The sequence below is a fragment of the Candoia aspera genome, chromosome 1 (genome assembly GCF_035149785.1).
Source record: "Candoia aspera isolate rCanAsp1 chromosome 1, rCanAsp1.hap2, whole genome shotgun sequence".
NCBI lineage: Eukaryota > Metazoa > Chordata > Lepidosauria > Squamata > Boidae > Candoia > Candoia aspera.
In genome coordinates, this window is record NC_086153.1 from 336,000,324 (window position 1) to 336,070,153 (window position 69,830).

Sequence of the window (69,830 nt, forward strand, 5' to 3'; positions counted from 1 at the left end):
TGGGGCGGGGGCGAGGAAGACATGGTCCAGAAGCCTCCAAGGATGACAACTTGTTCATCTTGGCTCAAAGCCACAGCTGGCAATCTTACACCAAGGGTATCTCATCTATGGCAGAATTCCGCAGAGGGTGGCCGTCTCTCTTGCTCTGCCCACCTTAAGGCTCCCAGACAATCACAGAAGAGGAAGCCAGACTCTGTTTGATACCCAAAGTCAAAGGAATCTGTGCATGTGCCTTGCAAGCAGGGTCTTCAATAACCTGGCTGATCAACAACGGGGCAGAAGCCATTTCCATCCTTCGATCGCCAACAGCAACCGTCTCTGAAAGGACGATCCCTGACCGGATGACCCCAGATTTGATGCCATCTTCAAAAACACAAGAAGGGGCCTCTTTATTGTGCCTTGGGCCAGGAAGAGGAAAGGAAAGGATGCCTTCTATTCCAGTGGCACCTGCTACGCTGACTGATGTATCACCCAACCTCCTCCGAATACGTAAGGTGCCGTGTGGCCAGGTATGCGAAGGACCACTAAAGCGTGCCCTGCAGTTCGCCCTGAGTCTTAAGCGGATGCCGCAGCCTGCAGGGCAACAATTTCAGGGAGGGGTAGAAACGAGGGCCGCCACCTCAGGGTGAAGAGAAAGGTGGCATCATGGCAGCTGGCAGAGTTAGAGGGGAGAAGACACTACAGTGGTTGGAAATGGAGTCCAGTACTGCAGGGGAGGAAATGAGGCAGTTGAGGAGGAGACAGGCCACCTCGGGCACTCGAAAAGAATCTGAAAGAGAGGTCCACTGGGCAGTGGTCAGAGAAACCACTCTACCTGTAGCTGCCTAAAGAAATGTTCTCAAAATCTGTCCTAGAACTATCCTGCCACTGCGAGGAACCTAGTTTCCAGTTGCGTTCTGGAATGTTTAGCGAGACGTTGCCAAGTTCCAGCACGGGGACGCCCGAGAAAACTAGCTGGAGAGCAAGGGTCCCAATGGCCCAGGGATCTCCCCACTTCCCTCATTGTCATGGAACGAGGAGAACCTAACACACGCTGGACAGCGCTTAGCTATCAAGCCTTCCTAGCCCTGTTTCTTTCTTCTCCCCTTTCAGAGGGAACTTTCACCAGGAAGTAAGCAAATTTCAACAGATCAGAAGAAAGCACTTTTAAGGAAGTGCTTAGCTTGGACCTCCATCTTAGCAGGCGGGAGGCGAGGGGCTCACACGCACACAGCAAGAATTTGAGGTTTCCCACCTCATAGTGTGACTACAAGGAAGCAAGATAAAGCTGCCTTCTGCTCTGTTTTACAGAGGCACCGAGTTAAATTTGATGCCCCCCCCAACAAAGCAGCTTTTGGGCCCCATCAGCTGGAGCAAAGGAGGACGGAGGGACTTGGCTGGTCTTGAATACTGCACTGATGAGAAGCTCTTACATTTCCAAATGCTGCTACGTAGAGATATTCTACTCATCCCCAAACCGGAGCGCATCTGTGCCATCAAAAGAAAGGTGTGTGTACACAATACTGTCCTAGCTGTGGAACTTCACCACCAGCAGCAGCAGCAGCAGCAGCAGCAGCAGCAGCAGCAGCAGCTGTGGGTCCGGGAGACCCCGTTTTTTCAGCCGCTTCCCAAGAGCAAGAGGATTTGCATATGGGATAGATGTCCCCCTTGCTGCCTTTTCTGGCTATAACCAACCTCATCTTTTCCCTCCCCATATTTAAAACAGTGACACGCACAACTCAAGTCTGATCCTGAGGGGCTGTAAGCAAGCTCTCTGGTGCTTCTCCCCTAAGTGAGCTGCTTCAAGGCTCTTAGAACAGAGCCCAGCTTTTTAAAATGCTGCGCTAAGCCACCGGCCTTCTCCATGCTTGTTATCTTCTGCAAGCATCACTGCTCTCCATGGCGCGCCTCTCCGATCCTGAGGACCCCACCGCCTGTTCTGCTTGCCGCTTCTTATGGCTTAAGCCGACTCAGCTTATCCGCTGGGCGCAGCAGGAAGAGAAGCCAAGGCCAAGCAGCGGCCTCTGGTGCGATGTTTCCAGAAATCCGGTGCTCTGCCCAAAGGAGGCTGCCGCAAGATCAACCTGAAGACATTAGTAAGCGCAGCGCTGCGTGGAACTGAGCTGCGTTCAGCCACCTTCTCCAACAAAGACAGCGGGAGCAAGGGACGATGCGCAATTTGGAAGAGAAATCCCACTAAAAAGGATGCCGCGAACGCTTCAGGCAGGTTCCACAAACCATTTCGGCGGGAGGTTTCAAACCCTTGCGAGCTGGCTGGGAGTTACTCCTTTTTTCTCACCAGCAAACTGAAGTAGGGGCCACCGCGTGATCAACCCAAAGTTGCGCTTAAGCTGGTGGACACTCTCCTAGCAGGCCACCAGCTCGTCTCTGCCAGCCTCTCCGCCATGCTGCCCCTCTGCTCAGAGGCTGCGGATGCTTCTGATCTCTCTCAGCAAAGGACCCCAACACCCCCTTAGAGGGCCGCTCAACATCTGTAACAAGGCCTTCTCCCCTGCACCCTAAAAGTGCAATAAAACTATTTTTTGAAGGAAAAAAAAAGCACAAGCGTGCTGTCTGTGCAAAGAGAAACAAAATAAATACATGATTTTAAAAAATGTTCACAGTATCACATACAGATAGGTAGCTACAGTAGTGCACTTTGGGAATCAATAGGGAGAGAGAGAGAGAGAGAGAGGCGGCTACCCAGAATCCACATTCCTTCCCAATGTCTCTGGGGCCAAGATCAGTCTGTGGGCAACTGCTTGGAGAGGTATTAATATACACGTTTTGGAGAAAGGACGGTGGGAGGGAGGAGACGGGACTCAGGGCAGTCTAGCTTCGTCTTTCCGAGTAACGCTGGGATGCTGAAGCACAGCCGACGTTGGTGCCTGACATTCTTCCACTCGTCCCCTCCGAAAAGCTGCAAGGAACATCGAAAGGGAACGCCTCGCCCAGCGCCAGGAGGAAGGCTTCTCTCGAGGAGTTTGCATAGAAGTTACTGCAAGTGGCAGAAGGAAGGCAGAAGGAAGAGGGGAACGCATTGAGAGCCGTTTGTCAAGATGGGCAGTGAAGAAATGTGATGAGTAAATGTATAGGAAGCATACAATCCAAAGGTGCTGCTTTAATCTCCCAGGGTTTATGCTTGGGAGAGGGGAGAACTGGACGATGGAAACTGATACCGAGCAAGCAGAGAAGGGCAACGTGTCAGCCAAAAAGCCAGGCTCTCTGAATTCTCAACCCCTTATTCTGGAATTGGCTTGCGCAGGGGAGGACCCCAGGATGTGACTCAGCCAGCAGACAGTACAGGTAGTCCTCACATAACAACCGTTGGTTTAGGGGCAGTTCAGACTTACAACAGTGTTGAAAAAAACTACTTACGACCAGTTCTCACACTTATGACCACTGCAGTGTTCCCGCAGTCATGCGTGGGTGCTTGGCAACTGGTTCACATTTATGACAGTTGCAGCATCCTGTGGTCATGTGATTGCCATTTTCTACCTTCCTGGCTGGCTTCTGGCAAGCAAAATCAATGGGGAACCACATGATTCACTTAACAACCATGTGGTTCACTTAGCACCCTAGTGATTTGCTTAACCACCACCAGAAAAGGTCACAAAAGGGGTCAGATTCGCTTAACGACCACTTCACTTAGCAACCAAGTTCTGATCCCAATTGTGGTCATTAAGCCAGGACTACCTGTAGTACTTTACTGCAGACACAGAGGAAGCCAATTGCAACAGAAGATCTGCCTACTGTGCTATGCAGGACTTAGGGTTTATATATATTTCTGCCCTGGGGTTTAAATTTAGGCTTTTTTTTCTCCCACATTTCCAAGTTAACAGGCATTTGGCTGTTCTCTTCAAGATGGTATGAAGGCAGCTGGGATTTACTGGCATCCTGGTTCTTGCTAGTCTGGGAACTGCTTCCTTGCGACCCCAGCTTCATGTCTTCCACTCAACTCTCGATATATTAGCCCAGATGGGATCCTACTAGATTGGGGTGGCCCTCAAGATGTCCACAGTATGAACAAGCCCTGACTGAGCTGACTTTCTTAAAATTCTGATAGGACTAAGACGCCTTTGGGCAGTGTTTCTCAACCTTGGCAACTTGAAGACGTGTGGACTTCAACTCCCAGAATTCCCCACGTCTTCAAGTTGCCACGGTTGAGAAACACTGCCCTGGGGCACAGAGGATGCCATCAGAAAACACTCTGCCCTGGCCTATGTGTTATTCAGAGCTACAAGAACAAGCACTCTGGGCAACTCTGACATTCCAGGTTTGTACAGCCACTTTGCCTCAAATCAAGCCCCATTTCCTTTCTGGGAGGAAATGCAGAGTCTTGAAAAACAGTTTCGGGTGGTCTAAACTTGCAGATTCAGGAAGCTTCCCAAGATCACTCAGGATTAGCATGCAGTGCAACTTTCTGGCAAGATGGACCGTGCAACCGTTGTGTTTCCTTCTTTAAAAACGAACAAAAAGAAAAAAGAAAAGAAACAGGCACAAACCCGAACTTACTGTATCGCTCTCCTCATCAGAGACTGACTGGATTTGAGTGTTATAGTGGAGAGGAGAATAGACCCAGCTCCTCTCGTCTGTCGGCTGGTGGACAGCAAAGCAGAGAGCAAAAGTAGCAGCAGAGGGCGGGGAGGAGAACAAAATAAGAGAGGAAAGAAAAAAGGAAGAGAGAGAAAAAGAGAGAGATGAAAGCTACGACACTAATGAGGAAAACTACATGACTGGAGAGAGAGAGAGAGACACGAGGACAGAGCTCAGCCTTCACGCCGAAGTCAACGCTCCCCCACCCCGCCTTACCTGATCTATCAAAAGCACCCCGTCAGCGTCGGCTCAGCTGAGGATCACTCCGTTGAAGGAGTTTAGTCCCCTTAAAACTTAGCTGTTCAACTAGGGATGGGCAACCAGAGGCCGCAGGACGGTGAATCTCTTCTTGGTGGCTTCATAGAACCCCATCGAATCATCCCTGCCCAAAATCCACAATACTTTTCCGGGTGGGAAATACGTAAAAACCAAACAGTCCGTCTTAAAAGATGCTTCCCGTAGTCGAAAAACAAAGGCAGATATTCTGGAGTCCTTGGTGCTCCCTGAGCTTGGTTGTTGGCTTGCAGATGTTTCATTACCCAATTAGGTAATGTCATCCGTGCGAGGGAGCGTGGGGTTGGCACCCTGTTTATATACAGTAGCTCGCCCTGCCCATGTTGGAGGGGAGGGGTTTTCCCCTTGGTAGTTCCCTGATTAGGGTATTTTTTGCTCCAAGCTCTGGATTTTTGGGATGTGGCCCCAGGATTCTGGCATCAGCTCCCTTCTCCGTGATGGGTTTTAAAATGGGTCTAAAGACCTTTTCCTTCTGACTCGGGAGTTACTGTAGGGCCTGGTTTTCCCACCTTACTTGGATTACTCTTGGCAGTTTCTAGTTTGCCACCTACCTTAGTTTCATGATGGCTGAATAAAGGCTTGGCTGCGTCACAGAGCTACTGCGTTTGCTCTCCTTAGTTGTTAATATTGGTTTACTGGTCTGGCTGTTGTGAACTAATCTTATTGGATGGAACTGCGAGTTATGACTGGATTTGGAACTTTTATCGGATCCTTCCCAAGGATCTAAGAAAGTTAAAGATATTGCTGTAATATATGTGCTGTTCCAAATAATGCAACTTTAATTAACTAATAATGCAACTTAAGAGTTGAGATTCTATCGGTTGCCACTGTATCCAAGCGCTTTTCCAGAACTTTTGAAATGGCACCAAGCGCACCAGCCACTACTATTTGTTTTTCCACTTTTGCTCAATCTCTGTTTGAAGGTCTTTATGTTTCCCTATTTTTTTCCTAGTTCTTCCCCACTGACCCCTCGATGTCCAGGCTACTGTGATGTCAATTACCCATATCTATTTCTTTATAACCCAGTCATGTCCGGCTTATTATGAGGTAAACGTTTATCCGTTCGTATTTGGAAACTCTACAGGGTCTTAACCTCTTGTCTCTTAACCACTTTTCAACATTGTGAGTTCTTATGATGACAATGATTATTATGGAATTAATAGTAGTCCTTTACTGTATGACATCATGGGGACACTTGTCTTTATCGGCCTTGCTGCAGCAACAGCACGATCAGAAGCTGGCCTCGGTGGTCGCTGAAACGACCTGAACTTAACGTATGATTTTATTTGGTGATTTATATTGCGTTAACCACGGTCCTTGAGACTTTTTTCTACTTCAAGTTGAATAGTGGTTTTTAGTCACTATTCATAAAACCTATAACATATCTTAACTATTTACAACTAATTAATGGTATATTAGAACACTGTAACCTTCATGACATTTTAAAATCTCTGGTTTATTCATTTGTATTATATTATTTCAAGTCTTCTTTCATCTTCATTCTTGTATTTGCTTTAAAGTGTTCAATTAAAAAAACGGATTTAAAAAATTAAACCCACCTACCCCTGGCATTCCTCTTAACTTAATCCTGGAGAGGATTAAAATACATGTAAACTGGGTTAAGAAAAACAGTAAGTCAGCCAGCAAGCTACATGAGAAAAAAAACTAAAAAAATCAGCTCCTCAGCTACACAGAGGTCCATCTCAGATGATTCCTTTTGTTCTGTGCTCAAAGATGTATTTACGCCCATTCTCTTGCAAATGGCCAGCCATTGTGGGCAAGATTATAGCGGATATTCAACCAGAAGATGCATTGGTTTTTCAGGGAGCTGATGGCCAACTCTACCACCCAAATTAAAACTGAAAGCAAACTTCAATTATGTTTCAGAATCCAACTATGTTCAGAGTTTAGCTTAATACTTCTATCTGCTTAAGTCTCTGAACTGGCTGGCTTGAAGGAAGGAAAAGCCAAGACAGTGCTCATAGGGAGAGGCAAGAAGAGCTGCGGCTCACAAAAATGTATGCCTCTTCATAAAATTCGTTAGTCAGAAAAGGTGCTACCAGACTCCTCTTGATATTTTGTCACCATAGACTAACCCAGCTCTCCTCCTACCCGGAGTGCAGTTAAACTTCTCCATATTGTCTCAAGATCAGTTGAACAATCCAGCGAAGGTCTGCAAGACAGTTACGTAGCTCCTGCAAGTATCTAAAAGATGAGCGGGGCAGTGCATCACACAGGGATGCAGCTGATAGCCTCCTAGCACAAAGGGGCAATTCTGCCCTGTGTCTGGTTGGCAATATATTGAAGGATCCCGTCTTATCCCACACAGAAGAGCTTTGCTGGTTCCTTCTGCACTGATTCCTGGGCCAGAAATTTCCAAGTTTCCAAGGCAGATCATCAACACCACCACCCCCCGGCACTGACAGGTAGTACAAGCCCAAGGGCAGAAAATGCAAAGGCTGCTTTGAGGAACTCCAAAAAGGCCAGGAAGGAAGAACACAGGTAAAGGCACTTCGTCCCCAGCTAGCAGATGGCCACGTCCCTGCCCATCCTGTTTGTGTATGATACGTCCTACCTCTACAAAACAACAGAAAAAGCCTAGCAGGCAAGCCAGGGGGAACCTGCAGCTTCTTCTACCTACAACACCACTATGGAGGAGAGAGAACTTTGAACTGCCAAAGGGGAAGGCATGAAATTAAGTCTTTTTTCATCCCCAGTTTTTTTTAAAAAGCCACCCTCCTCTAATAGTGAAAGCACTTTTTGCATACCGTTCAAAATTCCCCCTCTTGCCAGCAGGGTGCCTGCCCTGCATTGCATTTGTATGACGCTTGCGGGCCAGGAATTATGGGCCCCGAGGAGCAGCACACCTGGAGGGAGAAAACCAGGTTAGGTAAGGCTGCTCGATACCTGCGTAAGGTAACACAAGAGGACCCAACCTTGGCAAGCTAAGACTAAGCTACAAATTAGGAATGGCTATTGCCATCCTTGATGACTGTGAACTTAATATTATTTTATTTAATTAAAAGGTTTCCATGCCACCTGATTGGAGAAAATCTTGATGCCATGAAGAATAACCCTAAAATCATGCCAGAGTCAAAGAAGGCCAAAACATACCTTATGAAAACACAAGATGCCAGGTGGCCTCGGAGCAAACTCCCCTCCTTGAAGCAGAGGAAGATCCCTGACATGCTCATGGTTAGGAACACTAACTCCATTATTCTTATGTGCAGCTAGCCCTGGACTGTGCCAAGTGAGCACAGCAGGAGCCCAGATGCCTTGCCCCAAAGTTGGCATTTCAAAGTTGGGAAGGAACTGCCTTCTCCACTAGCAAAGTCACTTACGTCCCCAGAGGAAACCGAGGCAGCTCGGAGCCTGCGCAGGCGAGGGGAGTAAATCCAGTACCTTCCATCTGTGAACTAGACAGTGTACATCAAAAGGCGGATGAGGAGGAGAAGGGAAGGAGGGGGGTGGAAGAAAGAGGAGGGGGATGAGAAAGGACGAACAAGAGATGGGAAATGAGCATGTTGGCGGAAAAGGCGAGCACGCGCAAGCATGAGAGGAAACCCCAGCGAAGAAAACATGCTTTGAAACAGAAGGACGTCACCAGACCTCAGCAGCCTTGGAAGAAAATAATGGTGCTAGACTCCGCTGCCACAGGCTTTCTTTCCATGGATGCAACTGATGGCCAAGATACTTTGCACACTGCAAGCCTTTTGAACGTCTGCAGTGAAATCATGCTGTTTATAATTTGCAAAGGACTTTCTGATCCTGCTGTTCAGTTCTACCTCTGGAGGGACAGAGAAACAATCCTAGAATCTTCAGTGGACAGAGCAAGCCCTGACTTGCTTGACTGACACAGCAAACCCCCTGACGCTCGGTGCAAACACAGGGAGACGTGCACATGCAGAAAGTGAACGCGGGAATTGTTAGCTGCCCACACCAGGCAATATTTACCACGCTTCTCTTCTGCTCTGGCCTTCAAAACATCAACGTATAATCTAACTTTAACAGGTTGGTGCGTGAAACTGAAGCTTGAACTTGCGTACCCAGTACTCCCAAACCAAATAAGGCATTCAGTGATCACAATCATTTCAAAAAGGGATTGTCTTCTCAGGATTAGCAGAGTAAGTAATGCAAACATGACACATGAAACGTCAAGGTACTTAAATCACCCTTGTCTGCATTTGATTCCAGATTTTGTCTTTTAAAGCCCGTATGTGAAGCTTGCCATAGAAGAAATCAGAATGATTTGTCAGGTCTGGGAATATAAATGCCCAGGCTTTTCACAAGGCTAGGCCTAGGGATACCAAACTCTGGGGTGGGGGGTGAGAGAGAGAAAAGAGAACTAACACACCCAAAACAAATATAAAGGCTGACTGCGCTGCCTCTTCACATGCATTTCCAACTCACATGCACTTGAAACACAAACAAAATCGTCATCCACAAGCCAATTCTTCCTGCAAGCCGGTTGGAGAAGTGGGTGTGGCAAAAGGTAAACTCGGGAGGAAGGGAAGAGGGAGTGTACTCTTAGCCAGCATCAAGTCTAAAGGGTGGGGGTCTGTTTAAGGAATGGGGTGAGTGGGCACAGTCTTGTGGCCCACACGTGATCGCTTTAATCATAATGGAAAGAGCTACTCTATAAAAAAGGGAATGCTTAGGATAGACTGCAAAAATCCAAACCACCACCAGATGACAGCAAAAATGTTTTCTGCCTCTCTTTGTGGCCAGCTAGTGGTCGTCCAGATTTATGCATGAATTGTCTGCACCCCCTCTGGGGAAAAGAGGCAGCTGCACTCTGCAAACCTTTAAAAGGGTGTCACACAGAACAGGGTTTCTCAACCTTGGCAATATTAGGATGTGTGGACTTCAACTCCCAGAAATCCCCAGCCAGCATGGCTGGCTAGGGAATTCTGGGAGTTGAAGTCCACACAACAGTCCAGAAACACTGACCTTCAGAAGGCACAAAGGTTGAGAAACACTGACCTTCAGAAGGCAGCAATGATTTGCTTTTTGCTGGCCCAGAGTGCAGGACTGAACTTTATGGAGGAGAGACTGCAAGGGAATATTAGGAAAATATTCTGGCAAGAAGAGCAATTTGATTATTAGTTGGGGGATGCAGGTTGTCTTCAAGCAGTGGGACACAACTATGTCTTGGGGCTTCTCTGGCTTCAGTCAAAGGGCTGGACGAGCTTGCCTAAAAAATGTTCCCACTGTAATTCACTACATTCCCTTTTAGCCAACAGACTCACGCTTGGAGGCTCTTGACTTCAAAGAACACTTAACAAGGTTGAACCTTGGGTTCTGGGAAAGTTGGAGCATGTTTCGGCCAGATCTTCTTAACACAATTATCAAGTTTAACAGACGGAATCCAGCACAGCAGGATTACACACACCACACACACTCCTTGGCTCACTTACTCCCTGCTCTGCCTCCCTAGACTTCCTCCTCTGAACTTGCTCCTGCCTGCAGGGAAAGGAAAGGAGACCACTCAGAACTGCACCAGGAAGCCGTGGAGAAGCAACATTTGCAGGGCCAGCGGGCCATATTTCTACCTATTTCAAGGGAATCCTAAAATTTTGTGACAAAGGAAGTCTGCAGAGGCTGTCCAGTTGGTTTCTCTAGCAACCTGGCAGAAAAAGAGGGCAAATGCAAGGGGACAAACACGGATCAGGGTTACAAGACAAGACAATACCGTGGTTCAGATCTGCTGGTTTGTTGAAGTCTTCAGAAGGGAAGTTTGGAGTGAGAAAAGTTGAAAAACCAGGGAAGAAAGGAGAGAAAAGCAAAGAGAAAAGGCTGCTTACAAAATAGATATCTGGGATTGGGAGCTCCTCCTCATCCGAAGCTTGGCTGGCAGGCTCGGAGGCCTGGCTGGCTGTCTCGACCTCCGCCGCTGCTGCTGACAGCATGGTGGCGCACGCCAAGGAGGCTGCCTCTCTGCAAAGAAGGTGGAGAGGTGAGGGTGGAGGCCGTGGCTGACTTCGTACTCAGCACCCCGACTGCGTACTTTCAGACAAACACTCACCCCCGCACCCAAATCCTGTTCCCACTGGGAAACCCCGAAGTGGGGAAGAACCCAAGGCTGCGTGCTTGAATTGGCCTGGAGCATTTGCTGAACAGCAACACCACTGGATTACTGCAATGCGCCTTACGTGGGGCTGCCTTTGAAGAGCGTTCAGAAGCTTCGACCGGTGCAGAATGTGGCAGCACAGGTAGTTAATTTATTTATTTATCTGTTCGATCTCTATAGCCACCCATCTCAACAAGCGAGCGGTGCTGGTTATTTGGCACACGTAACACCCCTACTCTCGAGCTGCATTGGTTGCCAGTGTGCTTCTGGGTGCAATTCAAGGTGCCGGCTGTCACCTTTAAACTCCTTCATGGCTTGAGACTAAGCTACTTGAGGGACTGGCTCTCCCCAGTTGCTTCTCCCTGTCCAATCTGGTCAGGCAGGATGGGCACGCTCCAAGTCCCGTCGGCTAAGGAAAGCCAGCTGGCGGGGCCTCGGAGATGAGCCTTTTCTACCATTGTGCCCTCCGCATGGAACATTCTCCCTCTGGAGATCAGGATGGCCCTGACCCTGCTGGCCTTTCGTAAGGCCCTACAGACCTGGCTCTGTGCCCAGGCCTGTGGCTCAGCGTGTGTGCAGGGACCCATTTTTTGGTTGTACTAGTGATGATGGGATATGATATTTTCTCGGTGAAGTATTTTAGTTTTTGTACTATTGCAATTGTCTTTAATTTTGTTAGCCACCCAGAGTCACTCATTGAGATGGGTGGCCCTACAATTTGAAAAATAAATACGTGCAACTTTTCTACTTTGTACTTGAACCTTCAGGGAATGGAGGGCTGTTGACTGATCATCCCCTTGAGAAGGAGGTGGAATTCACGCACTGTACGGGGTCCTGAGTTGATTAACTATGGTTTGCTGAACGGACCATAACTGGCTGGCCTCTTCAAAGCGTTCAGCCTTCCATCGTGATCTACAACTGCAGCGTCTGAGCTCACACAACTCACTAAGCCAAAACCAAACCAACCATATGACAGCTGAGCCAAAGGGTGAAACATGCATGTATGAACTGGGTGTGTGTGTGGTGGGGTCAAATTGAACTATATGTTGTTCTAATCGCACAAGAGTGTTTGTTTATCATCAAATTTTTGGCAAGTCGGGCCACAGCAGATGTTAAGAAAGCAATCCACCATCCCGACTGGGCTTCTGTGTGCAGAAGGTACAGAGTTGAAAGACAAATTGTATCATCCTTGGATTATGTATTGGAGGGAGGCTATTTTTAAATTAAACCCCAAGTGGCTTTTAAACCAACTATTTACATTCTACATTTTCCCTCTGCAACAGGAAAAAAGCTTGCAGTTTTGGGGTTGTTTCTTGAAATATGGAGAAGCATTCAGAATTGGTTTCCCATCTACAGGTAGTCCTCACTTAACAACCACAATTAAGCCCGGAATTTCAGTTGCTAAGCAAAGTGGTCATTAAGCAAATCTGACCTGAATTCATGACTTTTGTGGTAGTCGTTAAGCAAATCCTACTACCTGGACCAGTGGTTAAGCAAACCGTGTGGTTGTTAAGCGAGTCATGCAGTTCCCCATTGATTTTGCTTGCCAGAAGCCAGCTGGGAAGGTAGAAAATGGTGATCACATGACCACGGGATGCTGTCACAGTCATAAATGCAAACCAGTTGCCAAGCGCCCAAATCGTGATCATGTGACTGTGGGGGTGCTGCAACGGTCATAAGTGTGAGGACCGGTCATAAGTTGTTTCTTCTAGCAGCATCATAAGTCTGAACCATCACTAAATGAATGGTTGTTAAGTGAGGACTACCTGTACAATATAAAGACCCCTCCCTGAGTAATGCTTCGAGAGAGAGCATGCATTGAATAAGAGCATGGAGGAATGTGTGCCTGAAAACAGCTGCCCTGTAACAAAAATATGCTCTAACCCTGCAGCAGCCACATCGGGCACCACAATCTCAATATCACACTTCGGCTTGAGCTCCACAGTTATCTGCTGGAGATCATCGTCTGCCCGGATCTGCTCGCGAGTCCTGCAGAACAGAAAAAGCATTGTGCTTCACAAATCTAGTCCTCATTTCCAATTTTCTTCCAATTGCGCTTCACATTAAAAACTGGGATTTGGCCAAGCCAGCCAAATTCATAACGGGTGTTTTAAAAAAAAAAAGCAGCAGCAGCAGCAGCCAGCAACACCACTTATGGCCTGGCATCAGTCTCACCACTGGTCCAGGTAGCAGGAGGGGGAGTTATTCCACCCTTCCCCAGCCGGGTATCCTTCAAAAAGGTGGACCAGTTTCCAGAATTCCTCACCACCGTGCCCATGGCTCTGGCAGTTGAAGTCCACATATCTAGAAGACACCCAAACTAGGGGAGCCTGTTCTATCTGGGGGTGTCAGGAAATGAATTTGCATCCAGCTATCCTCCATCAATGAACATATGAGGCTTTTAAAGAACAACTGGACTGACATGATGAATGGTCCTGCATGCTTTACCTCAACTGGCACTGGCTCTCCAGCAGCGTTTCCCAACCCTAGCAACTTTAAGATGTGTGGACTTCAACTCCCAGAATTCCCCAGCCAGCATGGCTGGCTGGGGAATTCTGGGAGTTGAAGTCCACACATCTTAAAGTTTCCAAGGCTGAGAAATGCTGCTGTAGAGCACTGCTCTGGTTTTTCAGCATCCTCTGCTGAGGACAGCATCCTCAGTCAGCAGCAGCCTCCTCTTAGCTAACAACCCAGCTTAGCTAAGCAGCATCCCAAATGGACTAAGGGGAATTGAGTAGATAAAAAAGACTAATTTCATCCACTCAGAAGAGCCTCCAAGCGTACAGAATTTGGGCTCAGGGGATACGCCTGCCCTTTTATGGAATTATGGAGATCCAATTAAAATAAAAGATACTTAATACTTACAACTTGTAGACATTAACACGTAGGTAAAACAAAGTGAACCAATATCCTCTTGATTGGAAGTTAATGTCATGAAGCTGTGTCTGCTTATACTTACAACTTAGTACAGGTAGTCCTCGCTTAACAACCACAATTGGGACCAGAATTTTGGTTTCTAAGCAAAGTGTTTATTAAGTGAATCTGACCCAATTTTACCACCTTTTTTGCAGCAGTCATAAAGTGAATCACCGCGGGCATTAAGCTAATCACATTAAGCGAATCATGTGGTTCCCTGTTGATTTTGCTAGCCAGAAGCTGGCTGGGAAGATAAAAAATGGCGATCATGTGACCACAGGATGCTGTGACAGTCATAAATGCGAACCGGTTGCCAAGCACCCAAATGGTGATCACGTGACCATGGGGACACTGTGACAGTTGTAAGTGTGAGGACCGGTCGTAAGTTGGTTCTTTCCCAGCACTGTCCTAAGTCTGAACATTCACTAAACAAATGGTTGTCAAGCGAGGACTACCTGTAATAATATTAGGTAAGATCAGGTATAACACCTCCCCCAGGCATGTGTTAGTGTACTGGGTTCATGTATCTTAGAAATCAACAGGCCTGTCAATGTAAGAAACGTTAGCATGTGAGGCCTCGTACACATGAGAGGAATAAGAATAAAACCTAGAGCACCAGGACTTGCCAGTGGCACTGATGGGTTCCTGGAGGGATAGCCAAGATGTACAGAAGTGTCCAACTCACCTTCCTTCATGTCCTGAGGACTGTGTGCGCCGCCTGTGAAGGCACAGCAGTGCAAAAAAGCATACTTCAGTAGAATTACTAAAAAGGTCATAAATAGCACCTTTCGCACGTGCGCGCACTCTCTCTCTCTCTCAGCTCCCCTCCTATGGAATTGCTTGCCCCCTGAAGTAAGGATGCCCCCCCTCCACATATGGCATTCTGGAGAGCCTTTCTGGAATTGAGTGGCATATGCGTGGCAGAGAGAAATAAATAAAAGCAAATTTAAGTGGTAAAATAAGAGCCAGTTTGGTGCAGTGGTTAAGGCTAAAAACCGAGAGACTGTGAGTTCTAGTCCCGCCTTAGGCATGAAGCCAGATGGGTGACCTTGGGCCAGTCACCCGCTCTCAGCCCTGGGAAGGAGGCACTTCTGAAAAAACCTTGCCAAGAAAACTGCAGGGGCTTGTCAAAGCAGCCTCTGAGAAACAGACACGATGGAACGGATTTTTTTTTTTAAGTGGTAAACACCTAGCTCAGACACTGGAATTAGTTTTACTATGTTGTTATACTGATTATATTTTTCTGTTATTTTTGCTGCTATTATTATTATTATTATTATTATTATTATTATTATTATTATTATGGCATTTTTATTACATATACACTTGTAAACCACCTACAGTTCAGCCAGACTGAGGCAGCATATAAATGCCACCCAAAAATAAGTAAGGAACAAATAAATGCATCCTCTCCAAGCTGACACTCCTATTGCAATTCTTCCCACAGAATGGGATCTGGAAGGGGCCCCCTTATTTGCCTTCCAGACCTTTAAAACAATTTGAGATAATCATGCCAGCCAAATTCTTGGGGGCATCAGCTAAACAGGGGGAAAGCAGGGTGAGATGTATCCAAGCAGGGCTCACCTGTATCTGGGCTGCTCGGAGGATTCTGAAGGAGACCTTTCGGGCACCGAAAGAGACGTGGAAGAAAGCGTTGTGGCTATGGAGGCAGTGGTTGCTTCTTCAAAAGAGGGAGGGGTGCAGGGAAGTAGATCAGGTCGGCCTGTCGGGCCCCCGGTGAAGAAAGAAAAAGGAATACTGAGGCTGGGGGGAAAGAAAACCTTAATCTTCTGGACCACAGCAAATGATCCCACACATCTGCACAGTTCTGACCACATTTCAAAACAGGGAACGTAAGCAATTTATAATTTCAATTTTTTTTAAAAAATGAAGCAATTTGTAGCCTTCATTGTTGGAGAGAAAACACAAAAATCTATTTCTGTTCAGGAACAGGAGTAGAGATTCTACATGGCCCCTATTTTCCAATGAATCTTCCACTCTCTTAGAGACTTTCAGGAGGGGAGAATATTTCAAGGGTTTAAATAACACCCTGATTCTAAATGCACAAGGTAAGATAGGGAATCCTTCCAGTTCTGCTACCATCTCTTTTCGTGCTTCGTCATCACCAACATCTAAATCCTCCCCTCAAATCCATTTCTACAAATTATCTATTTTTTATACATGCAAATGCAAATGCAAACCACAACTCCTAAGAGCAAAATGCATCAAATTTAAAAAAAAAGATGGTTAGAAAGGAATTTGCTTAAGATTAGAGCCCTGCAGGTAGAATCTCACTGCAGAAATTCCTTGCGTGCAACTGGGGCTGCTCAGAACTAATCGGCCTTTTTCTCTTCTGTGCCACTGATATAGAGGATGAATTCACTCCCCCCTCCAACAGGTGAGACTTTTAAATTCTGGGTGCTTTAGAAAAATAAAGATTGGTTCTCCTTACTCGTTTTCCCTGTTTTTTATCCCCAAAGCTCTGTCTTGGATAAGGAAGACCATAACGATCCCTTAAAGAAGCCAAAACAATGCCCAAATTGGCCATCTTGATCTAATGCCACCAAAATGCCCTGGACTATTAACTCCTGGAAGTCCAAGCCAGCATCACGTTGGCCTGCTGATCTGGAGGGCCCCAGACTGGGGAACGCAGCCTTAAATCATACGGCCTTCTAAAACTAGCAGATAAAGTGCTGGGATGCTTCTGCTGCCAACAACCCCACAGTGTTGTTTGGGAAACCAAGCAGAATCGCCTTTTGCAAGTCACTTACAGGAAGGATTTCTTTTTTTCTTTTTTTAAGGTACAGGTAGTCCTTGACTTAGGACCACAAGTGGGACTGGAACTTCAGCCACTAAGTGATGCGGTTGTTAAGTGAAGCATGTCTGATTTTATGACCTTTTGCCATGGTCGTTAAGCGAAACATGCGGTTGTTAAGCAAATCCAGCTTCCCCCATTGATTTTGCTTGTCAGGAGCTGGCTGGGAAGGTCACAAATGGCAATCATGTAACCCTGGAACGCTGCAACCATTGTAAATACATGCCAATTGCCAAGCACCTGAATTTTGGTCACGTGATCGCAGGGAGGCTGCAACAGTCAGAAGTCACTTTTTTCCAGTACCATTGTAACTTTGAATGGCCACTAAACAAATGGTCATAAATCGAGGACTACGTATACTAGCACTGGCCCATTTTGCATGTATGCTGATAATGGGGCAAGCACTATTAAGCAGCAGTTAGAACAATCGCTCCCAGTTGGCTTTTCCTGCTGGCAGAAATAGCTATAATCAGGAAGAAATAAGCAATCTAGCACACCCTCCAGATGTTTTGAATTTCACAGCTGTAGCCACTGGCCAAGACCAACAGGAACTGAAGGGTCCAGACTAAAGAAACCAGGAACCATAAGCCAGGTTCAAACTCTGGTTTGAGGAAAGGAACTACCTGGGGATTACAGATCTGATAAAATGCTTAATACATTAATACATGGAAACATCTGTGAAGTTTTTGTTGCTCCTGCAGGTAGGAGATGCCAACTGGGAGGGGTCAAGCTGCACGTACACTTGCTTGATCATGGGCAATCTACAAATCGGCTAGTTTCCACTCTCCGAGCAGAACAACCTGAAGCCCGCCACTTCTAAAGGTCTACTTTCTACCGACTAACAGAGGGACAAAGGAGTGTTCTTACCTTCCCCCCTGTCGTGGTTAACTTTAGCACCTGCAAAAGCATAGTGAGAAGTTGAAGGAACACAATTGGCGGGATGGTGGGACCTTACTGGCACTAAGGGGAAAGGGGACTGGATGAGTTGAGCTGAGCCACTAAGACAGCTTTCCCCAACCTGGCACCCCCCAGGGTGTTGGGAATACAATTCCCAGAATTCCCCAGCCAGTCTACCTTGCTAGGAATTCAGGGAGTTGCAGGCCCAACCCATTTAAAGGAGGCCAGGATAGGGAAGGCTTCACTATGCCTTAGGAAGAGCTCCAGGTGCCAGGGGACTCAGGCAGGACTGTGGCTGACCCATATTACCTTCATCGTCTAAAGTGGGATAACTCCTGGCTCCCCGGAGGTCATACTGCACTTCATCCTTCTCCAAAGGAATCTGGCTGGCAGAAAACGCAGCCATGGGGCCAGACGGCTTAACAGCTAACAAGGCACTCCGTCCTTTCTTTGAGGGAGATGCTTTCAAGGCTGCAGAGGAGAGGGAGGGAGTTAGGGCAGTGTTTCTCAACCTCTTCAAGATGTGTGGACTTCAACTCCCAATTCTGGGAGTTGCTGGCTGGAGAATTCTGGGAGTTGAAGTCCACACATCTTAAAGTTGAAGAGGTTGAGAAACACTGGGTTAGAGCAATTATCAAGCATCACAGAAGGGTTCAAAGAAAAAAGCAAGGCAGTTCCGTTACAAGAATCTACTCCCGGCCAGAGAAAGCCCACCCACCCTTCCCCTGAAGATAGGGGCATCTTTTCCCCGTGAGAACTTAGAGCCTTAGAGCCAAATCAGTAGATCATCTAACCCACCCCTGCCTAGCTACTAACAGAGGGCTCTTCTTGTATGACAGCTGTTTACCTGGAGAAACTTCTGGAAAAGAGATTTATGGATCCTTATCTTCAAAGGTGAAATGCTCTCAGAAAGTTCATTTTTTTCTTCACTGCAGTTTATTATAAGGTATTGTAATTTACATACAAAATACCCCAGGTTCGGTCTCCAGACTTACTCCTAGAAGGGCCTCGGGTAACAAATGATGGGACAGGGTCTTTATGCTCAAGGCCCGGGAAAGCCACTGCCAGCCAGGGGAAACCAGTGTGGATGAAATGAACAAATACTTGGGGCTGATAGGAAGACATTTCTTACGTTCTTAGTAGATTGCAGAGCAGTACCCATAAATTAGGGACAGGCAGCCGGTTGGTGATAGGTAGGCCAGGAGCCAAAATTCAACCTTTTGACAACTCTATTGTGCTGTCTGGGCAAAGGATGGATAAGAGAAATCCAGAAATAATGAGACCCCTGGAATCAAACTTCTGCTCACCCCACAAAGTGGCTTTCTAGCTAATCTGCCACTCAGGGTTGTTGCAAAGAATAAATACAACATGAGCAGGACGGAAGAATAATTATGCTGTGCTTGTGCTGCTTCAAAAAGGGATGATGTCAATATACAGGCAGTCCTCCTTTAGCGACGATTGGGACCTGCAACTTGGTCATTAAGTGAAACAGCGACTGTGCTTATGATCTCACTTCAGCTTTCCTTTGCTTTACAGACCTGTGAAGGTCATAAATGTGAGGATTGGTTGCAAAGTTACTTTTTCATCACCTTCATACTTGTGAATGGTCTCTAAAGGAGGCAGTTGCTAAACAAAGATGACCTGTAATGGATTGAGAAAAGGGATGAGGCAGACGTTCCAGTCCCCCAAAAGGGATTAGAGACAGGCAGGAAATAGCCGTATCTCTTTGTATAGTACTGTCAACCCTATAAGGTAGTCCAGATCAAGAAACCAACTCCACAGGAAGACTATAATTGCAACTATACTCCACTGGGACAGAATCTTGCAAGTCTGCTGGGGAGTTGCGGGGAGCCAGCCTGAGTCTCTTTCTAATACTTTCCCTCCTCCATGGGCTCAAGGCATGCTCCTGCATCTGCTGTTGTCTCAACAACTTCTGGATAGTTTCTCCGAAGTTACCTCCATAGCTCCCTGCAGGTGCTCCCTTAACTAGCAAGCACCTTTTACCCGCAATACCATTTTTAACAGCCTCCAAAGAAAGCAGCAGACAAGTACACACTCACAAGAGCTTTTCCTGAACACTGTATTGGTCATAAACTTGAAGAACCTTTCTGCATAGAAGCTGGGCCTGTGGACTGAGACTGTGTCCTAGAAAAACAAGAAAGGGTAAAAAAATTTTTTTTAATGTTATGTATTACAAAACCATGACTCAAAAATTAGACTAGCAGGATTCATTAAAAAAAACACATTATCATCATGTTAGAATACAAATGTGGGCCGTAGACACTTTGAAAATGATTCCAAGCAAACAGGGCACCTTTTGCCGCTTGTTAAAGCAGCAATATTTAAGCTCCTCCAAAGGCAGCTCCACCTTTTCCCAGGTTCAAACAGAAACTAGAAAAATGGCTTTAATGAATAGCCAAGAGGTGCTGTGTTCACACGCTGGATCATTTTCAGAGCGAGCACAAACCTAATTTCTATAAAGAGACACGAAGGACACTGCAGTTGTATGCAGAGGCATCCTGCAACCAACACAGTAAGCTTAAACTGAACCTATCCAACAGTGGAACGGCCTATATCAGTGTTTCTCAACCTTGGCCACTTGAAGATGTGTGGACTTCAACTCCCAGAATTCCCCAGCCCAGCCATGCTGGCTAGGGAATTCTGGGAGTTGAAGTCCACACATCTTCAAGTGGCCAAGGTTGAGAAACACTGGCCCATATACAAAGGTTGTGTATTCTCAATCTCTGGAGATTTTTAAGAAAAGCCTGGACAGCTACTTCTCAGGGATGGTTTAATTGCCTTTTCTGCATATTGCAGAGGGCTGGACTTGACGATCTTTGTGGTCCCTTCCAGCTCCACCATTCTATTGATTTGAACTGATTTTCTGGCACCCTGCAGCGGGTTGGACTAGATGATCCTTGCGGACCCTTCCCATTCCACAGTTCTATGCTTATGAGTCCATGAAACCTTGAATAGCTGTTTCCTAGCTGCTTGAGACAGCTTTCACCAATAAGCCATGATTATGGACTGACATGTTGTCTAAACGTATTATCTATTATTGCACACTAACAATAACAGAACACAAGTGCCCCGTAACCATTTACACCTTCTTTATTGGGTAGCTTAGTCTCCTCTGCTAGCTCCCTTTGGGTGGCAGCACAGGCCAATGGCTGTGTGGGTGCACTCTTAGGACAGCCGACATTTGATTAGCATTCAGTCGGGTCAAAACTTACCCCGTCGTGGACAAGAGCTTTCCACGTGTGCTCCAGTTTCTTGATTAACCTGGAGGGCACAGACAAGCAAAGGGTTGAGAGGGAGAATGGGAGAACCATATAAAAACAGGGCCAAACTCCAGTCTCATCAGTGGGGGTGTACGCAGGGGGTGGTCAAAAAAGTCAAGATGAGGGCCACACTGGTGCAACTGAACCCCACATTGGTGTGTGTTGCGCACAAAAAAATGGGCAGGGCTTCAACTGCACTTTTGACCATGCCCTGCACACCTCTGCTCTCCACCATCAAGAGAGTCAGTGAGAAAAGGGTGAATAAGGATTAGGGGAAGGTCTGTGGACTACCATGGGAAGAAATATGGAAAGAAATACAGAGCGTGATCAAACTTAAAACAATGTCCACATTTTGAGCAGAAATCAGCTTCTCTTAATGTATTAATAACTGGCTGCTACGTGACTAATGATCATCTTAAAGACTGGCCTGCAGGTTTGCAAACATGACTAATGAAAAGTCATGGCAGAACAAACAGGAGGATATTCCCTTCCAGACCAGCGACTGTGCATCAAAGATGTGCATAGAATCCCTAAGAGGATGTGGGAAAGGAGAATCAGTGATCAAAACCCAAAGCGCTCATTCTGATGGATAACCACATTACGGAATACTGTACAACATTCCAGAGATCAGAAGAAAACAATTTGCCCCAAAGTCTCCCCTCCAAACAGGGAGTAAAATTGTAATAATGTCCAGATCTGGATAAATTGGAAATTGCTGGATAGAGTCCAACACATTTACACTTCTGCGGAGTCGTGTAAAAGGAAAGAAAAAGAGCTGGTTCATTCAATGTGCTCTCCAACGATGTACCTGATGTAAGAGAATGGGCTGAGACTGAGAAAGAAAAGGGAGTATCTCTAAGCCAGGGTTTCTCAACCAGGGTTCCGTGGCACCCTCAGGTTCCACAAGAGGTCACTAGGGGATCCCTGGGAGATCACGATTTATTTAAAAAATTATTTCCAATTTGGGCAACATCACATTAAAGAGTGAAGTTTCATTCTTTATTTTTAGTTTAAGAATACTGTGAATGCATATAGACAGGCCTGCCCATGAAACAAATAGAATAATTTTGTAACCTCTGGCCTGAATTTGAGCCTGAATGTGCAGGGGTTCCCCGAGGCTGCAAAATATTTCAAGTTTCCTCCAAGGTCAAAAGGTTGAGAAAGACTGCTCTAAGCACAAACAACCAGCAGATGGGGATCTTATTAAAGCTTATCTAATAAACAGACTCAGCCTGTCATGCCAGAAAAAAAGAGATTCAAAAAGATCCTACTTTAATGAACTTATTAATAAAGGAAGGCTGGAGGGTTTCTATCTTCAATTCTTCAGATTCTGTACTCTAACCTCTAATTTTTGGCATTAAAACTCATTACAGAAAGCCCGTATGAATCTTTTGTCCTTGATTGTGCTCTGTGATTACGGGGCTGGGCACCTAGCATCTAAATTCTTCCCATCAACTCTTATCTCAACAGGGGGGTGCTTAAGTAGCCATCAACTCTTCTGACAACCGCACTTGAGTTAAATCACTTTATAGACCCTGCTACTTTAATCATTCTTGAGTGGGAACAATTAAGTAGGAAATTCAGGATTCTAAATGTGATTCTTTGTGCTTAATTTGGGTAACTTGTAACTGAATCATTGCTAAGAAAACCAAGGTAGTTATTTTATGGAGCTGTGTCTTGCGGATATGAGTGATACACAAGTAAGAGCTGGAGAACTTGGGAATCACAGTCCTTTTAATGGTGAATAAGCTAGAGGTGTCCATAAGGTCCAGATGTTAGGAGTCAGGACAGATCAAACATACCTAGCTGGGTTGGGATGGACAAAGAAGCCAGAGGATCTATTATAGTTCTGCTCAGTTATCAATGATGGCTTGCCCATCTTGGTTCTGTAAAGTAACAATCCAACAGGAAGAGGAGTTTTGTGGCCATCCCTCCAGTGATAAATTACATTCACCCAGGAGTAACATCCCAGGAGAAACATCTCAGGAGTAGGAGGAGTGTGAATGGATGAAGACGGGTGAATGGAATCAAATAATCCTGTTCCATTGGTCACTCTGAATTGATCTTCCATGCTAACCCCCTCCAGGACCAACCTATTCCAACCTGAGCCCAAGAAGCTAGTAAGATGCATTCCTAGTAGCTCCAGTTAGAACACGAACACCTCCTCATCTATCCTGGTGAGAAAGCAGTGTGATCCCCTGTGATTACCTCTGGGCAGCTTGCGCTGGAACTGAGGGGTGTACGAAAGAGCAGGCGTAATAGTTGCAGAGCCTGTCCTATTGACTCTGAGGTTGCTGTCCCCCCTGGAGACAAAGATCCTAATACAGATCAAGAGGCGACCAGCCCAAAAAGGAACCGCAGCATCACACCCACAGCCACCCTGGGTACCAACAACATCCGTACACAGCACCCCGTGGATCCCCCAAACAAACCAATTAATAGAACGTTATTATTAAAAAGTGAGAGCCAATCTGGTCTAGTGCAGTGTTCCTCAACCTCAGTGACTTTAAGATGTGTGGACTTCAACTTCAACATGGCTGGCTGGGGAGTTCTGGGAGTTGAAGTCCACACATTTTAAAGTCGCTGAGGTTGAGGAACACTGCTCTAGTGGTTCAGGCACTGGGCTAGAAACCGGGAGACTGTGAGTTCTAGTCCAGCCTTAGGCACGAAGCCAGCCAGGCGACCTCGGGCCAGTCCCTCGCTCTCAGCCCTAGGAAGTGGGCAAGGGCAAGCCACTTCCGAAACATGTTGCCAAGAACACTGCAGGGACTGGTCCAGGCAGCCCCCAAGAATCGGACCAGACTGAACGGATTAAAAAAAAAAATTAAAATAAATATTTCAAATCAATTAATTATTAAAATAAATGTCCCAAAACGTAGAAGGTCACCACATCTCATGAGACTTTGGAGAAAAATGATGTCCTGAGCTCTCAAGGTGACAGGCTAGCCCGTACCTGTAGGACTGGAGGATGTCGATGATGCCGACGTGCAGCAGCAGACGCTCTCCTTTGCCGTTCACTGCGGGGATACCCCCCATCCTGAAAGGACAGGGACGAGAGAGTCGGTATCTGCCTGCTTACTCAAGGTAGCCGATGCAACGCCCAGCTACCGCCGAACACCCCCCTAAGCACAATGGGTTTCCAAAGCATGCGTAAAGGGGTCTCACGGCCGTGTGAACGGCCTCAAGACGCATATGCTGCACATCTGTGCCTGTGAACGCAGGCTCTCACGTCCTCTTTCTCACTCTCTCACACACGTTCAGATATAATGAAATCAAGAGGAATAAGGACTACAAAACCTACGCAGACTGGCCAATCCTTGTAACGATGTACAGGGCCCGTTTTTTGTGGGCACGTGTGACACGCACACACGTCTTCTAAACGTCTCTATCAATAAGTACAGACAGGGAAGCATTTATGATCAGTTCTGTATCACCTTCTTTGCTTTAAAATAATCTCATTGGACTTACTGGGAAATTGCTAAGATGATGAAACCGTGCATGAACAGTTCTGCTGCAATGGGCTGCCTTCTAATGGTTGGTTTTCGTCTTTGTGCTCTGCCCAGTCACTGTGGTGAGATGGACGGCATATAAACTGTTTAAATGAATAGCTTGCCCATCGTTGCCAATAAGATGGCCCTGGAAAATTCACAAGCTGGGGTGAAAGGACTAGGCCAACCTCACCGTTCACTTTCCACTCAACCATAGCTCTCAAAGCTAAGACTGCTGCTGAACTTGATGATACGCTATTGCAGGGTTTCTCCGCCAGGGTTGCGTGGCACCCTGGGGTTCCACGAGAGGTCACTAGGGGTTCCCTGGGAGATCACGATTTATTTTAAAAATTAATTCCAATTCAGGCAATTTCACATTAAGGAGGTAAGTTTCATTCTTTACTTTCAGTTTAAGAATTCTTTACTTTCAGTTTAAGAACACCGTTAATGCATGTATACAGGCCTACCCATGAAACGAATAGAATAATTTTGTAACTTCCGGCCTATCTTTGAGCCTGAATGTGCAGGGGTTCCCCGAGGCCTGGGAAATATTTCAAGGGTTCCTCCAGGGTCAAAAGGTGGAGAAAGGCTGCTCTATTGCATTCTAGTGAATTTGGCTAACCTTTTAAAAGTCACCAAAGCCTACAATTAGCACATCTTGTGGCAGTGAGTTCCACAGGTACTCCCGCTTCCTATAAGTTTTTTTCCTTCAAAAATGTGGTATATCTGTATGCAAAATGTATTACTCTTTATTCAGTAGACATAGCTTTTTACACAGCATGGGAGAGACCAGCCTGACTCCTAGGAACTGACATTTAGAAGTAAACCACTCAGCAAACAGTGGAAGAGGAGAAACAGAGAGAGAATACACCACTTCAGTTACACAACTGTTTCTTTACCCAGAAGTGAAGGTGTACAATAAAGCTGCAATTTACAATAAAGGAAAAACATGCAGATATAACTGATATGTAACTAAGTGTCTGCTAATGCAATGACTTCCATTGCTAGGCACGGATAAATTCCTTGGCTTTCTATCTGCACCTCATCAGCTAGAGTGGAAAAACAGGCAGTAGTGTGTTGATGGACTACAACTCCCATCATCTCCAGCCATTGCCATCCCTGGGGAGGAAGAGCACACCGTGCACCATAATTTGGAATGCCTCATTTACTGAGGGAATAATAGGGTTAGGCCGATTCTTTACAGAGACAAATTTAGCTGCAATTGGACCTAAGCAACACCTAAAACTGTCACTGCAAAGAATGGGCTGAATCACTGCAAAGAATTAAATGCTGATGAGCATTCAACACAATGCCCTTTCCTGCTTCATTTAGGGCAATGAGAGGTGGCAATTTTCCAGTGACTTCAGCTGTTCAGAACTGCATTCTCTAATATTCCTCATGTTCTGAAATCTCTTGCTAGCATTTGGGATGGGACAGTCATCCTCTCTCTACAGGCGCCCCGAGAAAGCTTGGAGGTCAAGAGGAAGAGAAGAAGGGAAGTCGAGGAAGGGCACTTAACACAATAATCCCCAAAAAGAGTTTCAGCTTCCAGGGCTTGTGAGTATAGCTAAAGACTTCTCCCCTCCTCCCACTAGAAGTTGGAGAAAGCATAAAGAGATTATAAATGGGTTAGTCCTCTGTCACTGTTACACATTCACATATTCCTCTGCCTCCAGGGCAGCACCATGCCTGAGATTATGTTACTGGGCTGAATTTACTTTGGACGAAAGGCAGTACAGGCAGTCCTTGCTTAATGACCCTAATTGGGATAGGAATTTCAGTTGTTAAGTGAAGTGGTCGTTAGGCGAAACATCATGTGACCACACCACTTAGCGACAGCAGTTCCGGTGGTCCTGGTTGCGATTGTTAGGCAAGGACCATGCCATCGTTAGGCGAGGACCTCACGCTTCTCCTGCCCTGCCGCACTCACCTCTGCTTCAACTCCCCCACCTGCCTGTCTCTCCCCCCTCTCTGCCCTTTGGGCCGCCCTGCACTCCCGCGCCTACCCCTGCCGCCCCAGCTGACCATCGCCATCTTTCTCCTCCCACTGCCAATCATCTCCCTGCTCATGAGCAGCAGGAGGAAGAAGACGGCAAAGGTCAGCTGGGGACGGCAGGGGTAGGCGGGGGAGCGCAGGGCGGCCAAAAGGGCAGAGACGGGGGAGGGACAGGCGGGTGGGGGAGTTGAAGCGCAAGCTGCAGCCGTAAATGCAGGCAGGCTGCCAAGCACATGAGTTTTGATCACATGACCGGGGGGGCTGCAACAGCTGTAACTTCGAGGAAAATCAGAACCGCCTGTTTGACTTACGTGTCATCCGTGTCAATGGACTCCCCACGAGCAGCTCCGCCCTGGATCGACTCCATGGCGGTGGAATACAGAGCCTTCTGTCCCACCGGGCGCTTTTCATCCGACAAGCTTTGGGCACCATCGGCTTGCCGTTCCCTTTCCTGCTGGTCGATGTTGTGCACCCCAAGCAGCAGGCTGTAATCCATGATTTTGAAACTCTCCAGCACCTGAAGGTTATGGGAGAAAAAGGAGAAACAAGAACAGCAAAAGCTAGGAAGGGGCTAAAACTTGCCAGGTGAACCGCTCTGGTTCTCCTTCCCAACAGTCTGCAGCACAAGGAAAGACAGTGGCTCAGTGCACAAAACAGGAAGGTCCCTACACTTAGGAGGACTGCAAAAGAATTACCTCCTCTCTCCCTTACCTGCTGGCTGTTAACAATACAGGTAGCCCTTGACTTATGACCATTCATGTCAAAGTTACAACGGTGCTGAAAAAAGCTACTGACGCCTGGTCCTCACACTTATGACCATTGCAGTTTCTCCCCGCCCCTGCAGTCACGTGATCAAAATTCAGGCACTTGGCAACCGGCGTGTATTTACAATGGTTGCAGCGGCCCGGGGATCACATGATCACCATCTGCAACCTTCCCAGGGGCTTCTGACAAGCAAAGTCAATGGGGAAGCCAGATTCGCTTAATGACTGCAGCAAAAAAGGTCATAAATCGGGCATGGCTCACTTAATAACCACATCACTTAGCAACAGAAGTTCTGGTCCCAGTTGTACCCATAAGTTGAGGACTACCTATACATTACTATGAGCTCAGGATGGCCGGTCACCTCCCTCTAACTCACCAAGCAGTCCCTCTGCAATGTCTTAACCAGAGCATTGAACGTGTCTGCATCCAGCATGATGCCCTCGGGCATGTCCTGCATGAAGTCCAAGTCTTTGTAGGTGGGGCTCGACTTATCCTTCTCTTTCTTGGATGCCCGGCGTTTGTAGGTTGAGCCTTTGAGATCATATTTCAGGTGCATCTTCACAACCCGGGGCAGGATGTTATTCATCACCACCACACGGATGTTCTTGCCCCCGGACTGGACACAGTAGAGACCGTAAAACTTTGGCAGCAGCGTTCGTGGGTTCTGGTTCAGGTTCTGTGGGGAGTTTTAAAAAGCTACATAGCATATGCTGGGCACAGGAACTGATCCTTATACACTTTACCATCCTATTTTGCACCTGCGGGATCTAGGGGTCCTAATGGAAAACAGACTGCACCTTGAACAACGTCCTCCCCTGGCTGTACGCCTGCTGAGGTTCTGCTTCTAGGATGAGCACCTCACGGCACACTGTTCAGTTTCATGTAAGCATACACCAAAATTATTCAGTTAGATGCATGTGTTTGCTGCCTATTCCTACAACTCAAGAACCAGAACATTCTGGAATGTTCCATTCTTGTTCCAGGCCATGCCAATCCATCCGTTTCTGGAGTGATCTGGGGCTTGCCTGGATGTTTATCTTCTGAGCTTTTTCTGATTTTGGATTAAATTCTGGGCAACAGGTTACGTCTGTAATGTCTGGATCAACATGGACTAAAGGGAAAACAGCAATTCTACACGTGGTAGGTTTTGCACATCCTTCCTTTTCTATATACTACTAAGTCTTGTGTCTGTTTGATACTTCGTAACCTTTAACTGGGAGGAACGGTGCATCGTAGGGCAACGATTTTTGAACCAAGGCACAGAATGTGTCCAAAACCCAGGACCCATGATCTCCAGGGAATAGAAATTTGGCAAATTTTATGAAACATGACAAAAGAAATTATAAAACATTTTATGACATAATACCAAATGTCATAAAACACTTCCTGTGATCATCTCCTGATATTTGACTGTGCTATACAGTTCAACGCTGGCTACTTTCAAGGCAGATCCATCTCTGAGTATCTCCCTGAATTTTTAAAACTTTTCCAGTGAAGGCAGCACATTAGAAGCTCTGCCACTGTTGAAGGCACCGAGGAATCGGGTGAGGAAATATCTCTGAGACGATGACCCAGCGGGTCATGGGTTGTCTAGTCATTTATATACATTTTCCAAGCTCTAAAAGCCAACAAGGAGCAGGGTCGGATACACACCATATAATAACCTGGAAGAAGCTTCTGGAGGAACTCTGCCTCTTTGTGCATCACAGTCTTGATGATGAATTCGTCGTCACTGGTGACGTAGAACAGGGAGCCACTGGCCCCAGGATTAGACAGCTCAATCAGCGGCTCATTGCACAAGGAATACTGAGAAGGCGGGAAGAATTCAACAGCATGCAGGGAAGCACGTCAGAAGGCTTTTCCCCAGGTGCCCATCCCAGCTGAAAGGCCCTGACCTATGCATTCCATAGGTCACTTGGTAATACACCCTAACCCCAATATTTTTTATTTGCAAGGGATGAAAAAGACAAGCAGATCTCACCAAATAATCATCCGGACGAATGCCAAAGAGTTCTCGAAAATACCGGAAAGCGACGGGCGCGTATGTTTTGAACCGGAAGTCGGGGTAATGGTGTGCTGGAGTGAGGTTGCTGCCTTCGCTATGTTTTGGGAGGACAGAAACATATGTTCACACCGAGCAAGACACAGACCCTCATTTCTTCTTTTCCTACAACTGATAATTAAACGCAGTGCTTTTACTGCTGATAAGATAAAACCCCTCCACTTTGGCTCTTTCTTTTGGGAAGCTTTCTCTTGGCCAGCCTAAAGAATTCCCTCTTCATGCAGCCCAACCTCCCTTCCCATCGCAAGGCATTACCTGGGAAAGAAAATACTCTCCACTACGTAGAAATCTTGCATCAAAACATCCCTCTCAGGCTTGGAGCTCAGGTTTCCCACCGTGTAGCCAATCCCCAGCTGGATGGCCCCCTTGAGGGTAGACGATGTGGTCTGTAGCAGCCAACAAAGAATGGGTCAAGCAGTGCTTAGAGTGAGGCTTAAAAGAGGAGAGAGCAACTCTTCACCGGCTGGGAGCTATGCTTCATAATAGCCAGTATGGTGTTGAGATGAAGGGGTTGGACTAGGAGGGGGGAGACCCGGGTTCTAGTCCCCCCTCAGCCATGGAAGCTCACTGGCCGACTTTGGGCAAGCCCTGCCCTCTCAGCCCAAGAGCCAATCAGGTGTAGTGGGGAAGGGGCTGGACTAGGAGCAGGAAGGCCCAGGTTCTAGTCCCCTCCTAGACACAGCAGCTCCCCAGGGGGCTTTGGGCCAGTCCCTCTCTCTCAGTGCAATCTACCTCCTAGGGTCGGTGTTGTGAGAGCTCCTGTGTGTACAAATCAAATAAATAAGTACCAAGGGCTGCAGTGAAGCGAAAGGAGTAGGGGCTTGTCTTAAAGGTGTGCAAGGTAAATGTTTCCTGATATTTTTTTTCCTTTTTTCACGCTTATGCCAGTGGGAAGGGTTGCACGTGCTTAAATATGGCAAGCCTATCGCAAGGCTTACCCTTCAGTTTTCATGTCTCCAGCCTCCAGCCGTAGTCAGAGGGGACTCTAATGGAGCCTGTGGACTGCAAGTGGCCTTGGGCTTGGTTCCATGGCCCTCCTCCATCCCCCAGCAAGACTCCCCAGAAGCAGGGACTCTGAGCCTTGGGATAAAGCCGAGCACGGAGGGGCCTGAATCAGCCCCAGCTCTTTCCCTCCCATTTCCATGGCAGAACATCCACCCCACAGGGGATCAGACCTTCTTGTACGTCGTTTCCCCTGATGCATCGACTCCTCGGTGGCCTATCTTCTTCCCCTGGCTGGCTCCCAGCGGCCCGGTCAGTGATGGTGGCTGCAAAAAGGAAGGAGATCAAAGCAAGCAGAGATGAGCACAGAGTATCAATTGCCCATGCAGAAAGGAAGGCTCTGCTGGGTTAGGCCAAGTCTCGTCTTAGTTCTAAGATCTTGTTTTTCACAGTAGCCAACCAGATGCCTTTGGGTGCTCACAAACAGGAGTCAGAGACCAAGCCTTCTTCCACCATTGTTCCTCTGCACTGCCCCAGCATGGAGATAACACGGAGTCTTTAAGACTGAAAACCTTCAGTAGACCTATCTTTTAAGCCAGTGTTTCTCAACTTTGGCAGCTTGAAGATGTGTGGACCTCAACTCCCAGAATTCCCCAGCCAGCCATGCAAAGCTGCCATGAGCCTTAGAGCAAAAGAGGTTGGATCTAAGACAAATGACTTAGATATTTTTTTTAAGTTAAAATAATTCTTCCAAAACCTCTTGTTATAAAAATTAAAATTTCCCTAGTCTGTGGGCACTAATATGGCAGATTCCTGCTCCCTGGTCTCTGCTCTTCATCTCAGGATATCTTCCATAATTTTCCTTTTTTCACACTGGGGATGGAAAGTCAGATGTTCAATGGCAGCATTCAGTAGTTTATAATCTGTTCCCTACTCAGAAAAGGAAGAGTTGCTCATTGTCCTGTTATCTTTTGCACCAAGGCTCTGTTCTAGGGCAGCCTGATCTTTTCCCAAGCCCGGTTCTCAGTGAATGGTTCAGTTTAGTTGTCAAAGCTTATTGCTGATGACAAGCATGGAACAATGATAAATCCAGCAAATAATAGAACTGCTTATGCACTGAAGTGAAAAGAGAAAACATATGCATCTGTCCCTGACTCCAGGCAGTTAGGAACTCAGCCAAGGTAGGATGTAGCCCTGCTTATGAAAATTCCTTTGTATAATTGAGCTAATCTAACTCCAGTCCTGTTCTGCGTGCTTTGCATACAGGCAGATAGCCGAACACAAGACACTACCTGCCAATCCTCCATCTACCATTTATTTACTTATTAACGTCTTCATTCTATTTGTATATCACCAAATAAGTCAAGACCCACAGCCATCCAATTACGGCACGCAACCAGGTAAAACATGGTGAGCATTATTAAAATTGGAGTAACAATTTTAGTAGTAGTGTTGCTGTTGTCGTTGATATTCCTAGGTTCTTGCTTAGAGCCAAATCATCACAAAATACCTGGTCTAAAGTCTGTTGGATGATTAGCCATATAAGAACAATGGAAAAAACAAACCACAAGACAAGAAATGGAACATAACAATTTAATCAAAATGAAGAGTTCCATCTTAAGCGGTTTCTGGAATGTTAAGAGGGAGGGTGGGAGTCTTAATTCCAAGAGAAGGCTATTTCCATAAGGCCGGACCAGCTCCCGGTCTCCATTCCCTTTTCCTCATGAGAGTGGGACAACCCACACCTTTTTGTGTCTGATGTAAAGGTTACAAATAAGGTGAAGACACCCAGAGGCGACATCACAGGGTAAGTGTGCAAAACATTTACAAGGCTTCCTGGATGGAAGGTTTATGGCAAAGCCACGCTTGAGCTGAATGCAGGCTGTTTGTGCATTTCTGAATAATTCACCTGCACACGCGCGCGCACGCACACACACACACACACACCTCCTTCCCTTCAGGCTCCTTCTGTAGTCTTGTGTTAATTATCTAAACTGGAATTATAAATCATGCTAAGCCATGGTTGCTTTAATTATGGTTTGCTGATTAAGTCATAATGAGCTGGTTCGCACAAAATCATAATAATAATCTCAGCCCAAACCACACCTGTGTTTGCTTAGTACCCTATGTGAACTCAGCTTCAGCCTGCTAAACAAATTATATAAACTAAATCAAATTTTGCTGAAATGGGTCTTATTTATCACTAGATAACCTGTGGCCCATGGCCTTCAACAATGGAGAGCTTCTAATGTACTGGAAAAGTTCTTAAAAATTCAGGGAGATATTCAGAGATGGATCTGCCTTGAAAGTAGCCAGTGTTGAACTGTATAGTCAAACATCAGGAGTTGACCACAGGATATGTTTTATGACATTTTGTACTACGTCAATTTTATGATAATTTCTATGTCATGAAATGTTTTATAAAATTTGCCAAATTTCTATTCCACGGGAGTCATGGGTCCCAGATTTTGGACGCATTCTGTAAGTTAGCCCATTTGAGGTACCTTGGTTCAAAAACTGTTGCCCTACGCACCGTTTTGCCCAGTTAAAGGTTGCGAAGTATCAGACAGACATGAGAGCTTTAGTAGTATATAGATTTTCATCCGTCCCTATTATGATCTTCGTTACTGATCATATAGTTTGAATATTCATCATGTAGAATGAACCATCTTTCAAGCTGGAACATCCAAGCAAGTGTAAATGCTGCAAGAATTAGGACTGGTGCCCTGGGTATCTTCACAAAAGACTTACAACACAACCTGACCTTCTTGCCCCTTTGCAGTTGCTGCCAGTAAATCTGACTCTTCAAGAAAGCAGAGACCCCTCCCCTCATTTGGGGTAGTGATGTGGGTCAAGATCAAAACAAGAGGGTGAGTTTGCGGTTACGGGATCTGAAGGAGGGGCTATTCAAGGACACCCCTCTTGAGGAAGTATCTTGCCTAAAGAACGTCTGAGAAGCCACTGCTCAAACTCTTTGGCATCTTTTCTAAATATTCCGACTAGTGTGCTCTATAGGAAATCACTTGCCTTATTTTAAAAAATCAAAACTTCTCCCATACCTTGCCCATAGGCACTGCTGCACTGCTATGACAATCTGTGGAACCCATTTCTGTTAACTTTTATTTTATTTAGTAGATTTGTATCCCATGGACTATAAGAACTGTATAAAACTGTATTTCCAGAAGCAGCTAAGAAAGTACCTGGGACATATAAAAACTGAAAACACAACAGGTCAATAAATCCAAAATTTTACCTCTGTTAGAACGGTCTTCTTCAACGCCAGCCCTGAAAAAACAAGAACAAGGTGAGGAGGTGAACAGGGAAGCATGCAGTCTTTACAATCCCATTCCTAACCCAGGTAGCAGCTCTGGGATGAACACAGCCAGAAAAGAAGTCAGGTTTCCCTCTGTCCCTCTTACAGAAAACTTCCTAGTCTGCAATCAAACCTCTCTGTTAAAAATTCATTTCTTCCAACTCAAAATGATCAATCGTTTCCCTTTCAACCACTCCCTTTTCCCCATCTTTCTAAGGCTGAGGCTTTGCATGCATACAAATGGATGTGCAAAATATTTCACATCTGAACTATTTCAAACTCAAAATAGCTGATTCAAATATTGAAAGGAACTGTTCCAATCTTCTGGAATGTTCCAATCAGACCAGAAGTGTTCCAAGCTCTGAAGAGGCTGTCAAAACTGCTCTGAAGTCAGAATATTTCCAGTACACTTGGGAATCTGGGAGCAAAAGTTGGAACACGAAACATTTTGCACACCACGTTGTTTGCTTATAAACAGCCTGTATTAAATGTAATTGGATTTTCTTCTGAATGTGGGCTGGAAAATTTTACAGAGTAAAAATTTTCCTCTGAAAATTTTCCACTTCAGGCAAGTTTGGCACTTTCAAAATGGTTTAGCTTTGATCGTTCTAAAAAGGCGTGAAGCGTGGCTCTCCCTCCCTTGCATCAAATAAGGTAGCCCAGGTACTTGAGCAGGCTATGGCGACTGACATGAATATGCTAATTAGAATCATGACTGACATGAATATGCTAATTAGAATCATGACTGACATGAATATGCTAATTAGAATCATGACTGACATGAATATGCTAATTAGAATCATATTCGTCTGCATAGGAAACAGGTTCCAATTCAAAATCTTCTGGAACAGCCACACACGATCAAATTCTATCTCAATCGTACCACCTACGGTTTAGTACCGTACGAACCTTCGTAAGGCCAACTGGGTCTCTGAACAACAAAATCCATCTCTCCACACAGAATATTGGCATTCCCAAAGGAAGTCTCCTCTGTCCTCCCAGCAAACATTCATCCTTCCTTCATTCTGGATTCTTATATCTTATGTGTCATAACTCTGGGAGGCTCACAAAACCATAAGAAAATCAAAGGAAACAATAAAACCAAGATCCCAAGATCCTCGTTTTCAAACAAGATCCTAGTTTACAATCTGAAGTGGTACAGCCCAGAAACAAATATAATATATCAGACTTCAGAATTCTGGATTGTGTCGCTTTAAGATACAGTTTTGCGTACCACCAGAATGAGCAGATCTTCATTTTTAAAAAAATTTCAGAGGTTGGGGCAGCCAAGGGGCAACGTCAGAGCCTCGCAAGCCTTTCATGTTTAAGGCACTCATTACCATATGATGTAGCAGATGGTTTTTCCCAGTGAAAAAAAGAGATGTTTTTTCTCCTGTTTGGGGTTGTTTGAAGGGCGAAATAAGTGCCTTAAGCCGCTGCAAGGCTTAAGATATCCATTTGCCCTTTTAAAAACTACAGAAACAGAGAAAAGAGGCCAAACTTTTCAGCTCTGCCTACTCCAGCAAGACTTTTATGTTACCAACCGCACGCCTTGTCTCCAGGTAGGACACAAAAACAGAGTGCAGCCCCAAGGCCAACTACCACCCTATTTAATTTAACTCCATCATTTGGAGGAATTATCGGTCCTCCTCTCGGTCTGGTCTCCTCAAGACTAAACTATCCAGTTCAAGGAGAAGACCAACCTGGTTTCATCCACTGCACAGGAAAGTAGAAAGATTTCCTCATGCCTCTAAAAAGAACTCTTTAAAACTAGGACTTGTAAAATTTGCTTTGTTTTTTCCTTTCACCCTCCCAATTGCTTCTCCTTTATTTGCTGTGTTTGATAGGAAGCTTACAGGCTGGGATTTGACTTTCCATTAAACATTATCATCTACCCTGGAATCCTTCTTAGCTGAAGAGCAGGCGGCGATGCTTTAAATCAGGGGTGGTGAAACTCTGGCCCTCGGATATTGTTGACCTACAGCTCTAAAAGTCCAAGCCAGCAGAGCCAGCAGGAAGGATGCTATTAGCTGTAGTCCAGCAATGTCCAGAGTGTCTTGAGAAATCTGTAACTCAAGGAAAGGTAGGAAGAAAAGAAGAGGATGGTCAGCAACAGCAAAGGGTGTACTGATGGAAGACCTGAATGGCCAGGCTGGAGATACAAGATCCTGGAAAAGATTAGCTAAGTGGTCACTAGCAGTCGACACTGCCTTGATGGCACATAATTAATCAATCAACCAACCAACCTCTGGAGGGCCATAGATTCCCCAGTGGTGTCTGGACATTCTCTACCCTTTTGTCTGTTATATGCTAAAGGCAGGATAAAAATTAAATAAAAAAATAAAAAAAATAATAATGTCTATTAAATAAGCACACAAAAATTCTATCCTGTATTTCTGCAGTGGTACTAGAAAGCCAATTTGGTGCAGCAGTTAAGGCATCAGGCCAGATACGGGGAGACCGTGAGTTCTAGTCCCGCCTTAGGCACAAAGCCAGCTGGGTGACCTTGGGCCAGTCACTTTCTCTCAGCCCTGGGAAGCAGACAACTTCTGAAAAACCACTTCTGAAAAACCTTGCCAAGAAAACTGCAGGGACTTGTCCAGGCAGTCTCTGAGAATCAGACATGATTGAACGGATTAAGAAAACCTAGAGAGTTGCTTGTATTTTCACACTAACAGCAAAGAATAGGAACTTCTTTTCTCTGCACCCAACACAGGAACGTAAGCAACTGACCTCTTTGAGATCTTCTTTTAAAAACAACCTTTACGGAATGGGCTTGTTAGAAAATGTAAAGATCACCCTCTACCAGCCCAACTCATCTGCATGACTGACATAGGAATGGGGCAGAAAGAGACCCCTTCTCTACCAGCTATTTACTCACCTGCATGGCATCAGAGGTTGCAAGGGGGTCTGCAGCATCTGGTCAAAAAAGTCAGGATGGCCACCACAACAGTGAGATTGAGGCTGCACCTATTTTAATGCATGTCACACATAAAAAATAGATATCACCTCAATCACACTGCTGGTTCTTTTATATAATTTTTATTAAATGTTTTAACAGCAGTCATAAGAACTAATACAAACTAAAATAGAACAGAGAAAATGAAAAAGAAAGAGAGAAATAACAGAAAAAGCTAAAAGTGCAATAAGAAAAAAGTAGAAAAAAGAAAGAAAGATATACGGAAAGATATAATGAAGTGGCTTCCAATATTCTTCACAGAAGTTCTACGTACAATTATATTTTAACCTCTGTCTCTAAAGTCACATCATGACTCCTTTCTTTCTATAATCTATCCTGTCTAATCATCAAAACCATAAATCACGAGTTCATTTTTTTTTTCATTTTTACACCAAAAGTCCATAAGGGGTTTCCAGTCACCAATAAATGTAGATATTGTCCTTTCTCTAATCAAAGAGGTCAGTTTATCCATCTCAGCCCTCAATCACACTGTTGTGGCAGCCATCTTGACTGTTTTGACCACACCCTGCAGACACCCTGATCAACTAGAAGGTAAGTTGTTAAATACAAGCACATTCTAAGCCATGATTTAAAATGGTGGACCACCTCAAATACTGTACTTTAAACAGAAAAGTGATGCATGCTAAAAATAGTGAATTAACAGATGACATTTCATCATCACCTATGTTTATTTTGCTCCTCATCCAGGATGTCTGCAGCCCATATAAGGTTCACAAGGCAAGCATTGTTAAACAGTATCTCTTAATTTAGTTTCTGTAATAAAGAGTAACTTAGCCTGCCCATGATTGACAAACGCTCCTTGTTGACAGTTCCATGGGGTCTTTAAGTCCCAGCCAAGAACTCTATTTGATTTTTGTCTTAATTATCAAGGCAAGAGGGAAGTGTACAGGAAGCTGGATTTCACATGTGGTAAGTTTTTCCTGGCATACGAAGAACCAGCACACGGCAACAAAGCCACAAGAAAACACAGAGGAGTCCTCAGTTACGGATATTCACAGCCCTATGGTGAGAAAATGAAACATTGCAAGGGACAGGCATTCCCCTCCTGTTACAGGAAGGGGAATGTGCTAGCTAATCTCTTCCTGCATCAGTTCCAGAGCTGGAGATTAGTGCAACATTGAGGCTAATTAGCCCAAGCAGCTTTACCTTGCAGCTCTTAAATAATGAAGTTCCTGAGCCAAGCAAGGCCCAGGTAGGTGACTACTGAAGCCCCAGAAGGGCCCAGTCAGCTACTCTGGGAGGTGAGGAAAAACAGCAACAAGAATTTCTGCATGCTTCTCTTCAAAGAGCAGTGACACCATTTGAAAGAACAACACAGGCAAAGCAAAGGAACTCCTCCGCTGGCTGGGAGTTGCCAGCAGTGGTGGTGGTGGGGTACTTATCTCCTTAAAAAGATGACATGTGGCCTGGTTTCAAAAAAAAAAAAAAAGCAAGACCTAATTTAATGCCAGCTTGCATTAAATTAGGACTTGCTGCATGGGTGGGGAAGGCCTCAGTAGGATGGGATCCCTATATGCAAACCCTGAATATCCAGCTTTACTTGGGTTTCATGACTGAATGAGCAGCAGTCATAAGAACCAGGCGGCAAAGAAGGGAACAGCCATTGAGCACATCCTGCAATTGCTCAGGTTGTAAGGATCCAGGCATATCCAGACCAATTCTTCTCCAGCTGTGGTTGCTTAGAACCTGGCTAAAGGCGTGTTATTTATCATATTTATATCTCGCCTCTTATTTAGGAGCTAAAGGTGGCATGCATACTGCTTCCTCCTTCCATTTTTCTCAACAACCCTGTGACATAGGTGTGGATGGTAGAGAATGAATAGTTAAAAAGTCCCCCAGGGAATTCCTGTGACTCAGGGGGGACCAGAACCTGGGTTTCCCCACTTCTAATCCAACACCTTCACCACTACACCACACTGGCTCTTGAGACTCACTTGCTTCCTTGTCTTCATTGCAGTTGAGTTAGGGATCACAAGGTAGGGATTGAGAAAGCCAGTACAGTGTAGGGTGTAGGCTTGTTTACACAGAAGTACAACACAGACAAGAGGTGCTCAAAGTCAGATGTTCACACTGAGGGGATCCAATCTGTTCCTGACCAGTCAGGCGTATCCTAAATTTTCTGTGCTCCATTTTAAAATGATCAGAAAATCAGGAGAGAATAAAAGGGTTACGTTTTACCTTTTTTACCTATTGCTCTAATACATTTGGATCTGATTCCATTGTATTACCGATATTTCCAGATGAGCATTACATTAGTTTCAGGTGTGTTACCTAACTGGTTGTTCAATTCTTCCTCTTTCCCCAAGGAAGAGACAGAAGGTCAGCTGGAGCATGGAATGCAACATCTCCAGCAGCAGATCTGGGCTGCTCATTTCCGCACCCCTACAGACTGCCCCCTTTACAGCCATGGCTCCCATTGGCATGCTGTAGCTTGGGAATGGGGCAAGATCCAGGATGAGAGTCCAGCAGGCCAGCCAAGCTGGAAGAGCACAGCAGCTTAAGCAGAACTGGTTGTTGCCTAATTTTGATTACATCCTGATTAGTATATAAAGACTAGTCTCTTAATAGACTATTTATTAATTTATTAAGCAAGACCAACGAAGTAGGACATGCACAATGGCACAGGTTTTGGTGGACTGAAGTGTCCTCAACCACACACATGGTTAGAGAGAAGTATTATAAATGAAACTCAAAGAAGATAAAATGCTGGCAGCATTGATGACGGTACTAACAGCAGTCATTCATAAAAAGTTATTCATTTGAATAGACATCCTGATACCGGCAACGTGAATGCACTGATAAGAAGACTTAGCCTCCAACTTAGACACACATGATAGAACTGAAGGCCTTAAAGAACTGAAATCAGTCCCAGTGCTGACTTAGGCTAACTGATGTTTGGCTGAGTTATGCATTGCCCCTGGGAGGTTGAAATCTTCCTCACTGTTTGCTTGGAGAACTTTCAGTGAAAGGAGATAGAAAAGGGAGATAGAATAAGTACATCTTTCACCACACATACATACAAACATGGACACATACCTTCTAGAGAGTATCGGGATGGGTACAAGACCCGAATGATAATGCCAGTAAGTAAGGCTATGGAAGCAATAACCAGGCATCCATGAAAGGCAAAAAGGACAGGAAAAATAAGATCGGCCTCAGAACAGGTTCAGCAGAGCATACGGTAGTTCATTTTTCCATGCATACTATGTTTAATTTGCTCTGCACCCAAACAGAGATGCAGAAGACAGATGGTAATAAGGGCCAATGATTGTTCTCCCTATTAAGCCTGGAGAGCTAAGGGCACAAACAGCATCCTCAGGACATTAAGATATAGTTTTGGAACAATCTGTTCTGTAAACAACATCTTCTCTGGGCCATTACATTGTGATCACAAATCCAGGCTGAGGTCAAGATGAAAAGTTTAAACAAAGTGAGAGGGCTGGAAAAATAAGGTATACAGAAAGCCAATTCCCTAGAAAAAGCGTTACTAAGAAGTATGCATTACTAGTATAAGAAAGGACTCCAAACTGTATCCAACAGTATTCCAGTTTTTAAAATATGAATGCATAAGATTAAGCTTCTGAACACCCAAGTATGGCTCCTTGGAATCTAAAACATTTCTCCCGAGCTACAACACCCTATCACATTATTCAGAAACCTTCTTCAGTTATGGGGTAAATTTCACCACAAGGAAGTCCTCCTTGAAGAGTAGCCAGCTGAAAGGAACAAAGGGTGGGTAGAAATGAAGAACCTTTTGGTGCAGTGACATCCAAGCCATGATGAACTTGGCAATATAAGAAGCTGTACACAAGATCAGAATAACAGTCAATTCATGCCACCACTATCTACTGTACGTGGACTATGTTGTTGTTTATTCATTTAGTCGCTTCCGACTCTTCGTGACTTCATGGACCAGCCCACGCCAGAACTTCCTGTCGGTCATCAACACCCCCAGCTCCCCCAGGGACGAGTCCGTCACCTCTAGAATATCATCCGTCCACCTTGCCCTTGGTCGGCCCCTCTTCCTTTTGCCCTCCACTCTCCCTAGCATCAGCATCTTCTCCAGGGTGTCCTGTCTTCTCATTATGTGGCCAAAGTATTTCAGTTTTGCCTTTAATATCATTCCCTCAAGTGAGCAGTCTGGCTTTATTTCCTGGAGGATGGACTGGTTTGATCTTCTTGCAGTCCAAGGCACTCTCAGAATTTTCCTCCAACACCACAGTTCAAAAGCATCGATCTTCCTTCGCTCAGCCTTCCTTATGGTCCAGCTCTCGCAGCCATATGTTACTACAGGGAACACCATTGCTTTAACTATGCGGGCCTTTGTTGTCAGTGTGATGTCTCTGTTCTTAACTATTTTATCGAGATTGGTCATTGCTCTTCTCCCAAGGATTAAGTGTCTTCTGAGTTCCTGACTGCAGTCAGCATCTGCAGTAATCTTCACACCTAGAAATACAAAGTCTTTCACTGCTTCTACATTTTCTCCCTCTATTTGCCAGTTATCAAGCTGGTTGCCATAATCTTGGTTTTTTTGAGGTTTAGCTGCAAGCCAGCTTTTGCACTTTCTTCTTTCACCTTCATCATAAGGCTCCTCAATTCCTCTTCGCTTTCAGACATCAAAGTGGTATCATCTGCATATCTGAGATCGTTAATGTTTCTTCCAGCAATTTTAACTCCAGCCTTGGATTCCTCAAGCCCAGCATGTCGCATGATGTGTTCTGCGTACAAGTTGAATAGGTAGGGTGAGAGTATACAGCCCTGCCGTACTCCTTTCCCAATCTTAAACCAGTCCGTTGTTCCGTGGTCTGTTCTTACTGTTGCTACTTGGTCATTATACAGATTCTTCAGGAGGCATACAAGATGACTTGGTATCCCCATACCACTAAGAACTTGCCACAATTTGTTATGGTCCACACAGTCAAAGGCTTTAGAATAGTCAATAAAACAGAAATAGATGTTTTTCTGAAACTCCCTGGCTTTTTCCATTATCCAGCGGATATTGGCAATTTGGTCCCTAGTTCCTCTGCCTTTTCTAAACCCAGCTTGTACATCTGGCAATTCTCGCTCCATGAATTGCTGAAGTCTACCTTGCAGGATCTTGAGCATTACCTTACTGGCATGTGAAATGAGTGCTACTGTTCAATAGTTTGAACATTCTTTAGTGTTTCCCTTTTTTGGTATGTTGATTTTTTCCAATCTGATGGCCATTCTTGTGTTTTCCAAATTTGCCGGCATATAGGATGCATTACCTTGACAGCATCATCTTGCAAGATTTTGAACAGTTCAGCTGGGATGCCATCATCTCCTGCTGCCTTGTTATTAGCAATGCTTCTTAAGGCCCATTCAACCTCACTCTTCAGGATGTCTGGCTCTAGCTCACTGACCACACCGTCAAAGCTATCCCCGATATTGTTATCCTTCCTATACAGGTCTTCTGTATATTCTTGCCACCTTTTCTTGATCTCTTCTTCTTCTGTTAGGTCCTTGCCATCTTTGTTTTTGATCATACCCATTTTTGCCTGGAATTTACCTCCAAACTTTCTGGAGCAGCCAGCACCACATCTTGTGGCAGCGAATCCCAATGCTGAATTACCCATTGTCTAAAAGTATATATATATACATATCCTTTTTCCTACCCTGATTTTTCCAGCATCGAATTTCATCGGGTGACCTCTGGTTCTAGTATTTTGGGAAGGGGAAAAGAGCTTCTCCTTGTCCACCTTATCCGCACCTTGTGGAATAGTGTACTTCTCGATCATGTGCCCTTTTTATTCGCCTCCTTTCTAGACCATAAACCCCACAAGTGCTGCAACCTTTCCTCACAGGGAAGCAGCCCGTTGATAATCTTAGTGCCCTCCTCTGAACTTCTCTAACTCCACTATAGCCTTTCCGAGGTGCGACAATCAGAACAGCCCACAATTTTCCAGATGGGGCTGCACCACTGATTGATTGATTAATTAATGGCACTACGATATTGGCATCTTTATCTTCAATACTGTTTCTCGTTATCCCTAACGTGCTATTGGCTTTCTTTACAGGGGATGCATACTGTGTCGACACCTTCATTGAACTGTTTACCATTACTCCAAGACCCTTTTCCTCATTGATCGGCGCTAACTTTGAGCGCATTAGATCCCATCAGCAGCCTTCTCTTTATCCTGCTGGACAGCTCCCTAGAGCTTAGCTGGAACTAGCTTGCTCTGCTTTTTTACATTTCTGTTCAGTTTTCATGAATGTTTGCTTTATGGTTTTAATGTATTAAATCTGGCAGATATTTTGGCTCCTTTCATGGCTATTGTTGACCGCCCTGATATCTTAAGCTGAGTGGTGAATTAAAAAGACTCAGTTTTCCGACCAAGATGGTTGAAAAACCCAACTTTGATAGTGAACTTCTAGGCTCTGGGTCAAGGAGTAAGATCATCCAAATCCTTCCTTCTGTAGCTAAAGCTACTCAGCTGTAGCTTCAAGGATCCCATTCTGTCCTGACATTGTTGCCCAACACAGACATTTTCCTACAGCACTCGGGACTGCTGAAACTACCAAAAAGAAGGGGTGCGGAAGAGAGGAGGAAAATTTCTGAATGGGGCTTCAGGCAGGCCTTTCCCCCCAGCCTTGTGACACAGGTCTACTGACAAGATCAGAAATATATGCTATTGCCTATCCTGAAGAACTGGGGAGAATAACACACTAAAACTTATTTATTGAATTTGTATGCTGCCCAACTCCCAGTGACTCTGGGTGGCTTACAAATGTTTAAAAACAAAAACGATTAAAATAAGAAAACAACACAATATATAAAAGGGCTACCCAGAGATGCATACAGGTAGTCCTCGCTTAACAACCACAATTGAGAACGGAATTTCAGTTGCTAAGCCAAGCAGTCATTAAGTGAATCCAACCTGATTTACGGCCCTTTTTGTGGTGGCCATTAAGCGAATCACTGCAGCCGTTAAGTGAAACAAGTGGTCGTTAAGCGAATCGTGCCGTTCCCCAAGATTTTGCTTGCCAGAAGCTGGCTGGGAAGGTCAAAAACGGCAATCACATGACCACAGGACGCTGCAATGGCCATAAATGTGAACTGGTTGCCAAGCACCCAAATTGTGATCACATGACCGCAGGGACGCTGCAACAGTTGTGAGTGCCAGTTGTAAGCCGGTTTTTCCAGCGCTGTTGTAAGTCGCTAAAAGAATGGTTGTTCAGCAAGGACTACCTGTATTCATGGTTTACTGAATAAACCTCAATTGGACAGTCTCACACAACACATTAAGTGAAAACCAAACAAACTCATATTAGGATCGCAGTACGTGGACATAGCTGATGACTAGGGGGAAAACTCCAGATAAGCACCTGGATACTGAATAGTTGAGCCATACAGTTAAACCTTGGATGTGCAGGCGTCAGATGAGTAAGTATTCCAGGCTCACACATCCATTAAGCCCCCAATGCCTGAGCAATCAATATTGCGCTTCCCAGGACAGAGCAGAAGAAAGAAATAGCTGCTAAACATTTCACCATCTGTGCTTTTGCTGTCTGCCTACTAGGCAGTCTCTTTGTTGGTGGGTCTTAATTACACTCCCTACAGCTGGCACGCAGGGCAGTAACTGGCAATGAACATTCAAAACAAAATGTGTGGCATTCAAATAGACGAAAGCGGAACCCTGCCTCCTCGCCACAGGTGACAAACCAGCCTCCCGAATCCTCCATCCCACACCCTTAACCCTGCTAGGGGGCCTTGGGGTATGTGTGCGGAGGAGGACTGCTGCTCAGTTTGCTTACCCCACGATGACAGAGTTTTTAAAAAAATCTCTTTCGTATCTCAAACTTTCGTAGTAGAAAAGACAACGAGTGCTTGGAAAACTGTACAGGTAGTCCTCGCTTAACAACCACAATTGGGACCAGAATTTCAGTTGCTAAGCAAAATGGTCATTAAGCGAATGCGACCTGATTTTACGACCTTTTTTTTTGCAGCAGTTGTTAAGCAAATCACCGCAGGCGTTAAGTGAACCACATGGTCATTAAGCAAATCACGCAGTCCCCCATTGATTTTGCTTGCCAGAAGCCAGCCGGAAAGGTGAAAAATGGCGATCATGTGACCACGGGACGCTGTGGCGGTCATAAATGTGAACCGGTTGCCAACTGCCCAAATCGTGATCACATGACCAAGGGGACATTGTGATGGTCATAAGTGTGAGAACCGGTTGTAAGTCGTTTTTTTCAACACTGTTGTAAGTTTGAACTGTCACTAAACGAATGGTTGCTAAGTGAGGACTACCTGTAATGTCCGTAGCTGGGTAGCTTAACACGAAGTTAAACTTCTTAAAGTTGTTGAGGTTGAGAAACACTGGCTTAACAGATTGAAGCACCTGAGACTGAAGCACACAGCAGGCCTGAAGGAAGAGATATGTAGTTTCGAATTCCCGGCATCCTATCCCACAGGACCAGATGACACTCTTTGCTAGTGGCCCTTTATGCTTTAGAGGAACCTTGCTTCCAACCCCCCACCCCCGCAATCTTACTCTCAAGAATGCTGTTTAGCATCAACTTAGTGTTAGCTTAAGATACTCTTGCACCTGAACTGAAAACCATTGTATGTATTGTATGTATATGTATTATTCATATTTGTAGGAGAAATCACAATTATTCTGCAAGCATGCTAAACTAAAACCAAACACACCAAACTACGGCTTAAAGCAGGGGGGCTTTAATTGCAGTCCCCTTTTGCAGTTCCCAGAGTGCTCCCCCAGAGTGAATAGGGCAAAAATTTTCCCCTCTGGGGCAATTTGGAAGTTTTAAGTTGTTCAAGTGAGCTGGTCTGGTGCAATGGCTACGGCACCAGGCTAGAAACCGGGAGACTGTGAGTTCTGCCTTAGATACGAAGCCAGCTCAGTGACCTTGGGCCAGTCACTCTCTCTCAGCCCTAGGAAGGAGGCAACGGCAAACCACTTCCAAAATCTTGCCACAAAAACTGCAGGGACTAGCCTAGGCAGTCACCAGGAGTTAACACTGTCTTGAGGACACACCCCCACACAAAAAAGGGAGGGGTCTAAAGGATGGAGTGGATCTCCTTAAGGTACTCAAGACTCATTGTACCTCTTTCTCTCTTTAAAACCTCCCAAACTCTTCTCAAAATGGGCCCTGGCCTCACGTACTTTTTGGTGTGCAAAGTCTTGTGTAGGTCCCAAACCAGCCAGTTACTCAGTTCTGTCAACCCACTGAACTTCACGACTCTGCAGGGATTCCAACTCTGAGCTCCATGAACAAAATCCAACCCTTTACGTGTTACACCATCCTGGCTTGCAATCCAACCCTAACCAGCCATTCATTGTGGAGTTGTTTTCTTTAATGACATCTACACTGGAGACAGCAGGCAAGACATGTTACCCCTCCCACCCCTTGCTTCCCAAAGCAACAGCTCTCCCCTGACTCAGGGTAAGGGCTGGCCTGAATCACGCGGCATTATTCATCCTGGCAGAAGCATCAGAGACCAGACACTCACCGCCAGTACCAGTATAAGACATTTGAGCTCTCATTGGGCAAGGGTTAAACTACTTCACAGAGAACTGTGTTCTGCCTCAATCTATTCCCCTAAACTAGTGTTTCTCAACCTTGGCAACTTTAAGGTGGGTGGACTTCAACTCCCATGCTGGCTGGAGTATTCTGGGAGTTGAAGCCCACGCATCTTAAAGTTTCCAAGGTTGAGAAACACCGCTGTAAACATTGCTGGCCGAGACAGCCCATTTCATCTTCTTACACAACAAAGTTGAGCATCTGCTGAGGTGCAGGCCTCAGCAAGGCCTCCCTGCCATCTCCTGGAGCATCAGACAGCTACTCTCATCAGTGCCTGCTCTGATTCACTCCAAGTGGGCAATGTGGAACAGAGAGAGCAGGGAGGAGCACCAGCAGCTTCCCACCATCTGGAAAGTTAACCAAGGACAAAAAAAGAAAAAAATATGGACAGCCTCAATAACAAACTCCCAGTCGGCTTCAAGGTTCTAGTTATCACCTGTAAGCCCTGTATGGCATAGGGCCAGGCTACGTAGGGACCACCTGTCTCTGACTGTTTCTGCTTGCCCACTAGAACTAACAGGGAGGCCCTGCTCCAGGTCCCTTCTATTAAGCAACGCCACTTTGCTGGACCCAGAAATTGTGCCTTCTCTTTTGCAGCCTCTGCCCTGTGGAAGAGCATCTGTCTGGAGATCCACATGGCCCCAGTGTCGCTAGCCTGTTGCAAGGCACTACAGACAGGTGGTTCCCCCAGGCATTTGGGCCAGGAGGTCGAGTGAATCTGCTGGCTGATTGGTTTTATTGTTTTATTTTTTAATTTCTATTTTAAGTTGGGAATGGTTTCTGCAAACTCGGACATTTGTTATTTGGATTACTGGTCCAATTATTGTTGGCTTTAACTCTGTGCTGCCCACAGTCACGGCTATGAGATGGGGGGCCATATTACTTGTTTAGATAAATAAATGATTAAAAAAAGGGGGCAGCAGGCCCAATGAAGGCTGCTTTGCCCAGTGGTTCCACCCACAGGAATAACTATAGAGACTGAGAAAGGCCTTTATAGCCTGGATTCATCCCACAGGTTATTTATTTTTTGTTAAATATGCCATACGATGGATTCATATAACATACAAAGCTATAAACCATGATTTACAATCTACAGTGTATGGATTTACCCAGCACATTAAGGCCATGTTTGCCTCAATACACCCCAAGAAAGCTGTAGCTAGTGAGTGTGCAGTGCCTGTTTAACCTCCCTCCCTCAGCTTTAACTGAGGCTTCAGGTCCTAAATGGTAATCTTGGATTGTTTTAACCTAAATACCACACCTTAGGTTTGTTGAATTAAAGGAAGCCAAGGAGGCAGCCATTTAGGAGCTGAATAATATGGCAAGTCTGAAGCACTATGTGTGGGAAGAAGACAGAGGGCACTCCTCATACCTTTTTTTTTTTTTGGTGCCTTTGAATTAACTCCTGGTGACTGCCCGGACAAGTCCCTGCAGTTTCCTTGGCAAGATTTTTTGGAAGTAGTTTGCCATTGCCTCCTTCTTCCAAGGGCTGAGAGAGAGGGACTGGCCCAAGGTCACCTAGATGGCTTCCTGCCTAAGGCAGGACTAGAACTCAGTCTGTCCCGGTATCTAGCCTGATGCCGTAACCACTAGACCAAACTGGCTCTCTGTAGTCTCACACTACCTAGGGTTTCTCATTTAGCTTGCCTTGCAAACTTGGCCTAGGTCAATCCCAAACAAATCACATTATCATATCATCATAATGTGACATACAAGCTCTTTGCCCCTTAAGCCTCGATTTTCCCCAGGACACAGACATGGTGTCAGTTTGCATTATCCCTACTGCCTTCCAATCTTCCCTTAAAAACTCATCATTTATTAGCTAAACTCTGCATGGTTGCAGTAGAAGGGAAGCCCTAATACTGTCTGCCTTTTAAGAGCGCAAACCTACCTTAGGGAGATAGACAGCAACCTAGCCTTCTGCTGATTTGTGCCACAGGGTTCATGCATGGCATTAAGCCATAACGTGTTGGTTTTGCTCTGGCTTACCATAATGTGGAGATCTAGCCACTGTGGTTTGGAAAGCACAGTTTATGGCTTCAAGTTATGCATGAATCAGGCTTCTGTGCCTTAATTTGATCTGTGAATCACTGCTCAGTTCCGACTGCATGCCAAGCTGTGACTTATATGAACTAGGATTCAGAAGTCAAAATATGTTTTGACCCCCGGCTTTCACGTTGCGTGTCTCATCCGGCACTCTTTGCATAGCCCTTTGCTCTGAAGCCAGAGCAAAATGCAATTGCCAATTCTGACATCCCACCAAAGCGTAACTAACTTAAATCATGGCCTGCAAGCTCACTTTAAATCACAGTACACAAGCTGTGCTTTGTGCCCACTTCAGTTCAAAACGCTATGGTTTCTCAGTTCAAATTCCATTCCAAATTATGGTTTGCCTCTGCGATTTGACACCGGATCTGAACTGGGCTATGAATGGCCACTCAGAACAAAACTAGACAATCTCACAAATTTCTCCGAAGTGTGGCAGCACCCGTGAAAGCCAGGCAGCAAGGCAACAAGGTTCCTTGCCATTTATTCTGTAAAGGCCCCCGCCCCCCCTGCTGTTCCTCTAGCTCCCCCTCCTCGTCCCACATTCCCCCTACATTTCAGCCTAATTCCCTCAGGACTAAGAAGGTTCTACGCATACCTTCCCAAGCTACTTAGCACCCCTGAGCCATGCTGCCACCAAAGCAATCAGGGCTGCTCAAAATGGCTTTCTCTTTCTCTCTCCACAACACACACACGCCCAACATTGCTTAAGCACCTTCCAGAAGAAAGGGAACAAAATCAGCCATTCTAAAACAGGCTTTCTCACAAAAAGGCTGAAGCAGCCTGATCACCAGATTTACAGAATTTGTGGCGATGAAACTTGTGCTTGTAGCTCTTTATATAATTATATGGGTTTTTTTTTAATTCTTACGTAGGCAATCCAAATTATGCACAGAAAGAAAACCAAACAAAACCCCCCAACTGTCCCCCAAAACAAACAGGAATCAGCACATATGCATGGAGGCTGATAAATTGTTTCCATCTCTCATTTCATGTAAATGTTTTCTATTTTTATAACATTCTGACTCTGTAAGGTTGGGGGAAAAACAAAAAATGTGCAAGGTATAGGAGGCTAGTCTACTTTTCAGATAATCAGGCAAGGATGGAGAATGTGGTCCATCATCTGATTTTACCAGGCACTGCCCATGCACTGCAGGGACTAGCTCTGCAAATCATAAGGACTAGAATCTTATTTTAAAAACAAAAACAAAAAAAGGAAATGTCCAAGAAATGGAATTAGCTGTTGGGTGAATTGTAGCCTTAATGGCCACTAAAAGAATCAGATGTTAACAAGAGCCAGAATCCTGTGGGGAACTGGAATATCAGGATAAATATTTGGTTATCAATTCAAGTAGGCCCCAAACAGTAACATGTTGAAAACCAGGCCGATCAAGCTCTGAGCTTCCTTCTAAGGAAGTCTTATTAGTGTCTTTCCACAAGTTAATAGCTTGCAAAACATTTTACTCTCTGAAGCCTAGGATTTTTTTCAAGCTAGAAATGGAATGGGCCAGTGAAAGAGACACCGAATATTATTTTTCTCCTTTGCCAATCCATTGCATTTCTGATGGGGCTCCTCCTGCAACCAAAATAGGCTGGTAAAGGAGAAACAGTGTGCCAAGATGACTGAGGTTTTATAATATGGCATTTAAGAACCCGTTACAATCCAGCCACAATAATATGGTTCAGCCACGCTCTCATTTCTTCGCATACTGATAAGATTTTTAAAATCCCTTCTAGTAATGCGCCTGCCACAAAGGATTTAAGAGACGTAGCACCAACATCCTGTGCCCCGTCCAGTACCCCCACTCTTCAGGTTGTGGCCAAGCCAATGGCAACCCACTTTGACCACTGCTTGGGAAAGGGAGGGGAGAACTGTATGCAAAAAGTGAGCTTGTCAATTCTGTCTTGTGCCTTGTATTCTGGAATCCACATCAAGAGCAATTACTGTTTGCTCTGGCTCTTTAAACTCTGCTCCCAGCCATATTAAATATTTATGAGACAAATATGCAAAGTGCAACAAGCTTTACAGCCCCTGGAAAAAGACATCTGAGACAACTTAAGACCATGCAGCAATTATGTTGATGTTGTTTGTAAAAAGTGCTTTCAAACCTACCTGTCATTTATTTATTTATTTATTTGTGTGTGCGTGCGTGTGTGTGCGTTTGTATATAAAAGACACACATGTTTATCCAGTTTATGATGAGGTTCACACATTGCCTTAAGTTGGACACACACAACACAGTAAGCCATGAAGTCTGATTTACAATAACAACGTCACAATTGTTAAAATAACCACATCAGGGTTCATACTCCAGACTAAATCCACTAGTGGTGTATTAGTCTGCTGTGGGGAGATGCAGGTGTGAATCCACCCTTGACTATGGAAGCTTACTGGAAGATTTGGGGCAGTCATTCTCTCTCGGCCTACCTCACAGGCCCATGGCTATGGGGGAAAACAAGAGAAGGCGTACTATATATGCCACCTTGAGCTCTGGAATGCGAAGTTGAGATATAAATCTCACAAATAAATAAACCAGAACAAAACAAACCACATTATGGCTTAGTATTATGTGTGAACCCTAGTTTATGACTGGGGATATTAAGCATAACCTACACGTGCAGACAGGACCATTACAAGTCCTACAACACAGGCAGAATATTCAGAGTCATGCCTCATTACCCAAAATTCAATGTTGGCTTTAACACTTTTGGCCCTGAATCTTTAAGATTAGAGTAATGAAGACATTCCTGAATGCAGATAGGAGTCTGGCAACATATACACAAATTAACCCATGTAGAATAAATGGCAACTCTTGGTACTGTTATCACCAGGAGCACACTGTGAACCCCAGCTTCACCCACACGCACACATGCATTGAAAGGGGGTGGGGGGAGAACAACAATTTATCCAGGCTCATTATCACATGCTGGTTAAGGGGCACAGCAAATGACTCATGTTAAAGAAGGGTAAGTTTTAATCTTTACACACTATTTTTAATTGTGGGAGGGGGATGCAATTTCCATTACCATTGACAGTATTCTGAAGTAGATGCATTGCTGCAACAGAAGAATGATTAAAATTACTTTTCCTTCCAACAAAGACTTTCTTTTTTAAATAGCAAGTTTAAAAAATAAAGTCACTGACTTTGGTTGAGCTGAAGTTTAATAAGATTAAATTAGCTAGAAAGCAAAAGATACTTGATTTTAAGTAACCTGTATGCTGAAATATGCACCATATCTAATTCTAGTGTGGAAGGATGAGAACATCCCCTGGGGGAGGTGAAGAAAGAACAAGCCGTGTTCTCAATTTTAAAAATAAAGTCTAAAAAGATGTAGTGGGAGAAGCACCCTTTGGAAGCTATGGTGAAAGATCCTATTTAAGCTCTTAAAGAACTGAGACAAAGCAGGGTTTTTTTTAGAAGGGGGGTGAAGAATAAAGCCCAAAGTTATTTAATATGTGAGGGTCAGGGTGATGATGAGACTCTGAATTATGTCCAGATTATGTCTGGATTATGTTATATTCCTTTCATACTATTAAGGGTGTCCTGTCTATCTTCCCCCAAGCAATACTACCTGAAGCTGACCAATTTTCTCCCTTCTGCCTCCGCCCTGATGGCATAGCTGTCCTCAACTCATAAAATTGCAGAGTAAGCCCCCTTTCCAATGATCCATACAACCTCCATCTCCCAGTAGAATTTCACCACTCCCACCTCCTCCTTTATCCCTCCTTCTCTAAAGTTCTCTCTCCCAAGACTGCCAAGATTTCTCCCCTCCCCACTACATTTTCTGTCTTTCACCTGCTTCCAAGACTTTTGTTAGCTCTCCCAAGGCACCCATTATTTAGTATTTATTGTAAATCCCAAATCACTTCTCCAGTCCCACACCTTTGCTTCACTTTTCTCTAATTCTCCCCATGTCTGGGTTCTCCCCCACTTTTTCAACCTCTCCTTAAACTCCCTGATTTCTGCCAAACAAGTCTTAAAAATTCCCCACCCAGCTTCTCCCTGGCAAATCCGCTCGCTGCATCTCACTGTACATTTCCTCCCAATAACTTCTTATTAAAATACATCAGCAGCATTACACTCAAAATATCCTCAGTGTCTCCCTCCTGATTTTTTTCCATTCCACACCCTATTATCTCATCCAATATACACTTATGTGCCATAAATCTATATTATCCCTATATGCTCCTCTCTGGTCACTATACTACTGTTTCCCTAAACTACTAATGCTAATTACATTGATGGTTGATAATAATGATGTTAGTAATATGCATAACGCAGCAACTCCTCCTAGACCCCCAATGCATCAAAAATGTTTTTCCTCAAAATAACAATAGAAAATCTGCACTTTTATTACCCCTTCCTGGATTTGCACCAAAATCCATTATTGTGTCCCAATCCACACATTTTAATGTGCAACCTCCACACCAGCAAGTCCCTAGATTTTGTACTGATGAACACTGATACTATTGCTCACAACCCCACAATTATTTTTCATCCTCCCAGCATCTCCGCCAAACAAGTACTGTTCCTGATGTTAAATGTTCTGATGTGAATGTTAACAGTATTAATAATACTGTTGGGTGGTTGGTTGAATAACTAATGGCCCAACAGTAACCTGCATCAATAAATGCCATCATATTATTAAATAATGTTTAGGATTCCCCCTCCCCAAGATATCCAAACTACCATTCCTGCAGCAGTCTCATACTAACACCAAGAAAAGCAGGGCTACCGTTAAATCTTCACTTGCAATACAAGTCACACTGTTTATCATTATCGACAACCCAGTCTCCCCGCACCACCATTCAGTAGTTATTACTACCGATAAACCCGAACTGTATCTTCAATGCCTATGCGGACAACAGCCCAAGATCCAGACTCTCTTTCCCCCAACAATATTCAATACTAGCCGTCGACCTAGTCCTGGTCTCCCTCAGTAACAGGAGTGACAAACCAGGATTGGCCTTAAGAGCCCCGTGATTCCGCCTCCCCCTCCCCAGACACGGTTTTGGACTCATGATTATAACTGAAGGGTTAGATCGGATAAAATAAGACAGGAAACGACTGGCATCCCTCCTCACGTTCAGCCGCAGCCGCCAAGGGCTGCTGTACTCCCACTCCGCCAGGCATCCTCGGATGCGCTTCGTCCCCGGGGGGGGAAAAGCAGCCTGGACCGGCAGGGTGACCAGGCGGGGCGGGCAGCCGAGCGCATCGCGGGCAGAAGGGACGGTCGTCCCCCCCACACGAAGCGGGGCCCGGGCGATGAAGGACGAGCCCCCTCCCCTGTTCGCGTGAGGATGCGACCCCGGGGCCCCCCTCCTCAGGACCGGCCACCCGCCGGACCGGGGCGGCGGGGATGATGGGGCCGCCTCCCTCCCTTCACCTCCTGCCGCCGCGGGGTCCGGCGGCGCTCCCCAGCCGCCCGCCTCGGGGGTGACGGCTCCGGCTCCCGCTTCGGCCCCTCCAGTGGAGCCCGCCTCGTCGGACGCCTCCAGGTCCATAGCTGGCGGAGGCCCGGCCCTCGCCTCGCCTCAGCCGCGACTTGCCGCCGCCGCCGCCGCTTCGGCTAAGCAGAAGGAGAAGGAGAGACCGGGCGGGAGACAACTCAGCGGCAGCGCGCACGCGCCAGCTCGGAGGCCGGGCCACAAAGTCGGAGGGCCAGCGCGCCCCACGAGAGGAGGTTTTTACTGTTCGGCCATCACCTCTACGCTGGCTTCCGGCCTGACTTTGGAATGTTCGCAAGGCTGGGGGGACGCTCTGGGAAGCTGGCGCGTTTCTATTGCGTGTAAGCCGGTGGCGGGGGAGTGTGGGGTGTGGATTTGCTTTCGGGGAGGAGGGTCCGGGCTTGCGGAGAGTCCAGAGTGTTGGAGGTCCCAGCAAATCAGCATACCTCATTAGCATGTGGATGAATTCTTTCTAGGATGCAATTCTCTATGTGCTTCTGGAGGAGGCCTCCCACATTCCTTAGTTTTACCATCTTCTACCATCAGAGGAGGAAGCTGTAAGACAGAGTGGTTGTGGATTAACGGCTCCTCGGAATCTGGGACATTGTCATCTTTGGCTCTGGATGGGATTGCACTGCCCCAGACAGACCTGGTGCATAACTTGGGGATCCTCCTAGACTCACAATTCCTGCTCGAAGAGCAGGTGGCAGTTGTGGCCAGGAAGGGCTTTGCTCAACTTCGTGTGGTGTGTCAGTTACGCCCCTTCCTGGAGCGAGAGGCCCTTTAAACTCACACTCTGGTCATCTCCCATATAGACTACTACAACGTGCTCTACATGGGGCTACCCTTGAAGAGTATCTGGAAGCTACAGCTGGTCCAGAACACAGTCAGTCACGTGGGCAATCTTAAGTGCCCCAAGATTAGCACATGTTAACATCTTTTGTCCTGACTTAAGCAAAAAAACCACTCTGATATGAGGAGATTGTCTCTAGTGTTTATTAACCGCTATAGTAGACAGAAAATGGGAAACCCAGACAGATAAACCCCAAAACTGAAGGTGGGTCTGCTCTGAGTTTTTTTGAAGGACAGTTCAAAGCCTCTAAACTACGCATGCGTTTTCCCCCCTGGATAGGGGACCCCTCCTACTCACCATCCGTACTCATAACACCTTTGCTATGTGAGCTGCGCTGGATCCCAGTTTGCTTCTGGGTCCAATTCAAGGTGTTGGTTATCACTTTTAAAGCCCTACATGGCATGGGGCCAGGTTACCTGAGGGACCGTCTCATCCCCATCTCGTCAACCCATCCCACCTGATCATGCAGAGAGGGCATGTTACAGACCCCTTCTGTAAAAGAATACCATCTAGCGGGGCCCAGGAAGCAGGCGTTCTCTGCAGTAACTCCTGCCCTCTGGAACATTCTTCCTCCAGAGGTGAGACAAGCCCCCTGTCTCCTGGACTTCTGCAAAAAACTAAAAACCTGGTTCTGTCACCATGCCTGGAGCAGGAAGGGGGACAGTCATTCATGGGGATGGCTAGAGCCCTAGAATGGCTCTTATACTCACAGACTGAGATACAATCTTTAGCTATCTAGATTTTATCATATTTTATATTTTTATTGTCTATTTATATTTATAGTATTTATGATATTGCATTTTAAACTTTGTTTTTGTTGTAAACCGCCCAGAGTCCCTCCTTTGGGAGGGAGATGGGCGGTGAAAAAATTCAATAAATAAATAAAACAAGGAAGCATGCTGCTGCTGCTCCTTCCATCTGGGGGCCATGCATGGGCCTAGAGTCAGGAGGTTCCCCCTTCCTTCATGCAGCCTTTAGCAGCAATAAGGGCTAAGGGTTAATTCAGTTTAGGGAAAGAAAGAAAGAAGAACAAGAATAATTCTTCCTGAATGAATATAACTGGACCAAATAAATGAGTAAGATTTTTTTTTTGCTTACTTTTGAACCTACTTTGTCTAAGTGTGTAATTCTTTATGCTTGGGTGGGCAAATGTGTGAGATCAATAACCTGTATTTCTCTAACGTGCTCATTAATGCTATTTTGGATAATATTCTTTTCTGTGCACGTCTTTTTTGCTGTATTAAGCTCTGCTCCATTCAGTGGTCCTAGCTGTCCACTAATGGCTCCACAGAGTGGGGGAAACGCTGCATTTTTCTCCCAAAGGAAGAAACTTCCATCTGCAAGCATGTGTGCAGTGCTACCGTTTAATCATGATTCGTGGTATAAGCCACAGTGGGCTGGTTTCGCTAATAGCTATGAATCATGGTCTACAGCAAATGCGAAATTAAACAAATCGCCTGATGGCTTAGCAGGATGTTCAAGCGAGGATCATATTGAAACTGCAGTATCTATCCTTACACTGTTTCAACTTCCCCTGTTTACTGGGGCTATTTCTTGAAAATAAAGCTAGAAATCAGACAGCGCTATCTTAGATCTGTCAGTTCAGAGCAAATATTTGTTATTTGTTTATGCTTTTTAAAAAAACGAGTTGGAAAAGTTGGAGGAGGAGAACAGGGTTAATCTATGGTGACAAAAAATCAGGAGGAGCCTGGTAAAAAAGGTAAAGGTTTCCCTTGACGTAAAGTCCAGTCGTGTCCGACTCTAGGGGGCGGTGCTCATCTCCGTTTCAAAGCCTTGGAGCCGGCGTTGTCCATAGGACACTTCCGGGTCATGTGGCCAGCATGACTCACGGAACGCCGTTACCTTCCCGCCGAAGCGGTACCAATTAATCTACTCACATTTGCATGTTTTCGAACTGCTTGGTGTGCAGAAGCTGGGACGAGCAACGGGAGCTCACCCCGCCGCGCGGTTTCGAACCGCCGACCTTCCGATCGGCAGCTCAGCGGTTTAACCCGCAGCGCCACCGCGTCCCTGCACAGGAGCCTGGTAGCAGCTTATTTATCAAAAGTATATACTGCTCAGAGTCTTTGGGAATCAGGCAGTAAATACATTAAACAAACATAAATATCGGAGTCCTCTTGATTTTTTGCCACCATAGACTAACATGGTGTTCCCCTTACAACTCAGAACACTCAGTTCTATCTTGGCAAACCAGGAACTGTGCCCAGGATTATTTATTTTTATTGATAATTCAAAATTCCAGGGCTGCTTGCTTGTTGACCACTCTGGGCAGCTGATAAGGATTTGTGGTAGAAAAAATAAATGTAGCAAATAAAACAGAGGCTGCACCCTTTTTCCTCCCTGTCTTTTGGACATGACCAGAGTCAAATCCAGCTCTTCTCTTTGCTAATCCTATCAGACCAAATTGACTCCCTGCCCCAGACAAAGCCCCCTTGCAATCCCATTTAAACCAAATAATAGAAGCCTCCTCACCAGCTCACTGCAAGAGCCTGTTTAAGTTAAGTTAAGGCATCAGGCTAGAAACCAGGAGGCCGTGAGTTCTAGCCCTGCCTTAGGCACAAAGCCAGCGGGGTGACCTTGGGCCAGTCACACCCACTTAGCCCTAGGAAGCAAGCAATGGCAAACCACTTCTGAAAAACCCTGCCAGGAAAACTGCAGGGACTTGCCAGGCAGTCACCAGGAATCAACAACAACTCAGCACACAAGCTGAGAGTCCCCAACTTCCATCCTCAATCAGGGACATGCCCCCATTATCTCAAGTTCCATCTCCCTTAACAAGGATCTTCCCTAGCTCTGCTGCCCTCCTATTGAAAGGCCCATTTTTGCCTAACAATAGAAATACCCCAGGTATTCTCACTGGAAAGAATGTCAAAAATGTATAATGGGACCTCAAATATTTGTTGGAAATGTGAACAACAAGAAGGGACTTTTTATCATCTTTGGCAGACATAAAAAAGCTAAAAAAAAATTGGACTCAAATGCATATATTAATCCAGAAGATTTTAAAGATTAATATACAGTCAAAACCACAGACATTCCTTTTGGGACTTAAGGATAAACAATTGGAAAAATCATATGGAACTTTCTTTTTATATATGATAACTGCAGCAAGACTTTTATATGCTCAAAGGTGGAAAGACATGATCTTGCCTGTAATAGAAGAAGGGATGGTAAAGTTGATGCTGAGATGGCGAAGCTGACAGCTTTGGTTAGAGAAAAGACATTGACTAATTTTAGGATGAATTGGAAGCCCCTTTTGGGCTTTTTGAGTGAAACAGAAAAGAATGAAATTATGATATACAGATCTGATGAATAATAATACTAGTTGACAATAGAAAAAATGGATGTTATGTTGTAAACTTAGAGTAAGAGTTTAAGTTTTACTTAATATCTCTTGTAAAAGAAGTTGAGAGTTATTCCTTTTTCTCTTTCTCTTTTTTTTCTGCACTTCTCTTTCTCTTTATTAATTTCTGTTACATTTTATGTTTTAAAATTTAATTAAAAAAAATCTTTGCTTTCTTATTGCTCAGCTCCTTCTTTTTCGTAAAGCAGTCACCCAAGGGATCACTGCAATAAATGTGGTTCCTTCTTCTCAGTGTTATGCTCTGTAGTGCTGAATTTTCCACAACAGATTGAAAACAAAAACATTAAAACCACTAATAAAAGATCATTGCACCAGGCAAAGAAAAAACTCTTGGCCATTGACACAGAGATAAACATATTTACTTCAGAATAGTTCTAGAAAAAGCCAGGCTGGACATGGGGAGGGAGAGGCAATGGGGTGAAGAGATGCTGCTGCAGAGGATTTAATGCGACACACAACATATCCCTTTGTCTCCTGACTTTCAGCCTTCGTGAGCTTCACTAACCTTGCCTCCTGACAGTCCCCATCTAAATCTTTTAATAACCTTTTCTCCACCAGAAGAGAGAGAGCCATTTCATCACTCCTCAAAAAAAACTTGTCAGAGCACTTCAGCCCACTGACATCCCACATTGGATACATCAGCCTTGTCCACCAAATTGTTTCTCTCAAGATGCAGGATCACCTGGTGGCCTACTTTCCATTTCTATTCCCCCACAATATGAACATACGAAGTTTAAGGCTTGAATGTCCAAAGGCCCCTTCATCTGGGACTGTCCTTATCTGTTACCAATAGTATTTTCTCCAGTAGTTCTGGAAAGTTCTGTGTCCTGTTACTCTAGAGATACACTAAAAAGATATGGATAATGTGAATTCCTTTGTGGTGTTTGTGACTCTCTGTTTCTGGTTTGCCATGCCTTTTGCCCTGTTTCGGCAGCTGTTTTGGTGTTTGCTGATGCTTAATAAATATCAAGCTACATTTTTGCTAGCTGAACTGAGTGGTGTGGGTGCTTGCTCTGGTCTGGATATAGGAAATTGACTGGAGTGTGGTGGGTGCAAGACAAACTACTAACACCCCCAACCCCAAATTAGGATGAGTCAAAAGTAGGCTGACCATACGTACTGTTTTGAACAGGACCATCCCGTTTTTTTAACATTTCCCGACCGTCCTGTCGTTTTAATATAAATGTCAATTTTGTCCCTTTTTAAAAAAAAAACATTGGAGCCGTTATTGGGAAAAGCGGGAAAAAATTGAAATTGAAATTGAAAAGGAGGCTGACTTACCCGACCAGCAGAAAAGAAGCCAATTGGCTCTCAGGCCAAAACGGCGGGAAGAAAGTAAAATAAAAGGGCGTGCCAGAGAGGAACAAGTTGTCGAGGACAACCATTCACTAGACTCCTCTGTTCCTGTTCTTCTGCCCCAGCTCGCCACTGCCTTCAGCCCTCCTGCGCTTCTCCAGCCTGCTGCCACCTCCATTCCTGTCCTCCCATCCCAGCTCGCCGCCACCCTCAGCCCTCTTGCAACCTCTCCACCCAACGCCACCCCTGCACCAGCCTCTCCAGACCCAACCACTGCCGGACCTCCCCCTCTTGCACCTTCCCAGCAAAGACCAGCAAATGGATCTTAAAAACGCTTTAAAACCATTTTTATTGTCTTTTTCATGAATACGGAATATTACATAATATTACATAAATTTAACCCCATCCCATTTTGCCATCCCAATGTCCCATTTTTGTCTCGGGGAAATATGATCAGCCTATTCAAAAGCATCAGCACTACAATCACCATCATCCTAACCCTGCATAGCTAACGGCCAAAGAGGATGGAAGGTGGAGGTTGAGAGAGGTCTTTATAGTGCAGGTGTCAGATCCCCCCAATCAAAGGTTTTACAAAACCCCTTATCGGAGCATCTGCCATCATTTCCTTATCAAAGGAGTAGACTCCGTGTCGCCAGATGGGAGGGGGTGTGAAGTTGGAGTGCGAAGTGGTTTATTATGGCTATGGCGGACATCAAGGACACGGGGTTGAGATACACCAGGAACACCACCTGGATGGAAGGGGAGGTGACATGGTTTCATGGGAAAGGAGACTAATTAAGGGAATGTAGTTTTAAAGTTAGGTTTGAGCAGGAACTCTCCATTCGCAGCTTGCCTTCCGTACTGTTCACTATGCTTCATTAAAACAGTTGAAGGAATCCCAGCCTCCTGACTGTGATTGTGTGAATACTCAAATGATCAGGTGCTGACATTAAGATGCAAATCAATTTTTTTCAAAAACTCTGAGAAAGTAACTCAGCTGAGAGTTAACGAATCATGCCTAAACACGGAAAATCCCAGGCCAAGCAGCCATTGCCTTTACCATCATCGGAAAGGACAGTGCTGTATGCTAAAGTGGAAGAGGAGAAGGTTGAGACAGAAGAGAGCTCGGGGACCGGGGACAGCGAGTGTGAGATGGAACCCCAGCTCAACACTATGGAGTTGGAAAGTGCCCTCCTCTCCCTCAATTTCGTGAGAGAGGCTCAGACGCCAAGTGTGATCATAGAAGAACCACAGATAGGTCCTTCCCAGCCCGGTGCCAGGGAAGAAGAGGGAAGAGCCCCTCCACCCGTGGAGGCACAAGTAAGGGTGTGGAGTCCGGGGTCGCATGGGACTATATCAGACCACAACGGGACTCCGCAAGAAATGCGGGGCCTGGAGGCAAGGATGTCTGCTATGGAAGTGGTGTTGCAGCAAGTATCAAAAACCCTTGAGACCATGGTGTACCCCTTGGCAGAGATCTCAACTCAGCTATCCAGAGTGGCATTGCCAGACTCATGAGGAAGGCGACATACCCTAACCCCAACCCGGGATTTCGAATCCCCAGTGAGGCACCAACAGAGTGGAGGCCACCAGGAGAGCCAAGGCGAGTGGGGGAGAGCTGGACCCAGCGGAGCAACACCGGCTGCGACCCCGAAAGTCATACAAGTTAAGTTCGATGGCAATCCACGACAGTTGGCGTTCTTCTTGACCAATGTGTCCATATACATGAAGGATCAGTTTGGACTGATCACAAAAACCTCCAAGCTTTACAAACCCCCAGAAAATTGAATGGCAAACAAATTCGCTGGGCTCAATTTTTTAGCCGCTTTAATTTTACTCTGAATTTCCTCCCTGGGAAGAGGAACTTCCTTGCTGATGCACTTTCTTGCCTCCCACAATATCACACTGCCCAAACTGAAATTGTAGACATAGTTTTCTCTCAGAAACAGCTTGGAATGGCTTGTGTAACACGCAAACAAGTGGGAAAGTGAAAGTGCAGACTGACCTAAAAGAGAAACTGCTTCTGGTGCTCCCTAACGATCCCTGGCTACAATGTAACAAAGCCCAATTGACTGAAATTGACAACGTCTGGTTTTGCAAGGGCAGCATCTCCCAGCCTGAGTGTCTTCGAGAGACAATTTTGCACCATTCCCATGATATTAAATCTGCAGGTCATTTTGCCTTCACAAAAACTCTCCACTTGGTGAGGTGCCAATTTTGGTGGCCCTCCCTTCGCTCTGATGTACATTCCTACATCACCTCATGCCATGTCTGTACCCAGGCAAAGAGGAAGTGGGGGAAACCACAAGGACTTTTACAAGCCTCCCCCAAGGCTCTATGGAAAGAAATTGCCATGGATTTTATCGTGGATTTACCTGAGAGTAAAAACAAAACTCTTATTTGGACTGTGATTGATTTATTTTCCAAACAAGCTAATTTTATACCTTGCGCTAAAATCCCAACTGCTCAACAATTGGCAAAGCTATTTCTCACTCAAATCTATAAAATCCATGGGTGTCCCACTCGTGTGATTTCAGATAGAGGTGTCCAATTTACTTCCAAATGTTGGCGGGCATTTTTAAATTGATTGGTGTCCAACAATCCCTCAGCTCGTTGAGCCATCCGCAGACGGACGGAGTGACTGAATGAGCTCAGTCTACTCTAGAGCAATTTTTACGCTGTTATATTAGCTTTCAACAGGGCGATTGGGTGGACCTCCTCCCTTTTGCTGAAATTGCTTATAATAATGCAGTTCACGAGAGCACTGGCTTTTCCTCTTTTCACATTGTTTATGGCCAGGACTTTGTTCCCATACCTGAACTTCAATTGCACTCCTTGCCTGACTCCTCCATAGCTGATTGGACTACCCAAATTGCCACTAATTGGCTGGTCATCCGCCAAGCATTAGAACACACACATGAAACTCACAAAAAAATTGTGGACTGCCACAGATGCCCAGAATGGAAATTTAAAGTTGGCGATCTCGCCAACCTCTCCACCAAATTTTTACGCTCACAACCACCCTCCAAAAAGCTTGCCCCTAAGTTTGTTGGTGTCATGCGCTGCCTACTACTGAGTAAGACACAGACACTAATTTAGGGAAAATCAGGTTCTGGTTTATTTCAGCATAGTGCATAGCTAGAAAAAGCTGAGAGTGAAGGGGGCGCGCTGGTACGGGGTTTAAATAGCCCGCGCCGGTCAGCGCCCCCCCCCCACCTTGGGTTGTGTCATCCCCCCAAGTCCTGTATGCTTCGTTGCCGGTAGGTGAGGGGTCGCGGGGCCCCTGCTGGTGCCCCGGGCTTCTCTCGTAATCGTCTTCTTCCTCCGGCCGGTGATTACTTTCAGCTGGGCGATATCCTTTGCGTTCCTGCTGACAGCTCCAGGCATGCCTTGTGATCCGCCCTGTCTTTGTCGCTCTTTCTTCCCCCTTTGCGTTCTTTTGACTGGATTTTCCGGCCGGGGTCGTTCCCTTCTCCTCGGGGTCTGTGTCTGTTGTTGTGCATCACTTTGCTTATCTTTTAATCCCTTGCTCTTGTTTCCGTGGTATTGTTGTGTGCCGTTGTGCTGATGCATTCAGCTCAACGGTGCTCATGACATACTGCCCCCCTTTCGAATGGTAGCCCCCCCCGGCATTCCGGTTTTTCCGGGAGAGCTGTCAAAAACAATTTTTTTTTTTTGTATTTCCCGCCGGAGTGCTTTCTCCCCTCCCCTTGCTCCGCCCTCTACCGTGTTTCCATCTTTTGGGTATGTTCCGAGTGCGCATGCCTTGACCACACCCTGCTCGTTCTTGCTCAGTTCGTCGTCAGAGGAGGCGTGGCTGGTCGGGTGCTGTTTCAACTCCAGGTAGGATCCTTATCTTTTTGTTTGTTGATTGTTTTGTTTTTGATGTTCGCCGTGTTGTCATATGTGCATCCTGGCTATTTGCCCTCTGGCGATGCACCTATGACCAATCTTCCCTCCCCAATGGGCCCGGTGAGGGTGGGGGGAGGATGAGTCTCAGGGGGGAGGAGGTCTACTCAAGTCGCGGGCTTGGGGGGTCCCTTCCCCTGGGGGCGATGCAGGTGGGGGGGGCCGAGGGGGGAAGTGTGTCCTAAGGGGCCGGTTCGGCTGGGCGCCCCTTTGGTTTGTTGGGGTACGTCGTGTGGAATGCTCGGGTCAGGTCCGGTGCCTTAACGTGTTGAGCCGCCACCCATTCTGGGTGGGGGAAGTGTTTCCATTTTACTAAATAGTATAGTGTGCCCCGTTGACAGCAAGAATCGAGTATTTCTTTTACCTCGAAATGTTGTTGGCCGTCGATCATCACTGGGGAGGGCAGAGGCGTGCTTGGGTGCCATCGGGAGGTGGTTGCTGGTTTCAGGAGGCTGCTGTGGAATACTGGGTGGAGTCTCCTTAGATTGTGCGGCAGGTCCAGGCGTACTGCCACCGGGTTCACTATTTGTGTTACTCGAAGCGGCCCAATATACTTAGGCCCCAGTTTCTTCGAGGGTTGAGGTGATTTCATGAATTTGGTGGAAAGGTAGACCATATCCCCTACCTGGAATGTCGGTTGCTGGCGCCGGTGCTTGTCGGCCTGTTCTTTGTAGGTGGACTGTGCTTCCTTCAGCGCTGCTGTGATTACTGGCCATGATTCCGCTATCTTCCGTCCCCAGTCGCCTGCGCTCACTTGGGGTCCCGGGGGTTGCGGTAGCTCCGGTATGGGTTCGAACTCGCGCCCGGAGACTACTTCGAACGGGATTTTCCCTGTACTCGTGTGAATGGCGTTATTGTAGGCGACTTCTGCAAATGGAAGCAGGTCGACCCAGTCGTCTTGGTGGTAATTGGTATATGAGCGTAGGAATTGTTCTAGTGTGGCATTGAGGATCTCCGTGGCTCCGTCCGTCTGGGGATGCCAGGCTGTGGATAGGGCTTGTTGGGTCCCAATCAGTTTTAGAAAAGCCCGCCAAAATTTCGAGGTGAATTGTGTGCCCCTGTCGGTCACCACGCGTATGGGACATCCGTGTAACCTGTACACGTGTACGAGGAAAAGTTTAGCCAGCTGCTGGGTGGACGGGACTGATGAGCAGGGGATGAAGTGTGCCTGTTTAGAAAAGTAGTCTTTCACCACCCAAATGGTTGTTTTCTTCTGGCTGGGTGGTAGATCTGCTATAAAATCCATGGAGATTTCCTCCCATGGTCGGGAGGGCTCCGCCACCGTTTGTAGTAGTCCTGGAGGCTTTCCCGGTGCCCATTTGGCCATTGCGCATATCGGGCAGGATGCTACGTAGGCCTTAACGTCCCGTCTCAATGCAGGCCACCAGAACTGTCGTCGTGTTAGGTGCAGGGTCTTTAGAAACCCGAAGTGTCCCGCTTGTTTGCTGTCGTGTGATCTGCGCAGGATTGCCTGGCGCTGCGAATCCGGGACATATATTCTGCCTTCCCCCCATGCTAAGTCTTGTTCCATTGTCACCTTGTTGGGGTTTGCTAGTAGCCAGGGGTCGGTTTTGAGGGCGGCGGTGAGGTCCGCGCGTATCCCTCCTGGCAGTCGCGGGTGGCGCCGTCTGGTCGCTGGTTGGCTTGCCATCGGTTGAGACGTGGGATTGAGCTGTTTCTGAGCACTGCTTTGGGTGGTCACTGCCATTCCCAGCTGGGAGGTGAATAGGACCGTCCCAATCATATCTGGGACGGGCTCTTTGTCTTGGGGCAGTCGGGAGAGGGCATCAGCCAGGAAGTTCTTTTTGCCCGGTATGAACTTCAGTTGAAAGTTAAAGCGGCTGAAGAATTGGGCCCATCTGACCTGTTTCGGGCTGAGGCGTCTGGGCGTCCGGAGGGCCTCGAGGTTCCGGTGGTCTGTCCAGACCTCGAATGGTTGAGTGGCTCCTTCCAATAGATGCCTCCATGTTTCTAGCACCGATTTTACCGCGAACGCCTCCTTCTCCCATACGTGCCAGCGCCTTTCCGTCTCTGAGAATTTCCTTGACAGGTAGGCGCATGGTTTCAGGATTCCTGCAGGGTCCTTTTGGAGCAGTATGGCCCCCAGGGAGAAGTCTGAGGCGTCGGCTTGGACCACGAACGGCTGTTCTGGGTCCGGATGTGCGAGGATTGGCTCCGTTGTGAACAGCGCTTTCAGTCTCTTGAACGCTGTCTGACACGCGGGAGTCCAATTTAGTACTGTCCCTGGGTTCTTGGCTCGCCATGTGTCCCCAACCCCTTTAGTTTTGAGGAGGTCTGTTAGGGGGAGGGCTATCTCCGCGAACCCCCGTGCGAATGACCTGTAGAAGTTCGCGAAGCCGAGGAAGCTTTGAAGTTGGCGCCTGTTACGTGGGCGTTCCCAATTCACCACCGCCTCGACTTTTGCAGGGTCCATTTCTATGCCCTCGCCGGAGATTCGGTACCCCAGGTAGTCTAGGCGTGCTTTATGGAATTCGCACTTAGATGGTTTGGCATAGAGCTTCACCCTTCTTAGCTTTTCGAGGACTTGCCTGACTAGGGTTACGTGTTCTTCATGCGTCTGGGTGTAGATGAGGACGTCATCTATGTAAACTAGTACCCCTTGGAACAGGTGTTTGTGCAGTACCTCATTGATGAGCTGCATGAACACTCCCGGGGCCCCCGCTAATCCGAATGGCAGTACCTTGTACTGAAAGGCGCCTAGGGGGCAGTTGAACGCTGTTTTCCACTCGTCCCCCTCCCTGATTCCGATCCTGTAATATGCCTCGCGGAGGTCCAGTTTGGAGAATACTCTTCCCGTGGACAGGTGGGCGAGCATGTCTTTCACGAGGGGTAGGGGGTATTTATTGGATAGGGACGCCGCATTGAGGCCCCGGTAGTCGGTACAGAGCCGTAAGGTGCCGTCTTTTTTCTCTCGGAAGAGGACAGGCGCTCCGACCGGTGAGCATGCTGGCTCTATGAAACCCCTAGCCAGGTTTTTATCGATGAACTCCCAGAGGGTTGTCATCTCCTTCGGGGTCATCAAGTAAATCTTCGGCCTGGGTAAGGGGACATCGGGAAGCAGCTCAATTCTACAGTCCGTCTTGCGGTGGGGTGGTAGTTGGTCCACCTCCTCTTCCCCGAAGACCTCTGAGAAATCAGCATATTGTTCAGGTAGTTCTTCTGGGGTTGCTGTGTTGTCCTGGGCTACTGCCTCTGCCTGTCCCACTGTGGGGTTGAGCCTGCCTGCCAGAACTGGCGCCCGGTACGCGCCGTCGTCGAATTGGAAGGTGCGGGTCTTCCAGTTAATGCGCGGGTTGTTGGTCACGAGCCACGGTATTCCTAGTACTATGATGGGTTGCCCTATGTGGGTTACCACAAAAGATGTTCGCTTGGTGTGGGTGCCCATTTGCAGGGTGACGGGCTCGGTCTGCGTCGTGGCTGGTTTCCCTCCCGCTGTTGAGCCGTCCAGTTGGTGGAAAGCCAGCGGTGTGGGGAGGGGGAGGCAAGGCAGGTCGAGCTTGGTGACGATGTCGGGGTGAATCAGGTTCTTGGAGCACCCCGAGTCCACTAGCGCTGCAGCCGTGGTGGCTCTGGTGCCGAAGGAAAGCCTGATTGTCCCCATTATTATGGAGCTTTCGTCGCTCTGTCTATGTGTTTCGCGCCCCTGTCCCACCACCTGCCTCGCGGAGCGTTTTAAGGCAGGCGGGGAGCGTTTCCCACCAGCCGGTCTGGGACTTTGACGTCCTCCCCCGCCAAGTAAGCGTCCAAGTCTTCATCCAGTGTCGCTGTGGCTCTGGTAATCCGGCGGTGGGGGGGCGGCGGTGGGTTAGTTGGTTTGAAAGGCGTTTTCAGTGCTGGTTTGGGAGCGCTAGTTGGCGTTCTGTTGGAGAAGCAGTCTGCCGCTTTGTGCCCCATTTTCCCGCACTTCGCGCAGGGTCCGCGAGCAAACTTCTTCTTTTGGTACGTGGGGCCGGCCGGCCCCAAGTGTGGCGAGGGTCCCTTTGGGCTGTTGCTTGTTTTGTCCTCTGCCGTCGTCATTAAGAAAGTGCGGTGAGCGTGTTCCGCTCTCCCCGCTAGGTAGATCCAGCCTTGCAGTGTCTCCGGGTCATCCTGATAGAGTGCCCATTGGAGTACCTCGTGGCTGAGGCCCCTTTTGAACATCTCTATCAGGGTAGTCTCGGACCAGTCGTTAATCTTCCCTGCGAGGGCTTTAAATTCGAGGGCATAGTCCGCGACAGTTCGTGCGCCCTGTTTGAGGGCTTGAAGCGCACTTTTAACCCTCTCTTTGGCTAGTGGGTCCTCAAAATAGTGCTTCTGTGATTAAGGCGTGGAAGTCAGAGAGGGCTGGGGAATTGGACTCGTACATTTGGACATACCAGTCCGCCGCCCTGTCTTGCAACTTGATCGCCACGGCTGCAATTTTGTCCGCTTCAGAGTCAAAGGAGTGTCCGTGCCGCCCCATGAACTCCCTGGCGTTCGTGATGAAAAACGACAGCTTCGTGGGGTTCCTGTCGAAGGAAATGGGGAAGTCCTTTGGGGCCCTGGTGTTCGGTGGATCCCCTCTCCTCGCGTCCCGTCCCGTGGCTTCTTCCGCCGGGGAAGCTTGCCTGTTAGCATTTGGCCCATGGGGGTGCCAAGACCCGCTCGGGGTTTGAATAGGGGTGTGTACCTGCGCGGGTATGGTCATGTAAGGCATGGAGGACATCAACGACTGCAGCATGGTCCCGAGGTCCCTTAGTTGGGCTTCCATGGCCGTGAGTCTGGCTTGCGTTTCTCGGTCCAAGGCCCGCGCCGCAGCTGTGATCGGACCGGTCAGCGTCTCCGCGTAGTTGGGCCACTGATGGGGGTCAGGCGTTTCCGTCCGCTGGTCAGCTCCCTCGACTTGGGAGCGAAACGGCTGGTTCGTCCCTCCGTCCTCCACCACATTTCTTGCAGTTGGGCTGAAGCTCCACGCCTGTGGCTGGGGTGCGATGTGGGGCGGGGAGGTCTCCGTGGGTCTCGGGAGGTATGTTGCTCCCTCCCGTGGTCGGGTCGCCTCCGCCTCCCTCCGGGGGTGGGGCTGAGGCTCGGGATGGGCCGGGAGGGTGTCCGTGGCTCCTGGGGTCCGTGTTGCCTCTGGCCGCTGTCGGTTCTCCTCCGCCTCTCGCCGTACGACTCGCCCATCCTGGATGCGGCGCGTCGGCTCCATCGCTCTCCGCTCGTGTTCTTCTCGCCATCTGTTCCTCCCGCGGCTCGTTCTTGTCCGGTGGGGCTTGGCGAGGCTGAGTTTAGGACTCTCAGCTTTATGTCAAGTGCTGCCTACTACTGAGTAAGACACAGACACTAATTTAGGGAAAATCAGGTTCTGGTTTATTTCAGCATAGTGCATAGCTAGAAAAAGCTGAGAGTGAAGGGAGCGCACCGGTACGGGGTTTAAATAGCCCGCGCCGGTCAGCGCCCCCCCCACCTTGGGTTGTGTCATCCCCCCAAGTCCTGTATGCTTCGTTGCCGGTAGGTGAGGGGTCGTGGGGCCCCTGCTGGTGCCCCGGGCTTCTCTCGTAATCGTCTTCTTCCTCCGGCCGGTGATTACTTTCAGCTGGGCGATATCCTTTGCGTTCCTGCTGACAGCTCCAGGCATGCCTCGTGATCTGCCCTGTCTTTGTCGCTCTTTCTTCCCCCTTTGCGTTCTTTTGACTGGATTTTCCGGCCGGGGTCGTTCCCTTCTCCTCGGGGTCTGTGTCTGTTGTTGTGCGTCGCTTTGCTTATCTTTTAATCCCTTGCTCTTGTTTCCGTGGTATTGTTATGTGTGCCATTGTGCTGATGATTCAGCTCAACGGTGCTCATGACAGTTGGGCCATTCCCCATCACCAAAATCATTAATCCTGTGACTGTTCAAATACAATTACAAATACAAAAGTGTTCCCCCCACCCCATTTTAGTTTTTTTTTTAATCAGTTCAATTGTGTCCGATTCTCAGAGACTGCCTGAAGAAGTCCCTGCATTTTCTTGGCAAGGTTTTTCAGAAGTGGTTTGCCATTGCCTGCTTCCTAGGGCTGAGAGAAAGTGACTGGCCCAAGGTCACCCAGCTGGCTTTGTGCCTAAGGCAGGGCTAGAATGCACAGCCTCCTAGTTTCTAGCCTGTGCCTGCACCACACTGGCTCTCATTTTAGAATTAGGACTACATTTAACCATTAGATTGGTGTGCCAAGAACTTTATTCTAAAACTCTGGAGGAGCCCGTTTAAAAAAATGAATTTACTGTAAGTTTAATGGCAATTAACATTAAATACAGTTAATAGGATTACAGTACTTCCAAAGTATTTTAAATTGCTCCTTTTGGTCAGATTAAAAGCTACAAATTAAGTAACAGCGTCTGGAAACATTTTAGAGCAGCAGCTGTGTATCTAGTTGGAGCTGCTGCAGCAAAATGCTGGTTTTGCAGAATTACTATGCTCTATCCTGTTCGCCTTGGCAATAGTGACATCTTCTGGTGGACGCCACTCTTTGTAACTTTTTGTTTGATTTGTTTTAAATTTACGTATCACTCTTCCTCTGTTTTATTTTTTATTATCATCTTTGGCATTTCTTTATTTATTTGGCTCATATGCCTCTCAAATGCAGCAGGGCTCTGAGTAGCTTGCATTCCATTCTTACAATATAACAACAACAGTAGGAAAAAATTACCACCAATAGTGGATAAGGTGGGAAGGGACTTTGGAGGTCTTCTAGTCCAGCCCCCTGCCCAAGGCAAGAATCCTCAAACCATCCCAGCCAAATAGCTGTCCAACCTTGGCTTGAAAGTCTCCAGTGATAAATCCCCCACAACTCCAGGAAGTAGGCTGTTCCTCTGCTTCACAGCTCTCATGGTTAGGACATTCATTTCAAACTTGGATCTTGCTCCATAAAGCTTCCATGCATTGGTTCTTATCTTACCTCTGGGCCCTGTGGAGAAT

General features: G+C 46.4%; 1 protein-coding gene across 5 annotated transcripts; it reads right to left on the reverse strand.

Annotated features, from left to right (window-relative positions):
- Positions 1–2,566: 2,566 nt before the first annotated feature.
- Positions 2,567–53,626, reverse strand: PIP5K1C (phosphatidylinositol-4-phosphate 5-kinase type 1 gamma). 5 transcript variants are annotated; one of them, XM_063290877.1, is made up of 20 exons: positions 53,396–53,626; positions 33,355–33,386; positions 30,335–30,427; positions 29,415–29,545; positions 29,079–29,196; positions 28,751–28,903; positions 27,474–27,773; positions 26,644–26,849; positions 23,802–23,885; positions 20,801–20,849; positions 19,628–19,712; positions 17,877–18,038; positions 15,440–15,578; positions 14,541–14,573; positions 12,824–12,928; positions 10,674–10,806; positions 8,211–8,285; positions 6,813–6,815; positions 4,495–4,578; positions 2,567–2,977 (listed from the first exon to the last, which is right to left on the reverse strand). In XM_063290877.1, the coding sequence occupies exons 1-20, from the start codon at positions 53,511–53,513 to the stop codon at positions 2,975–2,977; spliced, it is 2,106 nt and encodes a 701-aa protein (XP_063146947.1). In that variant the 5' UTR covers positions 53,514–53,626; the 3' UTR covers positions 2,567–2,974. The 5 variants fall into 5 exon arrangements, with proteins under 5 accessions (XP_063146947.1, XP_063146943.1, XP_063146945.1 ...); XM_063290873.1 differs by lacking the exons at positions 4,495–4,578; positions 6,813–6,815; positions 8,211–8,285 and adding an exon at positions 17,538–17,567 and having other exon boundaries at positions 14,541–14,618; XM_063290875.1 differs by lacking the exons at positions 4,495–4,578; positions 6,813–6,815; positions 8,211–8,285 and adding an exon at positions 17,538–17,567 and having other exon boundaries at positions 53,396–53,625.
- Between the last annotated feature and the right edge of the window lie 16,204 nt (positions 53,627–69,830).

Bases quoted from the DNA above. Each gene is read 5' to 3' on its own strand.
- PIP5K1C (XM_063290877.1), bottom strand. From the start codon at position 53,513: ATGGACCTGGAGGCGTCCGACGAGGCGGGCTCCACTGGAGGGGCCGAA. The intron at 20,850-23,801 runs GTACGGGCTAGC...TGTGCCCTCCAG, and splicing joins GACATCCTCCAGTCCTACAG to GTTAATCAAGAAACTGGAGC. The intron at 12,929-14,540 runs GTGAGTTGGACA...TCTGTTCTGCAG, and splicing joins TCCTCAGGACATGAAGGAAG to GACTCGCGAGCAGATCCGGG.